Source organism: Ambystoma mexicanum, chromosome 10, assembly GCF_040938575.1.
Source record: "Ambystoma mexicanum isolate Mex_15411 chromosome 10, UKY_AmexF1_1, whole genome shotgun sequence".
Lineage (NCBI taxonomy): Eukaryota > Metazoa > Chordata > Amphibia > Caudata > Ambystomatidae > Ambystoma > Ambystoma mexicanum.
In genome coordinates, this window is record NC_090932.1 from 1411879981 (window position 1) to 1411952069 (window position 72089).

Sequence of the window (72089 nt, forward strand, 5' to 3'; positions counted from 1 at the left end):
GACTGTCTCGGGAGGCCAGCATCACAGCTCCCAGAGGTTTTGCAGACTAAGGATGTGGTGCATCCTAAGGCTGAGTGTCTCAGGAATCTAGTGTCTCTGTTCCCAGGGGTTCTGGATCATAAGGACATGGTCCTTTTGAAGGCTGGGTGTATCGGGAGGCCAGAATATCAGCTCCCAGAGGCTGGAGACCAAGGACATAGCACATCTGAAGGCTGACTGTCTCAGGAGTCTCGGTCTCTCGAGTCTTGTCTCTCTGCTCTCAGGGGTTTTGGAGACTAAGGACATGGCACATCCAAAGGCTGACTGTCTCAGGAGGCCAGCATCACAGCTACCAGAGGTGCTGGAGACCAAGGATTTGGTGCATCCTAAGGCTGAGTGTCTCAGGAATCTAGTCTCTTTGCTCCCCGGAGTTCTGGAGACTAAGGACATTGCCCTTGTATAAGCTGAGTGTATCGGGAGGCCAGAATCTCAGCTCCCAGAGATGCTGGAGACCAAGGACACATCCAAAGGCTGTGTGCCTCAGGAGTCTAGTTCTCTGCTCCTAGAGGTGCTGGAGGCTAAGGACATGGCTCATTCAAAGGCTTTGTGTCTCGGCCCGTGCCTCTTCTCCCGGGGGGGGGGGGTGGCTGGATACTAGGAACATGGCTCATTCAAGGGCTGGGTGTCTGGCCAGGCCAGTTGTCTGCTTCCATGGGTGCTGGAAACTAAGGACTTGGCTCATTCGAAGGCTTAGTATCTCGGGTCAGTGGTGTCGCCAGGAATCAAATTTAGGAGAGGCACAGAGGGGGCCAAAACAAAAGTAGGGGGGCACAGACAAAAGTAGGGTGAGAACATGGTCACTGCTCATCTAAGGTAGGGAGGGCACAAGAGGGGCACAGGGTTTCATAGGGGGTGCCCCGGCCCCCCCCCAGCCTCTCCCCTAGCAACCCCACTGTCTCGGGAAGCCAGTGCCTCTGCTCTCAAGGGAGCTGGATACTAAGAACATGGCTCATTCAAAGGCTGAGTGTCTGAGCAGGCCAGTGTGTCTGCTTCCAGGGGTGCTGGAAACTAAAGACTTGGCTCATTCGAAGGCTGAGGGTCTCGGGTGGACTGTGTCTCTGCTCCTAGGGGTGCTGGAGACTAAGGACATTGCTCATTCAAAGGCTGAATGCCTGAGCAGGCCAGTGTGTCTGCTTCCAGGGGTGCTGGAAACTAAGGACTTGGCTCATTCGAAGGCTGAGTGTCTGAGCAGGCCAGTGTGTCTGCTTCCAGGGGTGCTTGAAACTAAGGACATGGCGCATCCGAAGGCTGTGTGTCTCAGGAGTCTAGTTCTCTGCTCCTAGAGGTGCTGGAGACTAAGGACATGGCGCATCCGAAGGCTGTGTGTCTCAGGAGTCTAGTTCTCTGCTCCTAGAGGTGCTGGAGACTAAGGACATAGCTCATTCAAAGGCTGAGTGTCTGAGCAGGCCAGTGTGTCTGCTTCCAGGGGTGCTGGAAACTAAGGACTTGGCTCATTCGAAGGCTGAGTGTCTGAGCAGGCCAGTGTGTCTGCTTCCAGGGGTGCTGGAACCTAAGGACATGGCGCATCCGAAGGCTGTGTGTCTCAGGAGTCTAGTTCTCTGCTCCTAGAGGTGCTGGAGACTAAGGACATGGCGCATCCGAAGGCTGTGTGTCTCAGGAGTCTAGTTCTCTGCTCCTAGAGGTGCTGGAGACTAAGGACATAGCTCATTCGAAGGCTGAGTGTCTGAGCAGGCCAGTGTGTCTGCTTCCAGGGGTGCTGGAAACTAAGGACATGGCGCATCCGAAGGCTGTGTGTCTCAGGAGTCTAGTTCTCTGCTCCTAGAGGTGCTGGAGACTAAGGACATTGCTCATTCAAAGGCTGAGTGTCTGAGCAGGCCAGTGTGTCTGCTTCCAGGGGTGCTGGAAACTAAGGACATGGCGCATCCGAAGGCTGTGTGTCTCAGGAGTCCAGTTCTCTGCTCCTAGAGGTGCTGGAGACTAAGGACATGGCGCATCCGAAGGCTGTGTGTCTCAGGAGTCTAGTTCTCTGCTTCTAGAGGTGCTGGAGACTAAGGACATTGCTCATTCAAAGGCTGAGTGTCTGAGCAGGCCAGTGTGTCTGCTTCCAGGGGTGCTGGAAACTAAGGACTTGGCTCATTCGAAGGCTGGTTGTTTTAGGAGGCAAGTGCTTCTGCTCCCAGGGATGCTGGAGACTAAGGACACGGCTCATCTAAAGGCTGTTTTAGGAGCCTGTGATCGCAATTGCCTCCCTTGGTTACCCGTAAATGCAGCCCACGAGGATCGAATACTACTCGGTAGTGCATATCACATAGGTCAACAGACATGTCGACCAACGAGCCCTAATCATTTTGCAATTAACATGTTTTTTTTCTGAACATTTACTAAGGCACATTAAGTGTATAATGAAGCAAAAAGATGTTGTACCTACTTGCCACACAAACGACACATCATTATTGATTCATTTATTTTGATCTTATCTATTTTCTTAAATACAATGTATTAAGCTCAAAATTGGCCAAACGGCGTGCAATGCATAGTATAACAAAGAAACAATAAACGTTTTAAAAAATAAAGGAAACAATTAAAAACGTACTACTAATACATGTTTGAAACCGGCACACATCCTGCAAGAATTGCCACGGCTGCATTTTAGAGACTGTGTTGAACTGTATTCCATCCACTGCCCTGCCCATCTGGATGTTTCAGCTCTGTTTTAGTCTAGGGCACGGTTTTGTTTTTTAAATGCAGGCGTGTGGGAAGTGGCAAGCATGGGGTAATAAGGTGCGCTTCCAAGTATTATAAATGCAAGCTAGGAGATGAATGCAGAACAAAAAGAATTGCAATGTTCTTGCATCTGTGCATGTAATCTGATGGAAGGGAACACAAGGTGACTTTGCAAGAGCGCGCTCACAAAATGTGCCTATTACGCGCGTTCCCCCGGAAGATCCGTGGTGCAAGTTGTCTTCCAGGAATAATAATTCTGTGCCGAGCGCTTCCCTTTTGTTTATCTCTTAAATATTTTCATGACTGTGTAACTGATGGAAGAGCAGCATATTCCTGCAGACAACCAAAGGCGATGTTTCTCTGCTCGGTTTCATCAGGACTGCGGCACGCGGCTCCGCGGCGCATGCTAGGGCAGCGACCAGGGTAGAGAGCCTTGCAAGCAGGGCTTGCAACCAAGAATTTTCCGTTCAAAGGGGGATGCAACCACCAACCCTTTGTTTAAATTCAGAAAATCTGCCAACTGATGAAAGGTTTACGGGGCACTTTTGAACTCAGGAGGGAGGTGGCACATTGGATGATCCTAGGAGAGAAAACATTACCAACTACGGGCGAAGGCGCTGCCAACAAAACTAACAGCAACGAGATATCAGAATCCATGGACTCTTGCAATGAAAAGGCTTTCGTAAACCAACCGGAGACCCACCTTCCAGGAAAAGTCCCTGCACATTGCCCAGCGGGATAAATTGGGCTAATTTGCCAACATTGGGTAATCATACATCATAGCTGAGAATTTAACTGAGTCGGCAAGTAAAGGACACAAGTGTTGGACATTTTTCCAGAAAATGAAAATGCTTTAGTAGTACATCAGCCCGCTCTGGTACCGCTGTCGCAATATGGATGTGGCAGGAGGGGAGCTTGCTGCCAGGAAGAACTTCGAAAGTTTGTCCGACAGCAAAGGTAAGCAAGGTGGAAGAGACAGTCCAGCTGGAAAGAAATCTGCCCGGCGGAAACACGAAGAGTATATTCTGTGGCATAGGAGGCAAGCGGCGCTGGAGGAGCTGGCGCTGGAAAGTGGATTTAATACAGAGACGAAGGACGATGACAAAGCACATGTACTGACGCAAAGTCTACAAATGAGCCCAACGCTAGAAGAGAAAGAGTGGAGAAGGATAAGCGGAACAGTAGACGATCCTAACCAGGTGGAACCATGGGATGAAAGCATGGAGCCCATGACCTCTTCAAAGGTCATAGTGGTCAAATTAGGAAATCAGCATTCGCAGGAGGACACCCGTAGCCGAAAGGTGAACCCAATAATTTACAAAATTGAGGAGAATGAATTCAGCACGTTGGATCAAAAAAGAGAGACACAACAATCCTCCCAGACAGATGCTAAGCAGTCTGCAAACCTTGCTCCAAGATGCGGAGACGCGGAGTACCGCCTTGAAGGTCAACAAGAAGGATGTAATCTGGAAGGAAATGGGAAACAAGCAGGTCCAGACCACCTTGTCACACATTTGCAAGGAGCCATAAGCAGGCAATTGGAAGAGAATGGGAAACAAGGAGATAACGCGGGTCCAGACCACCGCGTCACACATTTGCAAGGAGCCATAACCAGGCAATTGGAAGAGAATGGGAAACAAGGAGATAACGCGGGTCCAGACCACCGCGTCACACATTTGCAAGGAGCCATAACCAGGCAACTGAGTCGGTCTGACTCCGAGAGCAGTGTGGAAAGCAGGCAGGCCAGCAAACTGACCATGAACCTACAGGCTGGGCTCAGCAAGCAGAGCTTCTGCAGCAGGATGGACTTCGGGGGAGAGGTAGCGGGGAAAGCGAGCAATGGATTAGAGCCTGTCCAAGACTCGCAGAAAGGGCTGCACATAGAGAGGAAGGTCAAGCAGGCCGCCATGTTGCAAAGAGCAGAGAGCAAAGACCGGTTTGTGAGCTTATACGAAGGTTTGAAATTTGCAACTGGAATGGTGGCGTCACAACCCACTGAAGAAAACAAGATGGCAGCAGATGTCCGTGTGAGTGAAACGTTTGCAACTTTTGTTGAAGACGAGAAAAGTAAAGATGGCGCTGCAGACATTCTAAAGTACAGAGAGATCGAGGAGTCTTACACCAAAAAGGCGACTTGTGATTTTACCAGTGTAACGTACTCCTCCAGTGAGTGCAAAGGCCTCGACCTCAGCGAGCGAGATGTCACACTCCGTGTCTGTGACCAGAGTGCTGCGGTGAGGGAGATCTTAGACCAATGCCAGAGTTACATTTCCGATGCGGGCAAGAATGGGAGCGAAGAGGAGCAGCAGCAAACGGTTCAAAACTGCAAGGGGGAACTTCTGGGGGTGTTCCCTGTCCAGGAAGTGAAGGATGACAGTGACAAGAAGGAAGAGGAGGAGAGATCGCCGACAGTGGCAGACGTGAAGCGGTCTTTTGAACGCCAGAGCAGCTTGAAAGGGAAAGCAGAGCCTGCACAGACGCCCCAGAGGAAAGGTAGGGAGCATTAGAATGCCAGAGGTGCCTGTGGAACTGTTAAGCGCACGACCCCTTGACATGCTAGTAACCTGTCCAGGCTGTGTGTGATGTCTAAGTCTACTGCTAAATCCCTATTCACCCATTCAGGGAAGTCTTTAAGCAGCTCCGTTTTCAACACTTAGTCATCGGGACCAGCGGGAAAGGTCCATGGTATGTGTGTTAGTGGCAGAAGTAAAACGATGGTAAGAAAAGCATGTGATCCTAAATTCTAAAGGGCCATCAGTGATACAAATGTCCACTGTGATCCCGAATCCCTAGGCGTCCTCGATCGTGTGAGACAAGTAAAGGGATGAGGTGGAATGGAGGTAGTGCATTCAGTACACCCAGGGCTTTAAGTGGGCCAGGGCTAGCCAGGGTTCAGTGTTGGCCATCTCCAAATATTGCCCTTGAGCCAGGGCTCTCCAACCTGGCCTCCCTCACGGAATTTCTTTAAATACATGAGTGGCAATATTGCTCTTTGCCAGTAGATGTCACCTTCAGCGATGTTTAGTTTCACAACCTCAGAAAATGTGAAATTAGGTACTTTTCAAACAGGAAAGGGAAATTATGAGAGAATACATTGTTTGATTTTTTGCCACACATTGGGCCTCATTACGACCCATGCGCTAATGGGTTAACGGCGCCGTTAACGGCTGGTTTTACCAGCCGTTAAAGTAGGGACCCACAAAGGGACCTTGGTGCTAAGTACGGTGCCGTAATTTGCGGCACCGTACTCAGCGCCTTCCCTATTCCCATTGAGCCCTATGGGGCAAAATTGGGAATGGGGAAGGGCCATGGAGGAAGGGGGAATTACCGCCACGCCAACCATGTAATGGGGTGGTAATTCCCCCTTTCTCCATGGCGGAGTCGGTAAGTTACCGGCATGGACCATGGTGCTAATAGCACCATGGTCTTCCGCCAGGGTCGTAATGAGGCCCATTGTATTACGTATTATCATTAGAATGCCTTAAATTCATATGCACAAATAAAGGATTTCTTTCAGAAGAACTGTGGGATTGCATGTTGGACTGACCCCTTTTGATTTGATGTTCAGTTTTATATTTGGATATATTTATTTTGGTCAACATTTTTACACACATTAACCGCGTTTAAATACATCTTTTGAACCAGAATGTTTGCCCTTTCATTGCACATCAGTAACCTCGATCGGCTCTGTTAGGTGACTCCTTTAATTACACAGGCAGCTCCTCTTTTTTTTAAAGCTTTATTGGCTACTTGGGATGTGCAGCTGCGTGAGAACCTTTTTAGGCCCCGCCCTCAAATATTACACATTAGAGCTCCCGTCGTTTGCTCATCCCATTTAAAGCACTGAACACAGTGTTTCAGTTTAAAGCTCTAACCTTTCCAGAGATAAATACGAATGCAATTACAAAACGGGATAGGCATGTTATTATAAGCAGTGCACATCAGGCAGCTGAGCTGGGCTCAGGGACTTTTTAGGGCCGCGTGGTGCATGTGTGACACCTGGAGAAAGAAACAAGCATGTCTACTTAATGCCTGTGAATGCATGCAGCCTGCTGTCTACATTGGAAGCAGGGGCAAAATGGAAGCAGGTTAAACAAGCATTGGCAATGCCAACGGTTTGGGCTTTTGTGTAAGCATGTGAAAGGCACTTGCCAGGCACTGCCGTAGTGGTATTAACTGGCCATTGATAGTATAGCAGGTGAATAATTGTGTGCGTGCCTGGGCATCTAGTAGCGGTGCCTGGAAAATGCCTAATATTTATACACTAGCGCAAACTGTTGGCTTTGCCAATGTTTGTGTATAACAGAACTTCAGCAAAGGACACGCATAGTTAGTGCTAATAAATCGAGTGGCTGAAGGCAGACCTGGTTGAGACATTTTTATTTCACCAGTAGCGTATTTACAGCACCAATTAAGTCATCCATTCTCAGAAGACTGCTTTAAAAAACGCTGGCAATTCAGTCAAGTGCAACGTTTGATGGTAAGGCTTGATTAAAGCAAGCTCAAAGAGTTTCCATGAGGAGGTGTTTTGGGCAGGGATGGGCAAGGAATGGCCATAGGGATTAGCATGGCCATGGACAGTCAATGGGTGGCCAAACAACACCTTTAAGCTTTGTGCTTCTCATATGCCATTTCTCCCTATCTGTACTAATGCAATAGTTTCAGCTTATAGGTGGCTCTGCCACCCAAAAAGCAGGAAAGGCTCTTGAGTGATCGTCATTAGTGTCCTTTGGGTCCATAGGAGCAGCAGTCACTCATGGGGCTCATGCCTACATCTGTGAACTACTATTAAACCCCCTCTCATTTAACCGATCAGCAGCTATTCTGTGAAACAAACTATGTCTGATTATCACTTTTGCGAATTAACATGCTGCAGCTTCTTTCTTTCAATAAGATTTGTTTAAAAAACATACAATTGCCTGGCAAATGAGGTTAAAGATCATGTGACGTCACTTCCTGTGATGTCATGGGGTGGTCAGGCACAGGATGTGTTTTCAGGCACCTTTTTGATTTTGGTGAAATGGATGCCACTGAGGACCCGGGTCAGGGGAACAGTAGGTATTTGCTGCAGTGGCAAGTTGAAGGCCAGGGCTCGGCCTTTTTCAAAGCGAGGCTGTGTCCACGCGCCATTCCTGCTGTTTCATTGGTGGCTCAGGCAAGGCTCCAGGAGAATGGCACAAGGCAAAGACGGCCGGCTTTCAAGCTGCTGTCACGTTGATCTTAAAGTTCTGTCATCATTATTTTAAGATAGAAAGTTACATTTCTTTTGAGTCTACCTAGTGGAGGAGATGGGGAGTGCTATGTGTTGCAGGCAGTGTCAAGTGCCGGCAAGGTTTGCTCTCTGGCGCCCCAAAAACCAAACAAATACAGCCAACGTGTTTACCCCCAGAGGGTGCACTACACAAAGCCATTGCTAGGACCAGGCTCATTGGGCACATTTTGATGAAGTGCGTGTCTGCACATACAGATAGATGCACTGTGAATCCCTCCTGTCAGGTCTGTTGCAACAGAAAGCCTATAAGGTCGGCCAATTATTCTGACTACATTCATTTTTCAGTTAATATGTAGTTTCCAGCTTTTCACAGTAACACGCTTCTTTCATTCCTCTGGCCTCACCAGGGCATGACATAGTTAGGGCCTGATTCATGGAATTATTTGTGTGGAAAAAAGGGTAGTTGCGCGCCCAAACTGCACGCAAATCCGCATTTGTCGATTCATGGAATTGAATGCACTGTACTTTTCCAGGACTTGCGTGGATTTCCAGGAGCACAAGCTTAAGTTGCACTAAAACCACCCCCAACTGCCAGTGTTCAGTCTTTTCCTCCCCTTGCACTGCAGGTTAGGCAAGCTTAGCACTGGACATCACCTAGGAGGACGGGGTTTACAGTGTCTGCCAGTCTGAGGGCGGGGCTTACAGTGTCTCTACTTAGCACTGGACATCACCTAGGAGGAACAGGGCTTACAGTGTCTGCCAGTCTGAGGGCGGGGCTTACAGTGACTGCTTAGCACTGGACATCACCTTGGAGGAACGGGGTTTACAGTGTCTGCCAGTCTGAGGGCGGGGCTTACAGTGTCTCTGCTTAGCACTGGACATCATCTAGGAGGAACAGGGCTTACAGTGTCTGACAGTCTGAGGGCGGGGCTTACAGTGTCTCTGCTTAGCACTGGACATCACCTAGGATGAACGGGGTTTACAGTGCCTCTGCTTAGCACTGGACATCACCTTGGAGGAACGGGGATTACAGTGTATGCCAGTCTGAGAGCGCAAACCTGAATCTTTGCTCATTCCACAGGAACTCACACACAGTGCCCGGTTAAGATCCCCTGGTCCCCCCACGCAACAGGGCTTTGGGAACTTCGCTTCCTTGAAAGGCATATTTTGTAAATATGTTGTCATAGTGAAACACTTTTTATGCAAATATTACACCTTGTTTTTAAATGGAAAAACAGATTTTTTGGTTTGATTGTTTATATATGAGTTGTTTTTAAGTTGCCCTAATCAAGCAGAGACGTTGGTCCTGTTTTACACAAGTTTTCAATGGGACTTTTCCATGTTAAAACATTTTTGTAAATCAGGCCCGTATGTATTATACCAGTTAATGTACACCCTTGGATGTTTCCCCAGGAATGGTTTAGCTGCTTACGGGCCTGTCCTTTCCAGGAACATTTGCAGTTATTTTACATTGCTACCACATCATTCCAAATCCCACAGGCCCTCCTGCACAAGCTTCAGACACTCTGCCAAAGCAGTGCAAAACAAGAAACAGTTGCTACAGGCTGAAACCTACCAGGGCCCCTAGCCTTGGGGCCACTTAGTCACGTGCCTAGTGTATCCATTGTATAATCCAGACCTAACCGCATGGTGAAATACTTATGATAGCCAAGCCCCATGGGCCCATAGAAGTCAGTGCCCGTGGGTTTACATGTATCCAGGCCTCAAAGGCTCTATAATTCACAGCAAGTTCAATGCCACTTTCAGTAAAAGATCCAAAAAGGTCAAACTTGCATCGGCCCTGGAAATCGGGGCAGAATATCCCCGGATTTAGAAACTGTCAGAAATGATGTTTCCGGATTCCGAATCCAGGAAATGAAAAGCCCATGCGCAAGCCGTCCCCCGCTGCACCCCCGGTGATCAGCTGTTCCCAGTGCTCGCAGATCAGCGTCCACGCCCAGAAGAGCTCTGCTGTGGTTTGGCAATGATTTGCATTTAAGCACATTAAAGTGCGATTACCAAGCGACGTCTGAAGACTCGTCAGTGCGTGGAGTATTGGGAGGTATTGTCCCTGGAAAAAGGTGTACGTGTTGGCAGATTAGAAATCTGACGGGTGCATAAAGCTGCCTGCTGTTTGAAATAATGACTACAAGTAGGTGATCACATCACGCATTTTCCTTCAGTGGGTTCCTTTCAGTCTTCATCCTGCAGTTTCAAACGCAGATTCGATTATTTTAGGCACACATTCCAACTGGTAATTAATTGTAGGCTTTAGTTCAGCATGGGGAAATAAAGCTATACTCTTTGCTGAACAGGTTAGGGTATGTAATGGCAGGTTCCTACATACGTCACACACTTCCCTACACTTCCTACTGGCCTGTCACTTGCATGTCACTCATGGCCCTATCCCTTGCCCCGCCGCCGTTGCTTTGGCGACGCCCCCTGCCGTAGAATCTCAGAGATGGTACTGCCATTTTCAGCACTGCTGGCCGATGCTGCCATCAACCAGTGATGCGCCTGGGTCTTTTCCTTGGACTTTAGTGCGTGAGGGAAAGATCACACTGGCAGCCGAACATACCCTGCCCTGGCATTGTACACACACATTGGTGCTGGCTAGAAGTCACAGCAGACTTTCAGCATTTGCAATAGCTCTGACGTAGCGCCAAGAAGCCCAGGAGATTATTGATTGGCGCAGGAGCATCTCAGACATGGGATGCAGTACATAGAACAGAAAGGTTTGCAGGGACCGGCTGAGGCCAGATCAGGAAATGCAGCAAGTGGTGGGGATTCGGAACGCTACCAGGCAGCAGCACACATATTTCCAAGTTCAGGAATTCCAACATTAAGAGGTCTGCTTGGCGGCACCCATTTCTTCATCAGGTCTCTCAACTGGGGTTAGAAGCCAGACCTCCCAGTTACCGTGGTGCAGCGAGCAGACACACTTGCCCCACACATCACATTTAGCGCGGTGAGGTTGGACGGCCAGTCAAGGGCTCACCTGACCCGTGGGTGAGCCTGCAGTTTGCCCGTGCGAGTCCTGGCATGGCCAGCTCGGTCCTTCATGACGCCCAGGGGTGGACTGGCTGTAAAGCGATCGGGCGTCCGCCCGGTGGGTCTGGGCCACGCTGCTGTAGGGCTGCCTTGCCTGCCTCCCAGCATCTGCTTGCCACCTTCCCCACTTTCCTCTCAAGCCGAGGACCGCTACAACAAAGGAACAACTATACAAAAGCACACATGGTCATAACTGAAGGACTTGTTTTTTGCACCTCCCTCCTACAGTCATCAGTGTGAACACTAGTCCTCTGCACCGCTCATGTTGCCTTAGAGAACAGATAGCTCGCTGCGTCACGTGCTTGCTGCTGGGATCTGTGCTTATACAGCAGATAAAACGTTCCAGTCCAGAAAGGCCAAATGATATGATTGGTTATTTATAACGCGCTTGATCCAGAGGTTTCTCACCGCGGACTCGGGGATCGAACCTGTGGTGCTCTGTGCCGTCTTGTTTCCAAAGTGAGCACGTTGCCCCTGAGCTATCCTCCCGAGGCAAATCAAGTTTTTCTTTCTGGGGTTGAGAAAATGTGTACAAATAAAATGGCAAATGTTAACACCGGTGCTGGGAAGCCTGGTAAGAAGCGCTAGATTAAACAGACGATTGTCAGTTATGTATATTTTTACCAGGACCGTGCACACTGCTGTCTGTCCATATATTGATGACACTACCATTTTAGCAATGGGTGGGGAAGTCTTCTTATTTTGTTATATGTCGATGACCGCGGAAGTGTTCAAATTGGTGTGTATGGAAAGGAATAGGTTAACAGTTTTCTAACCAGGTTGGAGTCCTTTACTGCCCGAGCCGCTAGTGGCCTCCCAGTCCGCCCCTGGAGGTCGATACATTGAACAATAGACATCCATTATTACAGCGCTTAGACGCCTAGGGACTCCCGCTCAAATTGCTATATAGAATCGTCATGTTATTATTTGGAAAACAGAAGCGAGTTTGGGGAAATCGTCACATTGAATGAGATGCAGTTTGAGAATACCGTACTGGCATTTTCGCCCATACAGCATTGTAGTGACGCCGGTCGGATAGCACAGAGAGTAGTGCGCTCCCTTTGACATCTGTGCAGAGCCTATTGACGCATTTCATCCTTCTGAGGTCGATAAATGAGCACTAGACACAGTGGGTAATAATAAGCAGCGCTCAAATACCCGAGGGTTCGTTAGTAGCGCTATATACATGCTAAATTGTTATTATTACACAGATTGCAGCCCCCGGTGCCATGGATATGCGTTTAAGCACGTGCTCGCGGTGCTGCCGTCTGATTACATTAGCACACCCTCTCTGTTTAGAACGGAGCCGGTTCCGGCTCGCGCCAAAAAAGGAAAGCTACCAGAGAATGATTCTTCTCTGGAAAGTTGCCTTTTTGGGCCAAAGTTTCCAGGGAAGTAGCTGCGAGGGCACCGGTCATGGAAGCCAGTCAGGGCGTTGGCACCTGGAAGCCGGGCTGAACCATCGCCCTCAGGAGGGGGCGCGTGATGGCTATAGCATCTGTTCTTTATTCATTTGTGAAACTCAGCCCTCGCTGCTTTACGATTTTGGACACACGCTGTATGCAGTAATGAGCGCTAATTAAACATCTATGAAGGAATGGATGCTGGTATGAGGAACCGGATTTGAAAATACACGGAGCGTAATTTCATGCTGTAGCAGGAATTCATTTGACATATGTGTCACTTTCTGTTGCTGGACGACCAAATAAGTAGGTCAGGACTGGGTTCTGGGATTTCAGTAATTTTTTTTAAATTATTTTTTTAAAATTGAATTTAGCTGAAATTAATCAACTTTTTCAATTATAAAAATAACAAAAAGAAACTGTTCCACCAGGATGGGCCGAAGATGAATCAGGGTGCGTAGGGGGCCAATTTCAACATGATGTATGTGCCCCCCTTTGCCTATAGCTGGGAGAAACCTCAGATGTTAATACAAATATAAAGGAATGCAGCAAGGGAGTTAATAGCTGCATATTATCAAAGGAGAGGGAGCAGAAACATCACATTTCCACTAAAAAGCTAATAATCACCCATTGTCAGTAATGTGGTAATGTAGTCGAAACCAGAATAAAACGTGAGCGAGGGGATCCAAAGGCTGCTGGATACTGTAAAGTCCAAGAGAGGTGACAACCTCGGCAAGGGTGGTCCCTGAGGGACCCCGCAGATGATGGCAGATGGGGCAGAAATGAAAGTGCTTATCTGAACTGTCTCAGTTCTGTTCTCCGGGTAGAATCCAAGCCAACAGAAGTCTCTGCTGGACAGGTGGGGCACCGGCGAGGAAGTGTCTGGCAAAATAATGTGATTGACAGTGTGGAATGTCACTGATAGGTCCAACAGGGCCATCAGCGCCCCATTTGGCCTGCCTAGCGACAGCCGAGACATTGCCCTGTGGGTGTGCAACCAGAGCGTGTTGCACTATTTGGCATTTGAGCAGGTGACGGGTGTGTGAGAAAGAGAATCTGCAATATTATTTTTCTGAAGGAATTAACACTTTTTTTTAAAGTGCAGTTCTGTGGTGTTAAGGAAGATGTCCTAAAATATGGCATCATTAAAATGCAAGGACAAGCGGAAGTTAAAGAGAAAACATGACAAACATCTCCAAGTCCAAGCACGTGTGATTCACATCCATGTCCCCTAGAACGGGAATGGAAGAGAATTTTGGGTGGCTTGGGATGAAACGTCAAATATGGTTTCAAACTCCTCTCTAATCTGAGCATTGCAATTCTTTGTTTGTTTGAGTGCTCGGTTGACCTATCCGGGCACACAGTGCCCAGCATTGACTGAAAGGTCCAGAGGAGCTCCAGCATCTCAGTTGGTTCTGGGTAGGCATGCGACCAACTGGTGTCGTAGGGCATCAACCTTCTACGTTAGTTTAGCACCAACTAACTAGAAATGAGAACACACTGGCAATTTGGGTCATATACTAACATCAACCGGTCCTAATTAAACACATAGTTAACAGTGAACCACTGAGTGCTGTTGGCTGTCTGGTGGCGATGGGATACAGGATACCGGCTGTGAACTTTCCTTTTCCAAGGAGAAATACATTCTCTTACTATAGTGGCAACATTTTGAAAAAAATAAGTAACCCACGCTTTTGGCCATGCCCTTTTTTTTGCTGATCTCCTTTAAATCTACCAGCCACGTGCACCACTGAGTGCTGTTGGCTGTCTGGTGGCGACGGGATACTGGTTACCGGCTGTGAACTTTCCTTTCCCAAAGAGGTATTCAGCGAGGCTAACAACTTGGAACTGTATAGAATTGGACACATTGGGGGACAAACATCTAATACTTCTTTCTTTCTCTCTCTAGAAGTCCATTCCCTTACTATTGTGGTGAAATTTTGAAAAAATAAGTAACCTGCGCTTTGGCCAGGCCCCTTTTTGCCCTTCTTGAAATCTACAAGCCACGCGCATCAGCATGCGCGCACCAGCAGAGTGCACCACTGAGTGCTGTTGGCTGTTAGCTGGGGGTTGGGAGCGGGGCGCCCTATACTTTAGGGGTCCAACGGCCATTGGGATTCTGATTACGACTTGGAAGTCGATCACATTAGGATTGGCCATAACAGTCAGTGACGCTTTGGTGGACTCAGTGGGTTCCAATTCTACGGAGCCCTCCGTATCAATGAATTGGGGTACGAGCAGCTCCAACACATGCTGGCGGCAGGCGGGGAGTGACAATTACATCTGCTCTCCTGGTAAATATATGTTTCACTGATCTGTGAATTAGCTCATGTCGAAAGAGCAGTTTGTTTTACTGGCAAACCGTGGTCGCGGAAGTCTGTTGTATACTCACAAATTAAGATCCACCTTTCAAGTGTAAACGCATTTGAGAATTCAGTGACAATTAACAAACTCATTTGTGTAGAAAATAAATACGGCCAGTAGAAAGGATACCTTAGCAGCCCCTTTGTTTTTTTCCCATAGGAGGGAGAGTCTATCCAGGGCGATGCAATGCCGCTACCTCCATCTCCTCAAAAAGAGCGTGAGGAGAGGAGCCGCAAATCATTCATTAGCCCTGGAGAGACAGATGTGTTATTTCAGAGCCAGGATCTTCAGGACCATTCGCAATACCTATATATCGAGGATCCTGAACAGACTGCACTGGGGAATAAAATGAGCAGCTCAGTTATGCCAATAAACACTGCTACTACTAAGAGGGGACACCTCAACTGCTCTTTCATAGATACTCCTCCAATATTCCTATCTGGTGAAATTACCATGCTGGGCCTGTCCCAACACTCGAGAGAGGAAGGGGTAATGGATAGGGCTCTAGGGACTGTACATCACCAAAGGTACCTCAGGCAGCCAAAACTAATTGGATAAACCCGAGGTTGGAGGCAATCATGAGCCTGAAGGCTGACCTGGCGCAAGAACTACAACTACATACAGGCTATCTGAAAGAACTGAACCACTCGCTGAACTCTATATGTTTAACCCAAAATATAACGCTGAAAGAGGGTCTAGACAATGTTATTAAGGCAGTTCACTTGAGTGCTGGACTAACTGATATTCCCTGGAAAGGTTATGAGACAGGGAATGCATTGATGTCTGGGACTGAAGAGGTGGCTATGTCTCCAACAAAGGGGATTTCTTTGGGCATTGAAGAACCTTTTGAGAACATGGCTTCAAAGAACACCCAAAAAAATAAAGAAAAATAAAGCGGTAAATGACTGTGGAATTAAGGGTCTCTAAACCACATCTTGCAAGTACTTGCGAGGGATGGCCTTTCAGGATTTACAGGACCACCTTTCTATAGGGAAGGCTTCTGAGGATCGGGAGAGGAGGGAGGTGAGGGCGAGGGAGATGAGTGGGGTGTTGGATGTGGAGGGTGAGGATGAGAATGATTGTGAGGAGGCAGAAGGACCTCAACAAGAAGCTTTGGACCCCATTGATCGAACAGAGGTTTGCCTTGAGTATGAAGAGGACAATAAGAGACTGACAGATGCCCTGAAACAAAATGTTACCGGTGGGAGAGGGTTTGCGAAGTCCATGATCCAGGATGAGGTGGCAAAACAAACCTATGGTATCTTTAACACCCATGGAACCTACAGAGATTGCACCCTAAGGAGTGTTGCAATAAGAGGCAGCTAAGTAAGGGGGAAAAGGTTTGTGCAGAAAAGGAGGTGTGTCAAAAGGTAACTGGGCTGACCGCACAAAGGGGAGAATCCTGCGATCCTGCTATTCCGATAAGGAAGTTGAGATGGAATCCAAATAGCGGGACAAGGGTTGGTGTACATAATGCCTCGATGCAGATGACAGGAGGAGAAGTATCAGACGTGGGGGTTGAGGCCCACGCTTTGTTAGAATCAGAGGTAAGAAACCTGGTTAACAACATCCTGATGCAAAGATGTAAGACAGCAGTACCTGGAAAACGAATGAGGGAGGAAGTAGTGGACCGACTTATACAGAGAAATTCAACTGCACTACCTGTAGAAGAACAATTTAACCCACTAGTAGACATGAAAGGTAAGGAGCCGTTTTTCCACAAAAGCCCTCACCCAGGATCACTGAGGGCAGAATTAGGCCAGATGATGTGAAGGATCGAAGGGAGAACCCTCTCAGGTTAAGAGATCCTTTCTTTCCAGAAGTTCCAAGCACAATCTTGAATTATCTGTTTGACGAAGGAGGGCCCGGACTCCTTACACAGATCATGTAATTTTGCTCTTTTTTAGAAAATACCGGCCGTCAGGCTGATTACATCTACAGATATTAAGCTTGTAGTCTTTGTTCATCCAGGCAGGTACGTTTACGTGAGACTGGTAATCCCTTCCCCACTGGTGCGGTCCACACTTCTCAATGAGGCGAGTAATTCACAGAAATATGGCAATTATGAAACCACATATCGGGACGAGAGCAGCCAGTCCAAGGATGCTAGAAACAGGCCCAATGTTTCTAGAAGAGGAGTAAATAAGTTGGTGGAAAGATGGGAGAGCCAAGAACAGGAAGGTCAAACATTAGAGGGTACACATTGGCACTGGTTAGCATTATCTTTGAGGGACTTTATTGTTCAGCTTAAAACCTTGAGCCAGCCACCTTAGGGGGCCCATTTGCCTCACCTTTGTATCCTGGAATGTGAGAGGCCACACACAACTATTGTCCAATGACACCTTATGCAAGGATCTAAAAGCATTTGACCCAATCTTTTTACAAGAGACATGAGCAAAATGTGGTCTTATTTTTTTCTGGCTATAAGTTAACTAGCCTCTTGGCACACCAAGGATCTAGGGGTCGACCTAAGGGTGGCTTGGTCATTCCTATTAGACATGGGACAAACTTAATTAAAACAGCGAATGGAAGATTCAGGATGTATTTTTGGTAATAGACTTAAAAATACTTAATGTACCCGGGATTTTGGACCTACTCTTGATCAATGTGTATTGGAATCCAGGGGAACATTTGGAGATTGCTCTGGAAACTCTAAATACAATGATTGATGATTAGGTATCAAATTCCCGGGTGGTGAGAAAATATTAACAGGAGACCTCAATGCGAACTGTAAGGGGGCAAATACCAACACACAGGAGTACCTAATGTTGAATCTGCATACTGTGACTCAAAATAAAAGGAAAACTATTCAGGGGGCTCAATGGCAGAACTTTGCAGAATGGTGGGGTCTGGAGTTAACTGAAGATGAGACCCCTACATGGCATGCGAGGGGGGCATACTTGATCATTGACTATGTTTCTGTGTCCCAGCAATTGTTCTCGAGAATGATGGATTTTTAGATAAGGGCCACGCAGTGCAGCGATCACGCACAGTTATGCTTGCAACTTGGGTGGGTTCCAAAGGTGGCAGCCCCTGTCTCGGTATGAAAGGATATAGAGGTGAATACGAAGAGCAACAGCCTAAAGTGGTCTAGAGATAAGGCCGAAAAATGTAACAATACTATGTTGGTCGATTTCATTTCTACAACCATGGAAGAGAAGCTACAGAATTATTTGTTGTCTCATTTTCCTGCACACTACTACCCTGTAAAAAGAAGAAAATAGTAAAATTAGACGCATGTAGTCATGTGTTCGATCCAGTTGTGAAGGAATGAAAAGCAGTTTTACATAGAGCAATTAGAAAGATTTATAAAGAAAGTGGCATTTGTGTATCAAGTAAAGAACAGGCGCCTAAGTTAAAACAATCTTATAAGAATTGGCTTAAGTTTCACCTCTCTGAACGCTATCAAAAGGACAGGGAACGAATTATGGCATATTTAAAAGGTAATCATTCACATAACTTCTAGGAATTAATCAACCAGACCGAGGTGAAACAACACCAGCTGGTAACCGAATCTATTGCAGAGAAGGAATGGTTGCTTCATTTCCATAATATTTATAAGAATCCAGGGTTTTTGGGTGTGATGTCTGCCATTGCTGGATACCATTGGAACATCAACATACCAATTAAAAATATTGCAAGGACTATAGGTAAATCTTAGTCATCTAAAGCTGGAGGCCCCACTATTGTAACAAATCTAATATTGAAACAAAACTTAGACCTATGGGCCAAGATCCTACATATTCAGTTTGCCAATATTGTAAACCTTAAATGTGTTCCTGTGTCATTGGAAATATCCCACGTCATATCTATTTTTAAGAAAGGCTCGAGATTGTCTCCATTAAATTACAGACCTATTGCCTCAATGGATGTTGATTCTAACAGGTTTGGTGTTCAACCAATGATATATTGGACTATCGTCAAATGGGCTTTAGAAGGAAAATGGGCATGGATTGTGGGGGTCTGTTGCTTAGCTGCCTACAGAGGCGCTCGTGGTAATTGAATTGTCCTCTGGTATTTGTGGCATCAATGGACTTGTCCATGGCGTTTGACACAGTGAATAGAGACATTCTATGGAGGAAACTGGAAGAGGATGGAGTGCCCAAGAGTCTCCTGAGTTTCCTCATTCATTTACATAGAGGTTCCCAGATGCAAGTTAGGCTAAACTCGGAAGGCCTGATGTCGAGCAGCCTTCCAACTTACAAAGGCTTATGCCAAGGTTGCATATTGGCTCCTACATTATTTAACCTGTAAGTGGTAGATGTGGGTAGAGCCCTAGATCATGCTTCCCTTGTATCTCCCAGAATTGGAACCTTAAAAATGAGCAGGTGCAGCTTATGCTGACGATTGTATGTTGGTGGATTGTACCGCCATTGGATTATAGAGGATGATTAATGCATTTGGGCAATATATGGCAGAGCACAATCTAAAAATAAATCCAGCTAAAATGGTCATAATAAAACTCTCGAAAGGTGGCCAGTCAAAAGGAAAGTTTTGCTGGAAATGGGAAAATAAGGTATTTTCTGTTACAAACGATAAGCAGTACCTAGGTTATCCCATTTTGGCAAATCATACTAAGATATTTTACTGCAACTACTTAAGAGTTAAAGCGGTCACAATGGCTAGACAATTGAGGCAGATAGACCGGAAATTTGGACAGTTCTCAATGATACCCTGTTGGGAATTCTACAGAATGTAGCGGTTGCCTAGACTATGTTATCGTTTAGAGTTATTTCCTAATTGGCTATATCCAGAGTTGAAGAAACTGGAAGGCCTAATCTGGAGGTCGGGTCTATTTCATTTGCCCAAATTTGTCCCAATACAAATTATAGGATCTGAAATGGGCCTGCAATCAATATCCAGTATAATTCAATGGAAAAGATTGTCTTAATTGAGGAAGTGTGAAATAAGCACAGAGGGGAATTTGTATAGTCTCTTGGGGGGAGATATAACGGTAGGTTTTTATGAAAGACCTACGCCCAGATGGAGCATTAATCCTTTACAATCTGGGGTCGTCTATGAAAATTCTTATGTCTAATCCCCAGAAGATAAAAAATATGATTTTAAGCAGTGATTGGACTGTTAATAAGATAGAAGAATTGGATTTTCAGCTGTACTCCCAAGCTGTGGCGCCTCAAAAATTGTGTTTCTCTGTGGAACAATACCTACATCGATACCCCAGTAAGGGGGTGAGAAATAACATTATGCAGTTTTGCTTTAATGTAGTGAAAACCAATTAAATAATATCAATTCGTGACAAAGTGGCGGAAATGAATGGTTTCTGTAGGTTTTGCCAGACCAATTCTGAGGTAGCATCGCTATTTCACTTACTACTCATGTGTCCAGTTCGAAATTACATTATTTTAGGTCTTTTGTTAGCAATTCGGAATGGGTACCAAGGTACTTGTTTTTGTTATCAATGTTACATCGGGACTCTATGCCTTTAAAGTTAAGATTGCTGTCATTTCTAAAGAAGGTATGCTAGCTGGAGGGAATTACGTAAAATGTTCACAACATAGTCTGGACAGATCGGTTTAGTGCGATCCTGTCTTCCATGTATATTTTTATTCATCTGGGATGGTTTCGTCTGTCTTGACAGTTTTTTCTCTCTTTATATTTTGTTCTAAAGAATCAATCAGAAAATTGTAAACTGAGTGAAATTATTATGGATGCATAAGGTATAATGTAATAATGTATTATTTTAATGTAAATTGTTATATTGTATGTAAAGGTTTTAAAAACCAAATACATTTGTTTAATTAAAAAAACATAGTTGACATTAGGAGAGTCCGAGGTCTCAATCATGATGGAAGGTGGCCAGGGGTGGAGTAGGAACCAAAAGATGCCCTGGAATCATTTTCAAAGTGGCCCCATATTACACATTTTCAGCAAGCCCTACCCTTTTCCTATGAGAACATTTGAACATAAAATAGGTAATCACACAAAAGAGGCACAGAGTGCAGAGGCCTACCAGGACATCTCCAGAGTTGCCTATAGCCCAAACCACCACTAAAGGTGGCCATGTGGACAGTCTCCTGGCAGTGAGATGCTATCTGCATTTCGGCATACTGTTTACAGTAGCATTTTCATGGGCCTTCTGTTTTGCATTTATGGTAAAACGGGGGAGGGGGTTTGTATAAGTACCTTCAGGTGACCGGAAATGGGAATGGCCATAGATCATGCTAGCTCTTGAACGGTTCAGAGGGTTTGGGTTGAATGAGTGCATTTGGGCCAGTTCTAGGTCCTTCATAGGTGGTTGGCATTCAGCCCAGATAATTGGTGGAAAGAATTGTTGGTTTGAGGAAGGAATGGGTGTCCTTTGGTGTGATGGTCTCTTGTATGTAAAGTGGGCAACTGCAGGCAGTGGAAGGCCAGGGAATTCGACCTCCCATTTTAATGGTTTGGTATCTGGCTTTCACAACTCTAATTAGCAATGCTAGGGTGGGTGGGTTATGCCCACAGCCCCCAATTATGACATTGAAAAAATATCTGTCAATCACTGATGTTTTGTTAATTCTCCAGCAGGTGGAATAGTGCATGGGTGTGATTCTGTTAGAGGGGCACCCATCTGCAAGGTGGGAAATACCAACCGGGTGGGAAGCCTTGGATTGCAGAAGAGAAGCAGCTTGGGCTGTCATCTCATATTACTTGCCTACTATGAGAGCCATAGAGCTCGTGCTGACCAAGAGTGCAGTTACCAATAAATACATAAATACAAGCCTTTGTTCACGTGTATGGCGTGCTACACCTTGGAAAACAAGGTCCCTCAAAGGCGAGATGCCAAAGAAATGTGGTTATTGGGGATCGAAAGCTCAGGGCTATCCATAAATGCAACATTACAAGGGGTATCTATACAGGTTAAGTAGAAACTGTGGTGGCATCGTGCAGTGCTTTGGTTCCATGCTTTGGAGGCTGTAGAGTGGGGTTTAAATACTGCCCTCAGCACTTGAAGCAACTTTCGAATGGATGTGCTACCGGCTTCCGCGTGCATGGAAGATGATAAAATGGTTGGCAGATTTTCCAGGGTGTTGAAGGGGCACAAAGAATCCAAAGAAGCATTGGTCTTGTGGTGGAGTGATTACAATATGTGTCTGAATTATAGGGAAACAAAGTGTCATTGTCATCAGATACTGTGAAAAATGAGATCATTGGCTGGGTGGTATGTCTACTGGTGCCACTCATTTGCCCCTGACATCTCGGTCTGGTGGCAGCGGTGGGATGGTCAGAGCTGGAAAGGAAGTGAAAACGGGGGCTTGGGATCATCCCCAACTGGTGCAGTAGAGATGGAAGCAGTAAAAGACACAAAAGGGGCAAGTAGAAGGCTTCAAATCATTTCATGTCGAATTTCACAGCGGCTCTGTTGGCAGCAGGCTTATTCCCCCTGCAGGAATTGCAGGATTGTTTACATTGGTAATGATTATAGTCAGTGGTCAAAGTGTACGAAAATAAGTAGTGAACTATGTTCCTTGCTGGCCCGCCCCTGCTTCCCACAAACCCCATCACATCGCCCCCTCCCGCGCGCAATCAAAGCCCCCAAACAAACGCACCCCTCATTTTGCCTTCCGCACTTGCACGATCTGAATGACACAAGGCCCAGTACAATCGTTTGTCTTGTCCTCCCTCCTTACCCTCCCTGTCTTGTCACGCCTAGGGACTCATGTGTACATGCACGTTATAAATGACTTATCATATCATATCACCTGTTGTGTAAGGGAATGTTCAGTGCACTGCACTGACGTGCAAGTTTCAACTTCTTCCTACACTTTTATTTTAAAACAAAACCATTTTAGAACAGTTTAAAAAAAATAAAAGTATGGGAACAGTAAAACGTAATTTAAAAAAGTAGAGGCACACCACTCCCAACCCCTCCAGCCCACTTCAACCACTGAATATAATATTTTAGACATATGTTGACTTATAAGAATAATATGAAATGTGAGATACAGTGTTGCCTTTGTTTTAAATAAATGTATCCCGTATGTAACGGTTTATTGAGAGGCCACCCTCAACACGGGGAGTTCCTTCCCTCCCCACTGAAGGTGTCACGCAACAAACTAACAGATTGTTTTCTTCAGCCCTACTTCAGATGCATATCATGCCCCATAGATTCCTCCCCCTGAGCTAACAATGAGCCAACAACCATGCCGTTGTACAGGACATATATTGATATTTATTTAAATTAAAAGTAATAGAAATTAGCACGAAAATGTCAAACACCACTTTTCTCAGCATAAACACATCACAAAAGTGAGTCGAAAAGAACACAATCACAATTCTGCACTTTCTGCAAATTTCACTTCAAGAAATAATTACATCGATCAATAGCGAAAGCAATTATCATGTAGTGTTGTGCGATTTTGATTTTCCTGGGTGCTTAAAAGCCTAGCAGTAGGATTTTAAGATTGGTACAAATACATATGGCCATTTTGACCATACTTTCGGTTTAAAATAAACACAGGGTGATTTAGCGATTTGTTTTTCAGCCCCCCACCCGCCCGCTTTGGTCTATGTTGGGAAGTCAGACAGAAAAATAGGAATGATTTGGGGAATTTTGCACTTCAGACCCCCTCCACTGAAAGGCCTGTGTTGGGGAAGCTGGATATAAAGCTTGGACTGATTTAAAAACAAATAAACCACTCCTCCTTAAAGAAGTAGGGGTCAACAGGACAAAAAGGATTACCCAATTAAATTATAGGCTATAGTTTTGAGTGCACACTGTGAAGTGAGCTTTGTTAATTTTGAATTTTAACAAAATTCACCCCGTTGTTTTCTGCCAAATGGGGAATTAATTAAATTAATATTTTTAGTTAAATAGGCTAAGGATCTACACAGTCACTACCACCCACTATAAAGGGAAAGATTTCAAGGCAATCTGACTCCCCATCCATTTGGTTTCCTTGGGCTCAGGTCTACTTACTTAGAAAGCCCCTGTTTACAGTTCAGGAAAGCCAGCTGCATCCCAGGACACTCTGGAAAGATAGGGCAGGGGTCTGGTCACCCCACCCTCAAAGATGGTCTCCCGCTCTCCACCAAAGGCAGCTTTGAGGCCTTCCTAGAAATAGACAGCTCCCCCCAGATGCACTCTCAGCAATCTCCTCTGGTGTTTCCATACAGCTGTGAGGTGGTAAGTTTCAGCAGCACTCTCTGCCTGTCTGTCTCATGTTGATGTGTCTGTCAATTTGTCTGTCTTTGTCTGTGTGTGTCCCCTCCTCCTAGTCCAGCCCCCCTTATATAGCAGCAATGGCACTGCTAATTTTCCAATCTTGGGAAAGTACCATGCAATAATTCATGCACCTAGTATGGAGCAGCTCCCCTTCTCTTTCCTCCTAAACCCAGCCTCCAAGCCAAGATTGGTTTAGGGGTCTGGAGCAACATATGGCAATTCACATTTATAATCGCCATTTGCTCTCCTTTCAAATTTTTGGCAAAAACTAGTTATGTATCACAACTTCATAATTTTACTAGCAACTGCCATAATATATATATATATATATATACATATATATATATATATATATATATATATATATATATATATATATATATATATATATATATATATATATATATATATCTGATTCAGCTAATCACGGGGAATTAGATAAGCCAACCACCACGTCCATACCATGTAGCACGGCCAATGGGCACGTTTTTGCTGTTTCCATAAAAAGCATAACCGTTATGAATATGTAAGTTATTACCCATATCCCTTATTTTATTTTCCACCTGCTCACCAGCTCTCATATTTGGAACATGTTCAGATCAGCCAGAAACACTTCTTAGGTAGTCATTACAGTTCCATGAGTCGCAGGGGGATACGTTTTATATCACTACAATTGCCTGGAAATTACATACAAATGGTACATAAAGGAAGAAAATCTGCCTTATGATTGCTGAGAAAAAGGCCTAAATTATAATAGTCCTTTTAAATTAATAGTGAATCTTCATTTGGGACAAATGGCCATTCTCAGTGTCTTTGTGTTGGAAGCTTGCTCTTTGAAGTTGTTGCTCCCATTTTCGCACATATTAGTGTCATGGTCATGAAGTCAGGGGCACAGGCATGCAGGGGTCGCATGCACCTGCGACCTGGGTGGACACTGTCCTGGCACCTTTGACACCAGGCTCATGAACAAAATTAAACAAGAACATCCATTTATCACCAAAAAGCATTTATTATGGACATAGCACTTCAGATGCATTAACCTTGAACATTCCATCCATTAAGCAGGATGCATTAACCTTGAACATTCCATCCATTAAGCAGCCCCAAGTGTATTCTTGGGTGCGGCTGCTAATGGATTTCCTTCGCATGTGCTCACTCCCTAGGAGTGGCAGTGTATGGCTGGTAAGCCGGCCCTAATGGGCTTGCCCAAGATCTTAGCTATATAAGCTGCCCCGATCCTCAAGACAGATGCTTCGCGTTATTCTGCACTTGCAAGCAGCGTAACGCTCACCGTCGCCGGAGGTCAGACTTACCTTTGAAGATTCTGCTCCCTGGACATCCTGCTTCCTGCCAGCCTACTTACCAAATGGGGAAGCAGTTCTTACCTGTACATCTCTTCGGCAAACCAAGTTTTCATCTTTACACTTTCTGGAATGCCAAAATCTTCATCTTGACACTGCAGCATGACACGCTCCATCATCGACAGCAGCGCATGCAAGGAAAAACAGAAGACAAGGTTAGACATCGAAAAAACAGTCAGTTTTAGGTTGCGCTTCACCATACTACACGCTTTCCTTAAACCATCACTTACCTGCTGTCGAACATTGCAGTAGCATCCATCTTCCATCCAGCCGCGTCTCGCGTCTCACAGCTGCATTGAGGCTGCATTTCCATGTAAGGGAAGAAACAGAAGAGAGACATTATTTTCGGGCATAAATAGGAGCAACATATAAAGACATTAAACAGAACGAACAGCATCACAAGAGCTCAAGAAACACTTACCAAACATAAGCAAAAGCATAGTCGCAGCTGGACTAGGGATCAGTGAAGGAACTAGATCCCATTCAACGCGCCCCTACCAGAAGTAGCAGGACGGAGAGCTTATCTTCCATAATTCACAGTTGAGCTTTATGGGCCAGCGTATGCTCAAAGAAACCGTACTTTGGGGTGAAGGGTTCGCGAGGTACAACTATCAAAGGGTTCGAGAGGTACAACAATCACAGATTGGCACACTCACACACTCTTATCTCCACACAGGAACAGTATCACAACGTACCACCGCTCACAGCTTTTCTACTGAGGGAGAGGCCTGAAAGGGGTGATTCAAGTTGAGGGAGGGCTGCAACTGTGCCCCAGCGCCTCCGCAGAGACCAGGTGAGCATAACAATTAGTCATTCTCCAGCCAAGGGGAACTTCTCCTGTAGTTAATGCCTTCAGAGCCAGCAGGTCTGCAGAACAGTGAAGTTCGACACCTTTGGCAGGAATCTTTATTGCAGTGGGACATTTCCTTGTGAAGTTTGCCCACAGCCAGCAAAAAGTTTTGTCTTGGGCTGACAATTTTCCATAAAAACAAGTTGCCTTTCAAATGTCACTGGTGTTTTGTATGTGAAACGTAATATACATTGCTTTTTGTCAACCTGCATATCATGTATTTTCCCTGAGATTTGTATGTTAGCCATGATACATTTTCACATTTAAACAGCTTTTATTGGCACACACCTGTGCAAGCCGTTTTTGTGTACCTGTTTAAAAATACTGTTTTCCATGTGAAAGGGATCTTTGATTCCTCATTTTGTAAATTAAAATGCTGCTTTTCCTTTGGTAATGACAGGTAGGCCCCTTTTCCACATTGCTGTTTAATTTTATTTGAAGGAAAAAAAACAAAGGCCAAGCAGTTTTTTTTCAGTGTTTAAAATCCTGCTGTTCATGTGAAAGGGACTTCTGTTTGGGGCCTTTGAAAGCACCCCACACGTAGTATGTTCCAAAAGCTGCTCCTTGACTATGGTCAGGGGGTGTGGGCGCTGCCCCTCCATGACCTACTTTGAAGTGCCCACAGGCTTGGTAGGCTGTGCCATCAGTTCTATTAGCACAGCCCTACGTTTCCTGTTTCCCTGGACAGGATCCATACATTTAGGTGGTCTGTGGGGTCAGAGATCAGGTGGATCCTGAGGGGGAGCAGGTGTTTGGTACTTTATATTGCAGTGTTCTTGCTAGAGCAAACATTTTCATACTGATCCCCCTCCCCTTTGAGTCAAAATATTGTTTCTGGGATCCCCCACCTATGGGTTGCCCCCCTGGGGGCTCAAAGGATGCCCAGGGATGGGCCCAGGCTCTATAAACTATAAGCAGATTGTCTACTGCTTATATTCTCTATTAAAAGCAGTCACCACAGTACTTTTTTTAATATTAAAAATAATAATCTTTACCCCCTTTTAAAGAGTTTGCACACCCCTCCCCCTTGACAACCTTGACAACCTTCAGTCCCCCCAGTTGGAAGACCACTGCACTAGAGTGGCCTCTTTTGCTGGGTTTTGCTGGGTTTCTGATGCCCCAGAGAGTGTTAGAAAATGTGCTGTTTTCCAAACTCCCGCTCTGCAGTAGGGGAGTTTTGGGGGGTAGTGGAGGATGTTCTATTTCGGGTGGGGGGGCACATTGTAGTTGTTTAGAGGGCACACAGTGTAACATGTGCAGTGAGTGAGGTGGCCGCAGTAGGGGCCTGCATTCAATGGATGTTAAGTGTGGCTGTCATCAGAGGCTGTGAAGAATTTCCCCAGGGATGGGGGCAGGGGAGTCACTTGCTGGGTGCTGCGGGGGCAATCATACAGCCACCACACCATTTGCCTTTGACAACTAGGAGCGAAAGGGACACGTATTCCAGATAGAAAGGAACAAAGAACGGGAGCCCGGGATCGTCCCTTTCAGGTGTAGGAGATGGGCCAGAACCTGACACCAAAGGAAAGCCCACCTCCCCCTGCCCCCCAGCATGTAGACGCCCCCTGTAGCACGTAGAACGGTGTCAAGTATTTCACAGCAGAGAAGTTGGCAGCAGGCTCAATCAACCCGGGCTGTTCACATGGTTAATGCTTATATTGTCTAAGAAAGGTGTTGGCATGGCTTATATGAATAATATGAATTTTCAGTCATGATTTTGTTTTTGTTGTGGCCTGTGGTTTGTTCCAAGACTGATGTTTTTCGACACACAGGGTGGGGGTGCTGCTCCGTGATGCCCTATATTCGGGGTGCAATGCTGCAGCATCAATGCCGAGCAGTGATGAATGGGGTGCTGCTCGCACAATGCCTGCAGCTGAGCCAATCTAGGGACATTATGGGGGGGGGTTACCTGGCTGGAGGAATAAACAGACCCGCCTGCATGGTGTATGTAAAAGCAAAAAGCAACTTGGATATAAAATGATACAGCAAATACTCCTATTTCATGGAACGTTTTCCTATGGGATTTCGCCATTATAAAACACTTCCATGAATCAGGCCCTAAATATTTTCAGTTTGACAAGATAGTTTAAAAAAAATATTACAAAAAAGGGTTGGGGGCTGTACAAATATTGGTGCTGAGAAACCCCAAAGGGCCTGAATACAGCACTCAAATCATCAGGAACCAGATGCAGAGCAGTTACGGTTTTAGATGAAAGCTCATCGCCACAAGGTCTCTCTGAAATCCTGTGTCTACACCGAGGAACCACAGGAGATACCGCCGAGGTGGCGGGAGCGTGGCAGCTGGAATAGCCCACCCTGCTAAACAGAGGTGGCTGTCTGAAGACACCGGGGAGCAGGGTTCCACAAGCTTCAGTGCCACCCATCATAACTGCAAGTCGTCTCAGCGGGGCGGCGATCCACTCATGATGCCCCGCCTCGTTTCCACTATTGTAATGATCATTCCACAAAGAGATTGTAAACAAAGGAATTTATGTTCTTCATAAGTTCATTACATCAAAGTCCCACCAGCAGCTCTTGATCCACCTCCTCTCAGGCCCAGCCCTTCAACCGCTCTCCTACCAGTCCACGTTCTCCTCCATCATTGCACCCACATTCTCATGTTCCATTCTATTCCACTCCCAGCTGCTAGCTTACTACACACCCCATGGTAGAAGCATGTCTGCAGAAGAAAAGGGTATATACTATGAGAGGATCGAAAGCATCACACAGTGGCCCTCATTCCGAGATTGGAGGTAGCCCTGGCGCTATTTGCGCCATTGGCTGTCTCTAATACTGGGTCCGGCACCGGTCTGGTTGAATGGGGACTTACCGGGTCATTCCGACCCTGGAGGACCCGGTAAATCCCCATTCACCCAACCATTCCCCATTCCCATTTGAGCCCACATAGGGCTCAATGGGAACGGGGAAGGCGCTAATAACGGGCCCGCGAATAGCAGGCCCGTTATTAGCGCCCTGGTCCCTTAGCGGGACCTGTAAAGGACGTGTGGTCAAACCACACGTCCTTTACGGTTCCCGCTAAGGGACCTCGGAATTGGGCGGTAAGGGATTACCGGCACCGGTCTCCTTACCGGTGCCCGGTATCCCTTACCGCCCAACTCATAATAACCCCCAATGTTTAGTTATGTATGTTTGTAAGATTGTTTAATGACCATCCTAGTTCTTTGAATGCAAATAGAACTTTATGTTGTTTATTCATTTTTATTTTCTATGTCTATGTTTATGAAACTGTCTAATTGTCTCATAAGCAAACACACAGCACACTGAGAAATGACCATTTTGGTATTTCAAATGTCACAAAGCACTAAAATGGGGCAATGAGAAATGGGAGCAATTTCGGTGCTGGACTGCCCCAGGGCAGGACAAAGACTGATATGCAGGGATATTTCTCCTCTGTGAAAACTAGTGAGCTGAAGAATCTGGGTAAGGCCCTTGTAACCGGGACTAATGTCTGGCCGAGGGACTCCCAGGACCCTCCTTGTTTTTTGCATAATTTAAGTAACTTTGGGTCTCACCCTAAGTTACTGGGGGAATCCAGACGTGGACCCCTTGTTCAATATTCTTAGAGAGACACAGCTCCACCCTACTGATGAGGTCCAATCAGACCGAAACACGTGTCTGGGGTTGCTATTGGTACTCTTGTTCAGCAGAGAATTGCCTAGCATTTTGGTGCTGGACTGCAGGGCAGGACAAAGACTGATATGCTTTGGATATTTCTTCTCTGTGAAAGATAGTGAGCTAAAGAATCTGGGTAAGGCCCTCGTAACCAGGACTAATGTCCGGCAGAGGGACTCCCAGGACCTCCCTTGTTTTTTGCATTCCTTTAATCACTGCCATCACCAATTCTTCCTTTGCATCTTGTTCCATGCCTACCTCCCTCAAGGAGTCCTGGATCTTTCCGTTGCTCAAAAAAAACCCTTAGACCCCATGACTCCAATCAACTAGCACCCCATAACTATGGTCCGGTTCCTCCTAAAATTGATTGACAGAGGCAATTCTCCTCTGAACAAGAGTGCCAACAGCAACCCCAGACACGTATTTCGGTTTGGTTGGACCTCATCAGAAGGGTGGTGCTGTGCCTCTCTAAGAATAGTGAACCAGGGGTCCATGTCTGAATTCCCCTTGTTTTTTGCATATTTTAAGTAACTTTGGGTCTCATGCTAAGTTACTAGGGGAAACCAGACGTGGACCCCATGCTCACTAAAAACAAAAGAAAAAATGTGTTTGTGATAATTTATTTACGGGGCAACAAAAGTACAAAAGGCAAATACATAAACAATGTGATGCAACTTTTTGTTATTTAAAAAATATATCAACAAAATAAAAAATGGGTGCTAAAGGAGATAGTTCTAAAGGTCATTGGATTGAATGCATTTTTGGAATGAACTGAAATAATTATTGAAGCAAAATTGTTGAGCACACCAAGGTGAAAAAAGTCGGAGCTGTGCACCACATTAAAAAAGAACTAAGGTACACTGTGTACCACTCGCGTTATTCAGTTTGCGCACACAGCCCTGTAAAGACCACCATTTATTGCCCCACGAAGTGGTCACAGGGCGCCGCATGCACACTCTGCTCTCTCGTGTCAGCCAAGCATCAGACACTCATGGAGCAGCATCCATTTTGGGGGAGGTATTTAGTAGCTACCTGTCCTCCCTAACAAAGGCAATAAAATGTGTCTCTCAACAGATTGCACCTCCCCCGACAGACAAAGAAACTGGCACCGCAGTAGACACGCCTTCAACGTCACCCGCGCTGCAGCTCTTTACTGGCGACCTAATATATATTAGAAATTGTATTCGCCGATTGAACTAGCCCAGGTATAACGGTCCATTTCGGGTCATTTATGCCACTCCTCTCGCCATCAAGGGGAAAGAGCTACGTTACTGGGTGCACCTATCTGATGTGCAAAAGGCACCTCTGCTGGAACCTGCACTGACGGATTGAACTGCCCTTTGTCCATAATATCAAAACTCCACTCTCAATGACAGCCCAAGCACAATTTTTTAAAATATAAAGAAGCACCGCCCAATACCCCCACATAACGTTGCTATGCATTACATTTGCACAGGAATTGCACTCTCTCAGTTCCCCATACTCGCTCTCTTTCTCTAGCTCTCTCTCTTTCTCCATCTCTCTACCTCTCTCTATTTGTATATCTATCTCTCTGTCTTGCTCAATTTTCCTCCTGCTCTCATCTGCCTCTTATAATTAAAGATTTCTTTTTAGTTGGCCATCGCAATAGACCCAATCAGCTCCAACAGTTCCATTGATATTAGGAAACGTAATGTGTATAGTGACATGTCAAGGTTTTCCTATTTATATATATGTGCAATGCATTACATGGCTGGACTATTTGCAATATTTATGTTTGTCTTAGGAATATATTTAGGGTGTGCTTTTATATGGGGAGGCCATATAAAAGAGGGGGTATATAACAAGTCTATTCACATTAACGATTGTCTATGCAGGATGCTTACTTGGCTGAAAAGGGAATTGTGAGGCAGGTATGGTATCAAAAGTTAGACACAGACACAACGTTACAGGTTTTCAACACCTTTATTAAATTCTGAATGGGGGTTGGAGACTTCCTAGCTGGCCCTTATTCTATAAGCGGAGTAGTCTCGACCATCAAAGTAAAGAAAAGTCGTCTAAGTCAGTCAGTCAAACAAATAAAAAAGTCTGGGTCAGAAACCTATACTTTGCCTCACACTTTACAATAACTAAATGTGGGAAAATGCATGGAAAAATAAAAGAGTGTATCAAAAGAAAGTCTGAATGTGAAAGGGCTTGATTCACAGCTCCCTTCCCCAAGCTTAAGTCATTGGGGCTCTATAAAGGTTCCTTCAAGATCGTTAGTATGCACAGTTCAAAGAATTCACAAAAGTCTTTTAGGCTTCCCTCACCTGACTCACCATCAGTTCTATACAAAACACAGTTTACTTCAATATGTTCTTGCGGGCTTCCCTCACCCAGCTTCACAATTCTTAAATGCCCAATGATTCACAAAGTTCCTTCTTAGTTACTTTCACAGGCATCCCTTGCCTGCCTTTAAAAGTCTTAACAATTCCACTGTTGTCTCAAGTAAGTTCACATCACACAGCTGGATCTCCTTCCAGCTCCACAGCATAGACCTCCGGGGAAACTACCTTCCCCAACCTTTATACTTCTTATTATCTGTTATCTGTTAGAGACCTTCGCAACCACACAGTATTCTCACCCCTATGCGTGCCCACTCCAACAGCAGGGTTCAATTCTTATTAACATCACTTTGCCAGAGACATTTGCAACCGCACAGTATTTTCATCCCTATGCGTGACCACTCTGACAACAGGGTCCTCGTGTTCTTTCGACTCGTGCCTCTTGCACTTGAATTGTTATGTTGGGCCCTCAGCGCCTCTCTGTTACTTCTTTCACAACAAATGATTCACAGTTCAATTTCACATCAGCCTTGTTGGGACCTGTGCACACTCTCTGTGTATTTCGTGACTTCCCTTCAACAGCTATGTACACATTTTAGTAGTTCACAGTTCTTTCATCAGTTCTTTACTTTCATCGTTCACAGTTCTTTTATCTCTTATGGAGCGTTCAATAGAGTGTCCTTGCATACGTCACCGCTCTTGTTACTTTGTTTCTCATCAGATAACTCCCAGTTCATTATGATCAGTCTTCAATTAAAAATGCTTATATCTTCATACGCGTAGCCTCCCGTGGAACACTATAATACCGTGGATAACTGTCTATGAGTTTCAGGTGTGTGTTGTCGTGGCTGAGTGCCTGACTCTGCCTGGACTTCTTAGTGGGACAAGGCCATTGCCTTTTAGTAGTGGTAATCTCCCTAGTCTGAATCTTCCTCTTCCTCATCTCAGTAACTGGGCTGATAAGGAAAGGAGTGGAATTATGGGAGTTGTAGTATCCCATAAAGGCAGAGGGAACATAAGGTAAATGATTATCAGGAAATGGGGGATACCATGTCTCACCTTCCGGTGTCTCCTCCCCACTTCCTGAAGACCCCCTACACAAGGTGATCCTCCCTCGCTAGTCCACCTCCAGGATTGGGATCCAATAGCAATAGCTTTTCCCTGGTCACCTGAATAAGGGATCCCCATAGACTGAGTAGTGAAACACCTTCAGGTTTTTCACAGAATTCTGGATATAAATATGACCAAGAAACTTTACACACACGACACTGTGGCCACGGATACCAATGTTAATGATCAAATGAGAAGTGACAGCCTTGCTCCTAATACTACGGATTTTGGTGCCCCTTCCACAATACCTTTCGATCTCACCAGGTCCCTTGAAAATGTATATAGCAGAAGTTTCACACGTAAGAAAACACAACATAGAAAATATAGATATGATAAGTACAACAGACCTGGCCTAGATACAATAGAAGATGTGCATCATCCAGAATTCTCAAGTAGTTGGTACGCAGACATGAGTTCGGTGGGAAAGAGAAGGGTGAATGAAAGTTGTTATGTCTGTTGATACTGCATGTGACAGGTGCAACCAAGGTATTAATATCACAAGAACTACCAATTTTAGAGGCTCATTGCCTGGTTCATCTGGCACTGTGTAGGGTGTGAGGCACATTCCACACTCAAAATGTGCAATTAAAAAGTATGGATCCTGATCAGTTGCAATGCAAACAAAACCCCAAAAGCACCCACTGTCTGCAGAGGCAATACCTGAATTTACAAGGACTGAAATACGTGGACAGCAGATGGCAAGACACATAAATGAGTTGCGCAGCAGGAGGGTTACTGGGATTCGGAGATGAAGTATTGGCCCAAGTCAATAAAATATGTGCACAATTCTGGAATGAACATGTCGCAAAGCTAACGTGGGTCAAAGCAATGGAAAAGCCATTAACAGTGCAGCAGCAAAAAACTCATAAACTATGCTTTTATAATGAAGGAACTGTTTATGTGTAGGCTAATCTCAAATGCAATAAGACACTGTTTATCCTAGAGCTCAAAAAAGGTACTTCTGCAGTAATGGACTACTACTGGGTTTGTGGACAAAAGGTATTCTTGCACCTCCACCATATTTGTGGGGCTATTGCTCACTGGCCACACTGCACTCAGCAATCCTTGTGATCCCTGAACAACACCTTGCAGTGGAATCGGAGACTTTGCCTGCGCCGACCCCAGCTCCAGCCATAATGGGGCCCACCAGAAAAACCTTACCACGCCCCATCTTCTGTGTCTTGAACAGCAAGTTACACAGAAAAAGAAGATTTAATTATTTGTCTCAAGACTCCTCCAAACTGCTCAAATAGATACCTAATGAATATAGACTGTTTAGCAAAGAAGAAACCTTTTTCACATCTCTACGTTTGCCTGGCATCCAAACAGCTGCAAATGCCAAGTGGCTCCAGATCATCAGATAGGAGGTTGTATAGCTGGTGAATGGCACTTAACAAGGCCTCAATGCAATAGTGGTCGAGATGCGTGCCATAAGGTTGATGACCCTGCAGAACCGGTATGTGCTTGATCTGCTCACAGCGATGTAAGGAGGGGTTTGCCAAAAAAATGGTGATTCTTGCTGCACATTTGTGCCTCCAAACGACACAAAGAATGGCTCACTGATGCAGATAATAGGATCACTACACACCCTTGGATCGCACATGCAAACTGAAGCTGGCATACAAGAAGATGATTGGTTTGATGGACTTTTCGCTTCGGCACCATCCTGGATAGGGGCGATCGTGAAGATGCTGGTGCCCGTTATCATGTTCTTATTGGTCCTTTTTTGCACCTGCCAAATGGGACATCGATGTTGTGCCAATGCAGTACAGAGCAATGTCGTGATGATGGTTTAAATTGGGGGATCAAAGGCACTTCGCGGTACAAAAGACAATGCTGTCCAAACAGACGACCCAAACAAACCACGCATGGTGGTGGTAGAGCAGTGGTTGCACCCTCCCGGTACTATCACTATACCCCCACCTGACTCCGAGCATTATACAGAGCATTGGGTTGATTTAGCAGGACATGGGGGTTGTATATACATGCCTTGCACCCCTGATGAGTATACCAAGTCTGGCCAGAGTTTTACATCATGTATGTACAGCATGGGTTCCAAAAGAGGGATCGCCACCTTATTTGGAAGCTGAAAGTTTGGAAGAGGAATGCTACCGGGGGACAAGTAAGGGTGGGTTTATGGGGAGTTTGTTAATATAGGATTAAAGAAAGGGGGGAATGTTGGGCTGGGCACATGATCTTCCTGCACCCCCAGGCACTTTAGAATAAGGCAAAAGCTGTCATTGGTCATGTATGAGACCAGGGGGAAGTGGAGTGCCCTTACAGGCATCTACACAATAATTTCATTGTACATTTAGTAGGTGTAGTGTACATGCCGGAATAGCAGCCATCTTAGATACTAGCAGCCATGTTGTGGCACAAAGCTTAAACATAGCACAGCAGTCAGCCCCCCAGGCTAGGCCACGAACATGAGCAAAGAAATAGGTTGTACCCCACACACTGATGAGAAAGCCCAGAGCTACATAGATCCATAAAACCCTTCATTGTCCTAAAATGTTGCAACCTTCGTGCCCTGGGAAGAAGTGCCCTGCAAGGCCACATGAGGAGGGCTGAGTGCCTGAAAACAGTGTGATCCCATGAGAAGGAGGGCACGGACCTCCAACTCCCACCAGTTCCAATCCTAAATTATAGCACCAAAATGCCCTAGCTTTGGTACCCCTGAATTCCAACGTACCAGATAACCCCAGACCACTGACCATAAATCGGCTGGACCTTCGATCGATCAAAAGATCAGAAAGTAGGGCCTTCCTGCTTTCACTCCTAGGTCACATGATGTGTGTGCAGGGTGCAGTGAGGGATAACATTATAGCTCAGAACGAGTGTGGGAGACCTTGGAGAAATGCCTGCCCATCTCGGAACGAGTGAAGTGTGTGAGTTAGTACGACATCGGCATTCCCCCTGGGCCTCTGTCTGTTCATACTAGGTGCCCTGTTATAGATAGATGTGTTTTCTTAGTAATATAATTGTTACTTGGCCGTCTGCTGACCAATGATGACTGCAACATCACCCATGTGGAGGAAGATAGTCGGACGAGGCTAGGACCAATGGCCTGGCATCCCCTATAGAGCAGGTGACCCATGTGTAGGGTCTCAACAACCAGCAGCGCAGGTTTCTACTATATGTGATGATGTCACTGATGATGCTATGTACCTTCTTAATGTGCTGCTCATGTAGATGTTGGCAGAATGTTCAGCAGCAGCAGTGTTCTTTGTTGGCGCTTTTTTCTTTTTGTATCGAGAAAGAGGTGTATTGGGCCTTTTTCGCCAGTGGGTTGTATTTATTCTGATGTGAACGTCTAGGGGGCTTTCCTACAGTACACAGGCAGACCAACTATAGAGGGAACAAGAGCAGTGGGTGGGGCCCCATGTAAGCTAGAGCTCAGCTCCTATGTGTTGTGAGAATTGGTTTGGGTCCTGGAGTTGGATCATTTTCTTTGCCTGAGGTCAGGTCTTTAAATTGTGCTAGGTTATCATTTTGGGGCGAGCACGAGCAAGTGATGTGTTCGGATCACCTGTTGAGGATAGACAAGGTCACTTCCTTTCACTATCTGATGAAATTCATGTTTTTATTTGAGGGGGCATGCTGATCAACCCCATGTTTACTTGTTTTTCCACATGGTTTGTCTTTGTGTTAAGAAATTACTCATCAGTTCATAGAATATTAACATTTCAAAATGAAATTCTTAAGAGCAATGTGATCAAACGGTGCACAGGAAGTGCGTAATTGGAGGTATTGTGTTGTGTCAATGAAGATATGATGTGCTCTGTCCCTGCATAGACGTGTGCACTTTAAAAGTGTTTCACCCCCTTTTAATCATTTCAATCAGGGCCGTCATCTGGGCAAATAACAAGAGGGTCAAGTTGGTCTTCTAGTTGATGGAGTAAGTGGTTTGTTCCAAATCCTAGGGTCTGCAATCTGGAGATTATGCACACGTAGAAACAAAGCTCTTCCACTAAATGGAGTGCCGGGTCAACAAGAATATGTCTTTCCTCTTAGTGAATTGCCAGCAAATGGTTACATCCTTGAGTGTAGATTCAGATCACTACATGCATTTTGTCTTGAAGCTGGTCACATAAATCCCAGATGACGGGCTGGTGTGTTACAATATAGTGATATCCCCACTACAGGATGGCAATAATATAAGACCCCATTAAACATGGGTTTATTGTGTTCCACTTGCCATTAGGCAGTGCTTCTGATTATGAGAGTTTACACAGGGCTGAATGTGTACCCAGAAAGGGTTACTCTTTTGAACTGTTTTGTGGGAGGGAGGTCTCATGGGTGAACGTCAGATCCTGGTGGAGGGTGAAGTCTTGCTCCAAAGAGCAGAGCACTAAACTGAAACCCTTGGAATTATGCATGCCTTACTGAGCAGCTCTGAGAGACTCGGTGAGTGGGTGCATAACCAAGTATATTTACACTGGACATATGGCAGTGGGGTTGGAGGGCTGTGTCACATTGCATTTAAGATTGAGCTTCTGTCAGGCATAGCCAATTGGATGTTACACTTATGCCTGCAATGGTTTGAGCCAGAAACTCATGTTTTGTTCCAATGGCTGATGTTTGGGGAAAACTATGCTGCACAAAACCACCCTTTTCAAAAGCTGTTTCACTATGTCTTTATTCAGGCATAAAAGGGTCCGGAAGACCCTTTAACCCTTTATGGTAGGGGATGTGTACGTACCCAAAGATCGCTGCATTTCACAGCTTAACAGAGAGGCATGTGACTGTAACGGTCTAATACAGTAACCCCGTAACAGCCCCCAGAGTCACGCATCACCTTGACCTCAACATGTGGCTTTGTCACAGGACCTCCAAAGAGGGGGAAAGGGGCATCTCTGTTTGCCCAGCTTGTAACCCAGCTATGCAAAGTAATGCATTGAAGGGTCAATAATGACCGTCTTTGCAGTATACAAACATGGCAGTAGTCGTATGATCCACTGCTGCAAGTAATCCATTTCTATCCTCTAGATGAGGATAGAAATGGTAAAAAAAAAATGTAAACAATGCATGCAGGTTTACAGAAATACTTTCTGCGGCACTTAAGTACATCTGCATACATAATGGTTGTAGAGGTTGAGTGTTTGTAATCAAGCCTCTTGGATTACCGCTGTCAGTAACAGTAATTAATTCCAGCGTTATTTCTGCTAGGAATATCGGCAAAGCTGTAATGACGCCCAATATGCGCAAATACTGCCCCTCCCAACTCGTACCGGCCCATTAGTATGTATTATACCACCTCTACATTCATACATTGCAAAGAACAGGAAGAGAAAAGTCGTGTGCACGTTTGTGTATTTATGTCATATCATTGACCTTTAACATTATTCAATGCTACTCAAGTTTCTTCGGATCTCCCGCCCCTCTCCGAGCCCCACTTCTCAATGAAGAGCCACATGTTTTTACCATTAATCAATTTACCGGGGTTGTAAACAGTATTAAGCAACACAGTGCATAATATGCATATGCTATTAAAAACGAGTGCAGTGTTTCATGAGGCGTTGCATGTATTGATGGAGAGTGAGACTGTTGTCTTCCCTAAACAGTTCAGAATAAGGATGATTGGGGTATTAGACTCTATGGGGCTTTCTATACTTGATTTGATACAGGAGCCTGGTGGGGTTAAGTCTCGGCTTTTTCGAGCTGACTGGGTTGAAACTTTGGAAGGTGTTTCATCCTATACTACGTATGTGGAATACTCAAGGTTTGCACACTCAAAAGAATGTGTACCTCTTTATATCCAACACTTTCCGTATGAGGCAATACGCATAACTTATATGCATTTCAGACCTAATCAGTTGCACACTGTTGAGAGAATAAAGCATTGGAAAGAGCATACTATACATCTAGGGAACAACCTAGACTGTAGATTTTGTGGTGATGTGATATGATAGGTTATTTATAACGCGCTCGGGGATTGAACCTCTGTTGCTCCGTGTCGTCTTGCTTCCAAGGCGAGCACGTTGCCCCTGTGCTATCCTCCCGAGACAATAGGGATCCCGTTGGATGGAAACATATGAAACTTTGAAGCATCTGGTGACGGTATGTCCACATTTTGAAAACAAGCGTATGTTATGCTTCAAAGACCTAGGTGTCAGCTCCACCAAGGTGTTTAGTAACTGCTGAACCCATATGCATGCATTGGTATTTGCCGACCCCTTACCCTCACCCGGAATAAATTGGCTCACAACATCTTTTCAAGTGTTGGCAATAAAAGCCTGCAGGATTTTATTGTACAGATATGGTTATGGAGATAACAATAATCAGATATCATAATAGTATCATACTTTTGGCCACCGGGTCCTGAGGTTACCCCCTCTGGCCCGTGCCGCCACACACGGGCAGGTTAACGGCTGACTGTGTTCCCCCAAAGTATCTCCTAGTGACAACCCCTCGAGGCTAGAGTTGCTGAGATTTCTCGAAAGAAATGTTCCATGCCTTGGTTTGATAAATGAGTGCCATCCTTGTGAAAAAGGTCTGGGTCACCCAGTGTGATGGCCGGATGCTTTATGAAGCCCAGTCCTCTTGCTGTACAGAATTTCTCTAGCCCCCTGTTAAGTTTTCTTCTAGGAATGTCTACATATTTGTAACAGTTGGCCCCTTGCCATTTTTTTCTGGGTAGTATGGCAGAGAAGTATATTTCTGTTCCCCTCCAGTTGTGTGAAATGCCTGCTAGGGAGGAGCAAATGTCCTCGAAAAGGTTTCTCCTTCCAATGGAAACCAAGTCATTGCCCCCTAGGTGTATAATCCGAAATTCCGGCAGGTCTCTGTATGCGACCAGCTCAGCTAGTGTTTCGTGGATATCGGCCCATCGTAGGCCTCTGTATCCCCACCATGAAGCAATGGTGTTTCTGAAGGGTGGCCCTTCTTTGGTCTCTTCCGCCCATCGGCCCGTCCTGAAGATAAATGAGTGGCCGACTATCCACGCTGAACGGAGTGGGGTCCTCCCTTCGTCTGTTGTTTCTGCAGGGGGGGGAAGAAAAAATGGGGGGATGGCTTTATTAGCTGTGGTCTGATATATCTTTTGTAGCAATCCAACTTCCATCCCCCTATGTTTTTTAGCTGTTGATGTGCAAGACCTCCTTGCCATGCCGAGGTAGCGGCACCTATTCTGAAGGAGTGTGTGCCAAAACCCTTGGGGTCCCACCCTGCTTTGCTGATTGCTTTCATCAGCACCCCTTTAAATTGGTAGCGGCTTAGTGCCGAGGCGTTCTTGTGGATTAGAAACCTCCCCCCCACCATGGGCCTTTGTGTGTAATACAGTTTGGTGATACATACCGGGCAGTTTGTTGCCTCGTCAATACAACAACTGTTGATGGTTCTTTTGGTCCCCATTTTAGACTGTTGGATTTCTATGCTGACGCTCTCCTGTCTAACCCTGACCTCCATGACACCCAGGCCATTTGTGGCCTTGGTGCTGGAGGCGATAAATTCTCCAACCCGGAAGGCCCCGAAGTAGGCGAGGAAAAATGCAGTTTTGAATAATATGATCTCGTATGGATGCCAGCATATGGCTTCCAGCTGGCTTGCTATTTGTACCAGTTTGTTGAAGTCAAGGGGTCGCCGGGTGTCCACCTGGGGGCCCTCTATTCTGCCCCATCCTTTCATTGTGTAGGAAATATGAGATTGCCACTAAGTGTCTTTTTGCCCAGTCTCTCTTAAAACCCTGTTCATGCGCCCATTTAAAAAATATTTCTATGTCTTTAATCGTTATTAACTCTACATGTTTTAAACCTGTGGCTTTAAATACTGTTTGTAAGCACTTACTGTACTGCGCTGCGGTAGTGCTTGCCAGTGCTTTCTCTGCCATCCCTGTTAGGAACCCTGGGTTGTTGGCACCTGTTTTTGAGGTGCCTGGTTCTTGTTGGGCATCCCGGCCTGGGCTCTCTGGCGCTGGCGTTGATGCCGTTATGTTGTTGGCACCCGTTTTTGAGGTGCCTGGTTCTTATTGGGCATCACGGCCTAGCCTCTCTGGTGCTGGCATTGATACCATTATTCTTGATTTTCCATTATTGCCCAGCATTCTGCTGGTATTGGAGTCATCTGCTCCTGGGCGTGTGGTGCTAGCTCCCGGAATCTTGGCCACTGAAAGCGAGATAAAGCGTCTGCAATGTTATTATCCTTCCGCGAGATGTGCTTTGCTTTGACCACAATGTTTTCTTGTAGTGTGACTGTTGTGATGGCTCGTAGGACTTTCAGTACTAAAGAGCATTTGGTAGACCTTCTGTTTATGGACCCTACCACGGCCATGTTGTCGCACCAGACCAAGAGTTCTGTGTTAGCTAGCTGCCTGCCCCAGATGTTTAAAGTTAGCCAAATGGGAAATATTTCTAGGCGGGTGGTGTTCTTTGTCCACCCTGCCAGTTGCCATGGGTAGGGCCAGTGTCCTGACACCCATTCTGAGTCTAGTATGGCTCCAAACCCCCTGATTCCGGCTGCATCGGTAAAAATGACCCTTTTTGTCCATGTGTTCAATGGCGTTCGCCAAAGTGAAGTCCCGTTGAAATCTTTAAGGAAATTCCCCCAAATTTCCAGATCATGTTTCACCTCTGTGCCTAGCCGGATGTAAAGGTGGGGTTTGGTGTATGATTTGATTTTTAGCTCCAGACTTCTGGAAAATACCCTCCCCTGAGGGATTATTCTGGCTGTGAAGTTGAGACTACCTGCTAATGATTGAATTTCCTTTACTGTGCCCTTGTTCTTTGTTGTCAGGCCTTGTATTTTCTCCAGGAGTTCTGCAATTTTTGTTTTCGGGATTTTGCATAAGCCCCTTGCAGAGTCTATTTGAATACCCAGGAAAATTATGTTGGTGGCTGGTTTGGTTGTTTTTTTCTGTTGCTAGAGGTATGCCCCACTGTGAGGCCATTTCTTCTAGTCTAGCCAGGGCCCCGCTGCATTCTTCAGAATTTGCTAGTCCCATTACCATAAAATCATCGAGGTAATGTACTATTTTGGTCCCTGGTCTCTGTTTTTGGAAAGCCCATTGAAAAAAGGAGCTGAATTGCTCAAATAGGGCGCAGGATACTGCGCACCCGATGGGGAGGCATCTGTCTACATAGAATTTGTTTTTAAAAGTAAAACCTAGCCATTGCTGAGAATGTGGGTGGACTGGCAGTAGTCTGAAAGCAGATTCAATGTCCAATTTGGCCATCAGGGCATTCCTGCCACATTCCTGTATGAGTCTCACTGCCTCTTGGAAGTGTGTGTAGGATACCGCAGATTCCGTGTGTGGAATGCCGTTGTTTAGAGATTGGCCTTTGGGATAGGATAAGTGATGAATTAACCTCATAGTCCCGGGCTCCTTTTTGGGGACCAATCCTAGTGGTGATATTAAGTAATCTTTGAGGGGCCTGTGCTCCCAGGGTCCTGCAATCCTGCCTAGTAGTAATTCCTTCTTGATTTTGCTCTCCACTATTTGAGGGTTGTCCCTGGCTGACTTTAGGTTCATTGGGCCATTCTGCGACCCTGTGCCCTTGAAAGGGATGATAAAACCGTTGGGAAAACCCTGCCAGATAGCCTCGCTGATTTCCCTGAGTGCTTCTCTAAAAAAATTTGGATTGATGGGGGTTCTGCCTGGTGTTAAAACTTGGGTTGACAGGCAGGGGTTGTTGCTAATCTTTTTAATTTTTGGCTGGCAGTCTGGTGCAGTTGCTTGCTGCGTGGTCACCATTGCAGTTTGTGCAAGCGTGTTTGTACCAGCATTCCTTCCCCCATGTGCACAGGTTCTTTCCAAAATTCCTGCATGGAATATTGGCTTTTGGAGAGTGGTTTTTGTTCTGCCTGTGGGCATTAGACTTAGCCGCCAATGGCTGGTTCTTCTCAAAGGGCTGTTCCCCCTTTTTGTGTTTTTAGTTGTCAGAGATTCTGGGGCCCTGTGCATTTTTGCTATTTTTGGAGATAGTTTGTGCGGCCTCTTCCTCTGATGGAGGCTCTGCATTTAGCATGTATAAGTAATTCTGGACCTCGTCCCATTCTATGGCTGGCCTCTCTGACATGCTTCTTCTAAATCTGATATCATATGCTAGCCAGGTCTTCCCTTTTTGCGCGATTATTACTTCTCTTATTTTATCAATGTATGCCCATAGTTTTCTGCCATCATTGGGGAATTTTTCTTTGTATATCGTTGCCAAGATGGGAAAGGCCTGCAACCAGTTGTCCCAATTCTGTTCTACCTGGGCATTTCTGGCTATGGCTTTCTCCTCTATCTTTTTGGGATCCCTAAAAGCATCTTTCCCTTTGCGTTGGGCTTCTATAAGTGAAAAGAGTTTTATGAACTCTTTGGCCCACATGGCCTCTTTGATTGTGGGGTCAATGTTCCATGCTAGGCATCTTTTGTATCTATTTAGTATTTCAGTCTGGAAGGATTTCAATTTTAAGTCTAATTGGGCATTGCAGATCTTTGCTATGTCTGTTGGGTTGTTGCTGCTTGCCCCTGTCTGCCACAGAGTGTCTGTAATGGGGGTTGCCCATGCTTTTAAAGCACCTGTTGGGTCTGTTGTTGCAGCTGTTGGCGCAATTGTGCTGGCTGCTGCTGGTGTTGTTGGCACCTGTGGCAGTGGTGTTGCTGGGGCCGGTGTTGCTGGGAATGTTGCTGGTGGGGGGGGGGGTCACCGTTATGGCAAGTTCTAGGGGTATGCTGGGGTTTATGGGCCCATTCTCCCCTGTGGGAGGTATTTGTTTCCCCCTGATCTCGAGCAATAATTGTTGCATTTCTGACATGTTCTCGCATAATTCTGCCAGTTTTTTGTTACATTTTCTTACGCCTTCTGTTACCTTCCTTCTCTTTGATGGTGTTGTGTCGTCATCTTGACTGGGTGGAATGGGTGTCCCTTCCCTTGGTAGGCCATACATATTTTCCCTGACCCATGCCCAACCATAGTGTTCTGCCGCCTCGATGGCTGCTAGCAGGTGAAGTAATTTGGGTTTTTGTGCCAGTGTTAAGGGTTCCTGCGATTTGCATTTGGGACCCATGTCTCTTTTTAGCCTGTTTCACCACAAGGGAAAAACAATTTTCTTAAAAATGACTGCTTGTTTTTGTTTGGGGGTATTTCTGAGGCTTGCTATGTTGTTGCCGTGTTGGGTAACTGGTAGATGCTGCCCAAACAATATAAGGCTTATGTTCAGCTAAATGCCTCCCCCCAGCACTGGCCTGTTTCTAAGTTAAAATCAGGGTGCGCATTATGCACCGTCGTTCTTTGTACCTCAGTCGTGAAAAAACATGTAATGATGCTTTGAAAGCATCTGAGCGCTTGTTTATTATTACCCAGGTCTCTTTCAACTACCCAAATTTTGTGTAGTTTGAAAAAGGGTAAGCAAAATGTCTCAATATGCCCGCTGTTGGCCTGGACCTTAGTAATGCATTTGTATAGTGCTGTGAAGTGCCGGTATCTGTGTGCTGCTTATTACTGGCCAGGGACCTGCTTCTTTGCCTGCTCCTATCTTTTTTTGTTAGCTTTTTAAAAAATAAAAATTCCCTCCCGGCCCGAGATTAGACTCTGCTACGTTCTTTTCTGTAATTGACATAGAGCGCTCGTTCTGAATCTGCCGGAGGCCCTGCTGCTTGTCGGCTGCTCATGGGTGTTTACACTAGCGCACGCGTAGAAACAGTAGCATTCCTTTCTCCCCCTCGCAACCCGGCATAGAGGCTCACCTGAAAGCGACAGTGAAATTGACGCCGCCGGGCTGCTCTGCTAGTTCCTCCCTCTGTTCGAGCTGGGCCGGAGTCCTGTTTCCACACGGCACATCCCTGGGGACTCTCTTCTGTTTATCCAGTGTTCGCCGCACACTTCCCGGGCTGTAGATGATCTGAACAGTACAATGTTCGACGGAGGAAAAAAGACACTGTGGGTGCAACAAACTTCTTAGAATTGCTAAAGAAGCAAAGGTTGGAAGACACTGAGTAAACAGTGAACCTCCTGTTTGTTTGGGTCCCCGTTCAGGGTCCACAAACAGATTGTGTTTTCTCAGAGCCCTGGGTCTTTGATGTTTATAGTAGTGGGGGCTGTGAACCAGCCCCGGGCCGGGAAGCCGACTGTCTGGCCCCCTGGGGGGGGGCAGGTCTTTGAACCTGGGCCCTGCCTGACTGTTGGTTTCCTTAGGTGCTTAGCACCTTGCTGCTTAGAGGAAGGGTGAGGTGATTGTTCACACCTCACCCTTCCTCAGCTTTGTGTGGCAGAGACTGTGTGTCTCTGCAGCTAGAGAGGGGGAGAGGAGCAGTCAAGGGGGGTTGGGCTGCCCCTCTCCAGGTCTGCTGATGGTAACACCAGTTACCCTGCCTCACCTTGGGCGACCCTGCGGCATTGCCCAGAATATGTACTGGTGTCGACTCATGTGGGGCTTCAATGTATCTCTTATTTTGCTCTTGAACATCTTTTTTAATTTTCTATCAAAAGAATTGGATGTAAAGAACGGAATAAGTAATGTGTGATTCTGTTTTTCTTTGATGCAATGTGATGGCTTTTAGTTTCTCTTTTTCTTCTTTTAATATTTTAATGTTTTTATGAAATGTGAGTTTTGTTTTCTCTTTTTTTCTACTATGTTGTGTAAGGTTTTCTGTAAACCACAAATGCAACAATACATTTTTTTTTAAAATGTTGTTTCATTGTTTGCAGAAAAAAAAGCGTTCCGCATAAAAGGTATAATTTTCTGTAGAGGCAAAATGGCAAACTGTGTAAATGCACTATAGTCTTTTGAAAAAATGTCACTCAACACGTGTCTTCCTACTTGATGGAATATAAAGCATTATTCATTGCGCCAAAAAGTGACAGCCCAATTCACAAAGGGCATCGGCATGAGCGCATCATCGTAGATGCACTCATTCCTATGTCCTTTTTTCCCACTATGAGCATTTGTGCAGTAAGCAGGCCTTTCAGAGCATTTAAAAGAATACCTCGGATTCACAAACAGGGTGTGCTTTTAAATTCTGTGAAACAAGGACCATCTCCCTGTGCCGGGCACAAATCATGGCAGGGCCATCTCTGATCCTGCCATGATTTATTTGTTTTTGAAGTGTGGCCGCCGTGCTTTAAACTGCGGCTGTCACACTGGCCTTTCCGTCGTCCAGACAGGGATGCAAATGCTTTTTTATGTCAGTTCACCGAGACAGAGCTGTTAAGGGCCCATCACTGTGAAATGTGCTCCTAGCAACCACGTGGTTGCTGGCAGCCTGTCATAAACTCCCAACACTAATGTATGCAAAGTAGCTGGACAGCTCATCTTTATGACCCTGTCCGGCCCCACCTGAAATGTGCCGGTCACCTTTGAGAATGAGGTGACCTGAGCAGTTCTAAAAGTAGCAGAGAAAGCGCTCTTTTCATTTGCACTACTTTGTGTGAATCTATCCCACGGACTTGGGTGGACAATGCATTCTGGGACGATACATCATTCAATAAGAACAAGCATTTCTGGGGTTAAACGATCGTCTACATTTGCCAGGTTTGAACCATTTGACATATACATATTATTTTGGCAACATTGGCTAGGTTTTGGGCCATACTGTTAGGCAACAGCAAGCACGCGGGCCTTTAACGTGAGCTGACAGCACCATAACAGGTAGGTGCGGCCATTATTCCATTTAGGACCTACCTATTATATGATAAGTCCAGGGACGTCATTTGGGGGTCGCCAGAGGTCGCAACTGCGACCTCTGAGGTCTCCCTTGCGACCTCTGTGGTCACCCTTGCGACCTAGCTCATGGGCTGTGGCCAGCACCATGTGGCTCTTTACTTCTGGAGTGGCTGGCTTTCTTGTTAAAGCCCCTTAAAAAAAGAAGAAAAATAAGAACAGGTGTCCCACAAGTCTAACACTTTCAGCACTGACCCTAAATAAGAAAGAATAGGAATACCAAATAATGTGTCTTTCTGGAATTCTATTCAATAATTGCTAGACTCATTAAAGGTTTATTTCAGGCACACTTCAAGGTGTGAGTCACTGATTTAGTCTGTTCTTAAACGCCTCAACTCAGCCTTTCATACTTATGAGGTCGATAAATGAGTACCAACACAGGTTGGGTGATATTGGGTGTATATTTTTTCTATATAAAGTGCTTAAGCGTAAGTGCTATATAATAACACATCATTATCATTTGGTCATGGACGTCTGCTTGCATTTACAGTAATTTGGTAATATGGGCCTATATACACTGATCTTAACGATACATATGGCGATCCATTCTTATATGAAATGTACATCACATTATAGCGATATCATAATATTTTTTGTAGTGTACAATGCTATGTGATAGCACTCCCTGTTTTGTCAACGGTTGAAAGGTTGCGTTCCATCGCATCCCGCGGTATCACTTCAGGGTGGGGTCAAATGACATCACTTCCTGTGATGTCACCAGGAGGTCCAGGGTCGTGTGATGTCACGTCCGCTACCCCTGGCATTTTGGTGAAATGACATCCCTGGATAAGTCGTTTATAGCGCGCCTGTACACATGTGTTCACTAGGTGCAAACTATAGCATTTCTTTTGGGTAGTAGATTCACGAACAGAGCACAAACCTGTTTACCATAAGCAAAATAAACTACAAAAAAAGATGTCCACTTTGGAAAAAAGCAAATGGAGCTTTACAAGGATCCCTTTTGTTCTATTTTTATGGTAGCCACGGTGCAGAGGAGGTGGTGCGAGGTACATTTGGAACCCGTCAAAGGTTTTAATAAACGGCTGCAGTTCGAAGGGCGGTGTGGGAGTTCAAACCATCATCAGTGGTGGAAATGGAAACAAGTTGGCGGGGGATCCCACAAGGGCAGGGGTCGGGGCGGAGTTTGGGGTGGGCGGTGCCCGAGGGGGTGGGTTTAGGGGGCAGAGCTGGCAGTTGACCTCAGATCAAAGGAAATTTCCAAAATAATAGTTTAAAACGGCACCATTTTTTTCATGCTGCTTTTTTTCCAAACTATATATCAATTCCACTTTAAACCACTTCCATGACACTGGTGATGAGTTACTTCACTATGCAGATAATAGTTTTGACCAGTGTTGCTGAATAAATATTCTTTAAAATGGACAATTTACATCCCATTTTATCCCATTTTATAAAAAAAAACTCCCCCTCGGTACTATTTAAACAGGGTCAGAAAAAGAATGAATGGCCATTTACAACTATGGGCCACTTTTTCATTGGTGCCCGAGACAATTTTATGGCCCAGTCCGACCCTGCTCAGTACATGCATAGACAGGATGATCGGCACATGTACACAGGGGCAAAGCGTACCATCTGTGCACGTAAACTACAAACAGCAAAGTTAGTGTGCACTGTGATCTGAGCTCATGCAGAGGAGTAGTTTAAGCAGACTGTGAAAGAATCATTAGGAAGAGCAAATGGCTGTAGCTAATGGTGAAAGAGCAGATCATCTGTGGCCAAATCCTTGTTTAAACCGAGGGATTGTCCTGCAACCTCATTCTTAAAACCTGCTGATTTCTGTTTGCCATAAGCAAGGTTTTCTTTTACTTGAACCACACCCGGCACAGCTCCTGCAGCTCCCCTCTGAAAACAGTTGGGTGGCTGCATCGTGTGGGATAGTTTCAATGTTAATAGAGGTATTTATTTATTCATGCAATGTTTGTCAGATACCTGTATATTTATTTATGCAATGTTTGTCGGATACAGGTATCTGACAAACATTGCATAAATAACTAAATAATCCAGGTCCATGTATCCGACAAACATTGCATGAATAAATAAACAAACTGTGTCATGGCGGAGAACTAACTTCCTCGGGTGATCCCTTGCAGGGGGTCACCAGTGGAAGTTACAGTTTTCGTTTCCTGCAGCTGTGACCTGAATTTGATTGGCCACGCGCACGTGTAATTCATACCACCATTGCATAAGACACACCACTGGCTGTTGCGCAGGCCATCATAACGCAGTGGCTTGGGCATTGGGAAGGAATAACTCCTAACTTCCTCTACATGTACTCGAGCTGGTTCCTCCGTGCACTGAAGCTGACCTTGAGCCTGGTTCTGACAGCTGCCTCCAGTGCGGGATTTACTCAGGCACAAGCAGTCCAGAGTGCTGCTTATAGTCTTCAAGCAGCTCCTATAAGTTTAAAGGTCCTTGCTTTAATTTGTTTTAAAAAAAAGTTTTATGATTCACCATTTACCATGAATCCAACGTTTGTGCTTCCTCCCTCTGAGGGAATTTCCAGATGTTCTAAATGTAGTTGCTTCCTTTTCCCTTCTGCATGTTTTTAGCATTAATAATGTCCTTCCTCGTTTGCTCCCTGCTTGCCAGATTTCGTTGGCTCACGTCCTGTCAACGTAGCCCTGGCTTACGTGTTATCCTGTGGGCCACACCAGGCTCTGAGTAACTGGGTCAGGGCCAGGCGGCTGATAGAGTGCCCCTCACAAGTGTGTGCCCTGTGTATATCCGGTTCCTCGGGGAAGCATGGCTATCGATGGCCAGGATGAGAAGTACCACAGGACTGATATACATTGGTGCACTCATTTCTGCTGCTGTCTGTGCACTCGGTGCCATCTTAAAAGTTTTTGGGACCCAGGCACAGGCACACTTGCCCCCACCCCATAACCACTGCCCCCCCCACTCCCCTCTCCGAATCAACGAAATTAAGAGCAGGCGCGCTTCGAGTGAAATTCAACAGTAGGCCGCCATGGGCAGTGGAGTAACCTTGATGAAAATGTTGGGGGGGAGGGGGCATGACATCTGAAAAAAAAGGTGCCCCAGCCAAATTAATGGGGACAAAATGGTGTGCCATGAAAGTTGGGGGGGACAACCACCCCCGTCCCCCCCTAAAATTACGCCCATGGCCATGGGCCTCTTTCGCCTTTGCGTCGGCGCACAGAAATCAGTCCGTGTAGCAGGGCCAGGTGTGGGATTTGTGAGGCCTTGGGCAACACAAGATGTGCCGAGTCACCTACTTTGCAAATGTGCATGTGTACTGACATCCCCAGAAGTGAAATACAGCAAAGACATCACAGGGGGTGAGGTCAGCCGTTGATACTCTAGTTCATTACTCGTGTGAAGTCGCATTGAAGGCAATAGCCACAAGTTAGCCAACGGACAAGTAGCTTTGCTATATGCAAATGAAGACATCATTATCATATATGTTAAACGGTGAGGCTGGCTTTTTCGAGAAGCATACACTGTAAACTAGATCAATTCTACAGAATTTGGGTTTCGGCAGAAGAGTGAAAGAAAATGATTTGCCTAAGGGCACACACTTTAGTTAAGCCCCGCAGCTGGGATTTGAGCCTCCTCTGCACCTGGCCCTATATCTTTTCAGCCCCGGTCTAATTGGTAAAAATGCATAACACAGCAACCTCACAAATATACTAAAGAAACACTGGCCAAGACTCCAATGGGGTCTTCAGCCAATAATTGAAAGTTACCACTTGCCCTATGAACTTCTCCCTCAGGGATGAAGGCTAAGGAGGCAGTGTGGACCCCTGAAGGTTTACCCTTACACCTGGGATCCCCTTTCACATGGTCAGTTGTCCCACATGCATAGCATTTACCAAATGCTCTCTGGAATGGGTATTTATGCTGACCTCCCTCTGGTTTAGCACCAAAGGGTTCACTATACTATAAATCCATACAGCAATACTTTGAGTAAGATTCTGCAGAATGTGACAAAGATGTGACGTCCCTAAAGGGCAAAGGGACATCACGTGGGTGCGTGTGACAGTGTATAAATGGGGCTTGGGAGGTAATGGCCTTGAAAGAAGACACAGATTTCAGGAGCCACCGCTGGGTGCCCCAACACATCAGTTAGTATCACTCAAGCATTCATGTAAACTTAGGGGCACTCGCTGCATGTTATCTCATGGACGGATGAAGTGCTACTCGCACAAGGAGGATAACATGTTACATGGGTATTTGGAGGGCATAACCCTAATGTCAAGGGAAGTCACAGTGCCAGAGGCAGATTTGGGTGCCGAAGAAGACAGGGGCTTCCTGAGAGGGTGCCCCTAAAGATATGATAAGTCTTATTTATTTATTTCAAAATGAGGGTACATGCTAGGGTCCATTTCCTGTCATGGGGTATCATATGTGTGCATCATGCAAAGTATGTTTCTCCCAATTGTTGATCTTCAAAAGGGGCTCAGTCAAAAGGCTATCCAGGCAGCGAGTCTGTGGTTGCTTGACAGTTGTCTGCATAGGTTATACCAGTATTGTGACTGTCCAATATCTTTTGTTATTGTGTGGTCAGAAGAGATGGAGAGACCGAAGCTGACTGCTCCGTGGACTCCGACACCCCACTACAGTCTAAAGGATACGCGGCACATTGAGTAAACTACACAGCACTAGTGAGTGCCAGAGAGAGTGATGGCACTATAATGGCAGACAGAGTCTGTCTGCGGTACCGATCATAACCTATATTGCGGTCAGACATCATTCTGTCAGTGCGGCTGCTTCCAGCGTTGCTTTATATCACATGTGCTGGAGGAGCACTAGCAGGGGGAGAGACAAACTAGGACTGGGAAGCTAGAGAAGAGGGGGTTAAGACAAAGTGGAAGCGAAAGGAAGGAAGGGCGAGAGAGGGAGCGAGCAAGAGGGAGGCTGAGAGAGAGAGAGAGACTTATTACAGAGAGACAGAAGTAACAGACAATGAAGGTGTTTCTGGGGCGCAGAGAGAAAAGAGACAGAGTAGAGGGGAGAATAACGAAAGAAGATGTGCATGAGGAGAGATATTGTAGGAAGATGCAAGAAAGGACAGATCAGAAATTGGAGGTTGAACAGTGTGGAAGTGAGAGGAAGGAAGGGCGTGAGATGGAGCAAGAGGGAGGCAGAGAGAGAGGGAGAGAGGGATAGAGAGAAAGTGACTTATTACATACAGAGTGAAGACAGAAGTAACAGATAATGAAGGTGTGTCTAGGGCGCAGCGAGAAAAGAGACAGAGTAGAGGGAAGAATAACGAAAGAAAGTGTGCATGAGGAGAGATGTTGTAGGAAGATGCAGGAAAGGACAGATCAGATCGGAAATTAGTCCATATCATGAGGGAGAGACAAAGAGAAGTCAAAAGAGGAGGAAAAGGCAATAAGGTAGGAGGCAGAGTTCCATAAGATGATCAGGGAGATGGAGAGTGGAGAGAGTCAGAACATAGGGAAAGGGCAAGGGAGGGAAGAGAGAGAGGGGGGTATAGAGAGTAGAGAGAGGGGAGAGCAGAGATAAAGGGGAAGACACACAGGGTTTGCGTGCAGAGCTAGAGGAAGGACAATACAGGAATGGGGTAGACGAGTGTGCGAGGATGGAATGGGGAAAGGACAGGAAGGTGAGTGAGAGGAGAAAGAAGCAGAAGGTGAACACGAGGAAGGATAGATAATAGGGGTGACAGTCTAGCGGACAGGGATGCAGCACTGGGCTACATTGGACAAGAAAAGTTCCCAGCGAGAGGGAAAACAAGGAGACCTAGATGGAAGGCCAGCTTTATAAGGGAGAAGGGACATGCTAGTGGAGAAAAGCAGGAGCCAGCTGAGGGGGAGGGATCTGAAAGGGGAGGGGCAGTGGCTACGCTTGCTGGAAAAGCACGACAGAGAGTCTCATGTGAGAAATGACGGTGACATGAGGACTATTAGAGACATCCAGTTTTCTTTAAAGTTCGGAAAGCGACGTCGTATTCTCTCCACTTCTCTTGTGTCCGTGATGAAAACCCAAGAATTCCTATTCATGGGGAGGAACAGAGGAAAATAGGAACCTCTCTGAAACAATTGTACCTGGTTTTACATGTTCAGTCACCTTTCAGTGTCTTGTTCAGCAATTGATTAACAGGGCAAATAGGGCAACCCATCCAGCTTGGGGATAACATGTGACGCGTAAGCAATGCACCCCACATTAGACTGTATGGCCTAGCAGACAGGTTTTTCCTCAGGAGGTCACTGCGGACCGCGGAGAGTCGTAGAGGGACAGTGGTGCAGCTATTTAGGGTGCATCGACCAAAACAGAGCACATTCAGGGACGCCATTTAGGGGTCGGCAGGGGTCGCACTAAACCCTTGCGGTCTCCCTTGCTACCCCTGTGGTTTCCCTTGCAACCCCTGAAAAAAACGTTTTAAAAAATCCTTTTTTAAAAATTGAAGCTCCTGGGCTGTGGCCAGCAGCATGTGGTTCTGTGTTTCTTGAGTGGCTCGGTCTCATTCCTAAAGCCAGTAAGATATCTCAGTGGGTTGAGTGCTCACTTCTGCAATGTGCGTGTGCTCTGCAGATTGCAGGTTCGGCTCCCGGCATGGTCAACTCAGCCTTTCATCCTGCTGAGGTTGATAAATGAGTACCAACACAGGTTGGGTGATATGTATACTTGTTCTATGTAAAGTGCTTATGCGTAAGTGCTATATAATAGCACATCATTATCGTTTGGCTTGGATGTCTGCTTGAACTCACATTAATTTGGTAAATGGGCCTATACACGCTGATATTAACTGTACATATGGTGATCCATTCTTGTATGAAATGTATATCACTTTACAGTGATATCATAACCATATGTTTTGTAGTGTACGTAAAAACAATGCTATGTGATGCTACTTCCTATTCTGTCAAGGGGTGAAATGTGTTCCATCGCTTCCCATGATGTGACTTCGGGGTGGGGTCAAATGACATCACTTCCTGTGATGACATCAGAGGTCAAGGGCCGTGTGATGTCATTTCCGCTACCCCTTGGATTTTGGTGAAATGACGTCCCTGAGCACATCGTGAAATCTGCTCATTCCGAGTGGATTTGAAGCACCCCAGAAGTACTAACACAGCTAGCGGCAAATGTATTCTCCAGAAAACGCGTTCAGCTCAGTGTATCAACCTATTAAGGATGAAAGGTTGAGTCTAACCACCCAGGAAGCAAGCGGGCATAACACAGTACACACAGATCCCCTTGAGGGCTTTTAGCTGGCGAGGCTATTGCAGAGATTGGGAAATACTGCACACACAAACCATCTGGATTAATAACTGGCATCAGCATACATTGCCATGGATTGGGGACTCGGTCTCCAAGCTGTAGACATGCCCAACTATATAAGGACAGAGAATCCCATTTGCTTTTCCTAATCCTTTTCTCACCTGCTGCAAAACGTCACGCAAAAATGTATTCGACATCCTCCTGGTGGTAGGTTATGAGCTGAGAACACATTACACAAGAAGTTCCGGAAAATGAATAATGATTCTGTTGCAAAGACATCAAAGCTCTGCAAAGGACGCCCTGATGTGCCTGTACCAATGCCAGCTCCCAATTCCAGCCCAAGCCTCAGACATGAGTGACAAAAAAGAAAGAAAAACAAGCTGACCCTAGACTTCGGCTTTTCATCCTCCCCTTCTCTCAAGAGAGCTAGGTTCTGTGTGTTTTTACCAGCGCAGGATGGGCTCGAGTCGAGGGTACACGCGGGTGGACGGAGTCCCCCCGCTTTTTCAGAAACCCCGCCACTTTTTTCAGAGGGCATCTTGATATGCTATTTAATGAGTCCCCCGCCCCCACACTTTTTTTTAGGACTTTAACCCTGAGTGCAGGCCAAGTTAATGCTTGCAGATGTTAAGTCCTGCATCCAGATCTAGGTCACTCAGCCATCTTGCAGCTAATTCCCAATGATAACTGCTGGACCCATATGCAGGCAACCTTACATTTGTTGTGTTGGGATGTGGGTGTGTGTCTGGTCGACCCCCTCCCTCACCATAAATTATTACACCACAACATTTGGTCAAGTGTTGGCAATAAAAGGCCGTAGGTTTTTATTGTTAAAGATATGGGTATTGAACATAAACAATATTTGCATATCAGTAATAATATATTACTTTTGGGCACCGGGTCCTGAGGTTACCCCCTCAGGCCCGTTCCACCTTCTTTGTCCCACGACTAGTTGTGGTCACCGTACGGTGTCCTTGTTCTCCCTTTTTCTATGGTGGGAGGGTTTGCGGAAAAGAATAAGTGAGAGACGCTGAGTACACAGCGAACTCTCTGGATTTGTGGGTCCCGTGCAGGGTCCACAAACAGCTTTTGTCTTTCTGAGCTGAAAGCAGCTCATTATATAGGACCCAGGGGTAGCCCCATGGTCTTTGTAGTGTATCTGTGGGGGCTGTGGGGCCAGCCCCTAGGCCGGATTGCGGCCGACAGTCTGAGCCCCCGGGGGCTCATCTTTGTTGTTGCCCTGCCTGGCTGACCTTGCTTCCCCTGGGTGCTTAGCACCCATTTGTTGTTGTGGAAGGGTGAGGTGTTCTTTCACACCTCACCCATCCTGCACTTAGCAAAGCGGAGACTTCATGTCTCCTTGCTGTTGGGGGAGAAAGAGGAGCTGTGCCAGGGAGGGATGGCTGCTGCCCCTCTCCTGGGCCTGCTGCCATGGGGCAGCAGTTACCCGGCCTCGCTTGGGGCTGCTCGGGAGCGTTGCCCATAACTGCTGGACCCATATGCAGGCAACCTTACATTTGTTGTGTTGGGATGTGGGTGTGTGTCTGGTCGACCCCCTCCCTCACCATAAATTATTACACCACAACATTTGGTCAAGTGTTGGCAATAAAAGGCCGTAGGTTTTTATTGTTAAAGATATGGGTATTGAACATAAACAATATTTGCATATCAGTAATAATATATTACTTTTGGGCAATGGGTCCTGAGGTTACCCACTCAGGCCTCTGCCACCACACTCAGGTAAGTTATCGGCTGCCTGCGTTCCCCCAAAGTTAGATTATTTGCAGCCTCTGAGAGCTAAAGTACTGGTGATTTCTCTATAAAATTGTTCCATGCCGTGCCCAGATAGGTGGGTGCCATCCTTGTGAAACAGGTCGGGGTCACCCAGTGTTATGGCCGCGTGCTTTATTAAGCCCAACCCTCTGGCTATGCAGAATTTCTCCAGCCCTCTGCTCAACTTTCTCCTAGAGTTGTCCACTGATTTGTAACAGGTGGCCCCCTGCCATATTTTTCTAGGCAGGATTGCTGAAAAATAGATTTCTGTGTCCCTCCAATTGTGTGCAATGCCTGATAGCGAGGCACATATTCTTCGTATAAAGTTTTTCTTCCCATGTTTACCAGGTCGTTACTCCCTAAATGTAATATCAAGAATTCCGGCGGGTCTCTGTATGTGACTAGGTTGGCTAGCTTGTCATTGATGTCTGGCCAGTGGAGGCCTCTGTAGCCCCACCATGATGCGATCGTGTTCCTGAAAGCGGGGCCGTCTTTAGTTTCTTCGGCCCAACGCCCTTTCCTGAATTCAAACGAGTGTCCGACTATCCAGGCTGATCTAAGAGGTGGGTCCCGCTCGGCTGTTGTTTCTGGGGAGAAGAAAGTGGGTGTAAGAATAAAGGAGTTGTGGGGTGGGGTGTTGGCAGAACTATACTAGTTCTGGTCTGATGTATCTCTTGTAACAATCTGACTTCCAACCCCCTATGTTCTTTACTTGTTGGGAGCCTAACCCTCCTTGCCATGCTGAGGTTGCTGCCCCGATCCTGAACGAGTGGTTGCCGAACTCCTTTGGATTCCACCCAGCTTTGGCGATTGCTTTCATCAGCACCCGCTTAAAGTGGTAGTGACTCAAAGCTGCTGTGTTCCTGTGTATTAGGAATCTCCCCCCACTTTGGGCCGTTGTGCTTAATAGAGGTTGGTGATGCACACAGGGCGATTTGGTGCATCGCCAATGCAGAAAATGTTGATGACCCTTTTTGCCCCCGTTTTGGATCGTTGTATTTCTATGTTGACGCTGTCCCTTCTAATCCTTGTTTCCATAATGCCCAAGCCATTGTTGGCTTTTGTGCTGGAGGCAATGAGTTCTCTCACCCGGAAAACCCCAAAATAGGCGAGAAAGAATACCATTTTAAATAAAAATGTTTCATATGGGTGAGGGCATATGCTGTCTAATAGGGTTGCTATTTTTACTAGTTTAACAAAATCTAATGGGCGACAGATATCTACCTGAGGTCCCTCTATTTTCCCCCAGCCTTTCATTGCATATGAAATTAATGCGCTTTGTGTGGGATCTGAATCATCCCGTAATTTTGAAAAATAACATATTGCTACGAGGTGTCATTTCGCCCAATCCATTTTAAAACCCTGATTGTGCACCCACTTTAAAAAGATTTCTATGTCTTTTATTGTAATTAATTCTACATGATTTAACCCAGTTGTTATAAGAACCGTTTGCAAGCACTTACTGGACTGAGCTGTAGTGCTGCTTGCCAAGGCTTTCTCTGCCATCTTTTCTAGGAACCCCGTTGCAGGGTTCATGTTTTCTGTGGGCAGCATGCTGCTGGCACCCGTTTTTAAGGTGCCTTGTTGTTGGTGTGCATCCCGGCCTTGACCCTCGGGCGCAGGCATTGATGCAGATTTTTCTAGCTTCCCATTATCGCCCAGCATTCCGCTGGGATCGATGTCATCTTTTCTTGGGCGTGAGGCGCTAGCTCCCATATTCTTGTCCACTGAAAGCGACATAAAGCTTCTGCAATTTTATTATCTGCTCCAGCAATGTGCTTTGCTTTGAAAAAAATATTTTCATGCAGTGTGACCGTTGTGATGGCTCGTAGTACTTTGAGCACCAACTGGCATTTGGTGGTTCTTCTGTTCAAAATTCCTACCACTTCCATATTGTCACACCACACCATGAGCCAATAACATGCCCACGTTCAATAGTTTCTGCTACGTAGGGTTCATCTTACCTATGGCCCCCAGTAAGCATACCATTGGAGACCAATCTATGGGGTGTTCTGCCATGTCATCCATTGCTCCACACACATCTGTCCAATATTCTCTTAACAATGTGCATGACCAAAACATAGGGATAGTATCAGCCTCTTCACTACCGCACCTAGGACACGTGCCATCTGTTGTGGGATACATGTGTTTCAGTTTAGCTGGGTTATAGTGTATCCTGTGTATGATCTTATAGTGTATCAATTTGTATCCAATGTTGCATGAAATATGTTTTGTCAAGTCACACACCTGTATCCATTGTTTGTTAGTGACCAGGTGTCCTAGTTCTAATTCCCACTTTTCCTTGGCATCATGAGAGACCGGTGGACGAGTTTGGATTATGGTCTTGTATAGTGTAGAAGCCGATATTTTACCATTCCCAGCAGTGAACATGTATCCCAGGCCTAGACGTATCAGTGGTTCCGATGGGAATTCCCCCCATACGTTCGCAACGGCAGATCTCATCCGCATGTAATGCAGCTTTTATTTAGGTGTGTCTCCTGTAGTGTCCTTGAGCTTTTCCCATGCTACAAATTTCTTATCTTGAAATAAGTGTCCCAGTTGCATGATACCCCTGGAATTCCAGTGTGTTACAACCTCTGGATCCAGAGTGGGGGAAATATATTGGGCTCCCCATATTGGCATACTTGGATGGTATAAAGTTTCCGTTCGCTGTATATCGGCTATTTTGACCCAGGCTGTGCATGTGACTAGCACAGGGTCAATAGTGGTGTTGTGTTTGGGGCAGGAAGTCGCCAAACCATGAAGGAGTGTGGCTGATTCCGATGTCGTGGTCATGTCCGTCGATGTAGTGGGTTCAAAATAATCTGACGCCCATTGTGCTGCATAGTGTGCTTGTGCTACCAAATAATAAACCTCGAAGTCTGGTGCTGTCAGATCACCTTGTACATATTGATCTGTAAGTACCCTCCACTTCAGTCTGGAGTATCCACCCCATATCAACGCAGTGCATGCCCCTCTCATCTTCGTAAACAGTGCCCTACCCAGCAATACCGCTACAGTGCTAAACGAATAAAAACGTTTTGGGAGAATAATCATTTTTATAAGGGCGATCCTGCCTAACAGTGACAATGGGAGTGTTCTCCTTCTTTCCATCTTGACACAAAGGGCGTCAGCCAACACCTCATAGTTCAGTGCGCGAGAGAGCTGTGCTGTTCTAGCCACAGCCACTCCCAAATACTTGATATGAACTGGACTCCAGAGAAGTCCATGAAGGTCCGATGGTTGAACCGTCGAAACTGTAAGAGGAAAAACTTCGGATTTGGCAGTATTAAGTTTCAGGCCGGAATATTCGCCAAATGTGCCAAAACCTTACCGAGAGTGTGATTGGGATTCTTCAAGTATAATAAGACATCATCGGCATACAATGTTACAATCTCCAGTCTTCCCTCTAAGAGCAATCCAAATTTGCCATATTTTCCCCTGATTAGGTCCCCAGTGGTTCTATCACTAATGCACATAAAAGGGGGGATAACGGGCAGCCCTGACGTGTGCCTCCCAGCAATTCTAGCACCTCTGACAGTGTATCATTTATGCATGTTCTGGCATAGGGACGTGTGTGAATAACACCCTCACCCACATAATAAAGTTAGGCCCAAACCCATAGTTTTGCAAGACCCTAAACAGAAACGGACAATGGACCGTATTGAAAGCCTTTTGCAGGTCTAGGGATACTGCTACCCCCTGCAGTTCCTCCGGTATTGCTACTAATATTTTGTGGCAGCGTCTAATATTTGTCGCCGTGGATCTGCCCGTCACAAAGCCCGCCTGATCCTCATGGACCATATACGGCATTAACGGTGTTAATCGTGCGGCCAGGATAATAGCGAAAATCCTGGCGTCAGTATTTATCAATGATAGCGGCCTATATGATCCGCAATCCTCGGGAGGTTTCCCAGGTTTAAGTAGCAAAGTGATGATAGCCTCCCTAGTAGTTGCTGGCAATTCCCCAAAATCTTGGTGTTTTGTCCAAACGGCGTGCAGTTAAGGGATGAGGAGTTCAGCAAATGCTTCGTAGAATTCTGCACAGAAGGCCATCGGAATCCAAAGCTTTCCTGTTGGGTAATGCCTTAATGGCTTCAGATATTTTAGCTGACGTGACCGGGGCTTCTAGTGCCTCTCTGGCGGTGGGTGATAAAAGTGTCGTTGGTATTTGGGCTAGGTATTGATCGATCTCGGGATCCGTAGCATGGTTTTTGTGGGGAGTATAATTGTCTGTAAAAGTCATAGAACGTCCTCTCGATCTCTCTCAGTGGTCACGGCTCCATCAGATCATGTTATACATGGAATGCTTCTGGGTCCACGCTCTCCTCTTACCATCCTCACCAGTTATTTGCCCGGTTGTTCCCGCTCCCCATATCGTTGTGCCGCAGCGGGTCTATCAAAATAGCGGATCTCACGATCAGCAGCCTCCCTGAATTCCTCCACCTGAGTTTTAATATCTAATCCTAGCTGGGGGAGGGTGATTGGGCATACTGTTCCTGATTGTCAGCGATGTCTCTTTCCCGTGGTGCCTATTCTCTGCAGATGTCTTTCAACACTCCAAATTCAGTAGACATCGCGGTGCCTCTAATGTACACTTTAAAAGCTTGCCATAGCAGTGCCTGGGTCGAGACCGAACCTTTGTTAATATCAAAGTGTTCCTCAATATGGTGGGCTAGCGACGTCCTATAGATCTGAGCTTTCAGAGCTGCGGGTTTGAATCTCCATGGGGGTCTGTGTATTTGCATCTTCGGATTCTGCAATGATATCTGAATGGGGGAAAGATCTGAGTATGTGCTGGGATGTATTTATGTGTTGGTGACCCAACCCAATGCTTCATGAGATAGCAGCCATACATCTATTCTGGAGTGCATATCATGCACCGAAGAGTAGTATGTGTATGCACGCTTAGTACCATTCAAGGAACGCCATGCGTCTCGTATGCCATGGTCGGACATTTGAGTCAGTATCATGTGAGCTGCGTTGGTCAGAGTCCTCGGCTGATCCGATGTGCGGTCACGATGCGTATCTAGGATGGTTTTAATATCACCACCGCATATCAGGTGAGCCGTGGGGTAGCTGGCCAGTTTCGCAAACAGTGTGGAGTAGAAGCCAGGGTCGTCTATATTGGGACCGTATATATTTAACAGCAACACCTCCCTTTCCTTGAGGGTACCGTGAACCAAGATATACCGGCCCTCAGGATCAGTCTCCATCTTAAGACATGCAAAGGGGACAGATTTGTGTACTAGAGATACCACGCCCCTGGCGCGGCTTGAATATGACGTGTAGTAATGATGTGGTCCCCAACTGGGGGCGAGTTTCTCTGCATGATGATGCAATAGATGAGTTTCTTGAAGGAAAACTATCCTAGGGCTCAGCCTATTAATGTAGGTCATCATTTTCCTCCTTTTTATCAGGGACACCAGCACCCGCACATTCCAGCTCAATAACGTAATAGTATCTTTGTCCACCTTGGCCATTATCATGTAACCTCTTCAGAAGATGTGCGACGCATCTATAACTAATTGTGAGTGTACGTTCGATCATTATCAGTACCTGTGTGTTTTGAACATTAACTCCCAACTGTTCAAACCCACCTCCAGTTGGACCCCAGTCACCCACCCCTCCATCATAGTTCCCTGAACTTTAACTATGATACCCGACTATCCCTACCCCTACCTTAATGTGCACCTGCAGCAGGGGGAGGTTTGCTGCGACAAACCAGGCTTGTATGCTCAGTTTTTCTCCGGTCGAGTCTGTCTATATTTGTTTCTTGAACCCATTATGAACATTTTGGAGTACATACATAACTTTCACTACTAAGGCAACTCTTGTTTGGAGCAAACTAGTCGTACAGCCACACAGGGGTGGCCTGCCCCCATTCAGTATCTCTCCATCACATCGCAAAGTCTCTGAACGCACTGTAGTTCAGATGTCACCCTCATTCACTGTTTGATGTGGGGGCAGAGGGATATTGGCCTCCACAAAACTTGTTGCCTCCTCAGGGACTGTAAAGAAATATGTCTTGTTTTAGTATTGCAATCGTAACCTGGCCAGATACAGCATGGCATAAGGGATGTGTCAGTCTCGTAGAAATATCTTGACTCCTGTAAATGAGCGTCTTTCCTGCTGGACAGCCAGCGTGTAGTCTGGGAATATGCTTATAGTACTGACTTCCCATCTCAATTCCTTCTCATCTCTCGCTACCTTCAGCACCAAGTCTCTGGGCCTCCTTCTGAGATTGGAGGTAGCCATGGCGCTATTTGCACCATGGCTGCCTCCAATACCGTACTTGTTCAATGGGGACTTACCGGTGCATTCCGACCCTGGAGGGACTGGTAAGTCCCCATTGAACAAACCATTCCCCATTCCCAAATGAGCCTCCATAGGGCTCAATGGGAATGGGGAGGGCGCTAATAACGGGCTCGCAACTAGCAAGCCCGTTATTAGAGCCCTGGTCCCTTAGCAGGACTCGTAAGGGACGTGTGGTCAGACCACACCTTCCTTACGGTTCCCGCTAAGGGACCTCGGAATTGGGTGGTAAGGGATTACCGGCACTGGTCTCCTTACCGGTGCTGGTAATCTCTGACCACCCAACTCATAATGACCCCCTCTGTCTCTATAGTTCATCATATGCACTATGAGGGCCTGAGGTAGGCCCCCGGTTTAGGTCTTGGTGCCAGCGATCTGTGAGCTTGCTCCACAAGGAACATAGGTGACCAACCAGGATCTCCTAGGAGGTCTTGCAGCAATTTTTCCACAGCTATGTCCATGGGGCCCTTCATGGCTTCTTCCAGGACACCAACGATGCGTATGTTGTTGCGTCGGGATCTGGCTTCTAAATCTTCGCATTTTATTTTCATGGAACCCAGTTCCTTTGCCATTGTTGTCACAGTATTCTGTAGTGATTCCAGTGTGTCGTCTGTGGTGCTGATCCGGGTCTCGGCTTCCGTGATGCAGTCTGTGGTCTTGTCCAATTGATTCTTGATGGTTGCCACATTTGCTGTTATCCCATCTAGTTTTTCGTTGAGGGCAGAGAAACCCTGTTGCATGACCACAAATACTGCCTGTGGATCCATGGTTGTTGCCGGTGTTGCAGGGCTAGTTTGCGGTGCTGGTTCCGAAGACATGGTGGCTTCAGTCACTTTTCTCGTCATTGTTGTAAATTTATCAATAGCCCCTTTACTCTTCTTCGGGCCTGGGCCTTTGGGCATCGTTTACCACTTCCGCTGGTTAAATATTGGTCTTGTCGTTCCACTCTGTAATGTAATGCGTGGTACCGGTTCCCTGACGGGTATTTCCTTGCTGTATTATCCGGTGGGTGGATTAGAGTGTTAGTGCTGCAGGACTGGCATATTGCGGTGCTCTTGGATGCGGGAAGGGCTACATGTACTCAAATCACTCCTAGTTTTATGATTTCCTTCTGGCAACTGTGTCCGCCCATCCCTCTTGTTTGGTAATCCGTGGGTTTGGGGTCACTCCACCTCCTCAGCTGCACAGCATGTGGTCTGTCTATAAGAAGTCCAACATCGAGGGAGGGACGCCCTTTGTTAGCTCTGCTCGTTTTATAAGCGTGACTGGTTGCTTTTGCATGTGCGTAGGTGCACACCGGTGGCTGCAAGTGTGTTCCCGTCCTTGACCTTTCCTGAAAGTGTAACTAGAAGTGCATCGAGAAGGGGACTCTGCATAAGCCTCTTTATCCCACCTGTGGTGGGGATGTTGATTATGAGCCTCCTGTTTTGTTGCGTTGTGCCTGGAGGGCCACTTGATCACATGGCCAGTGTGTAGGCACATTCTCGTGGGATGACTGATTGGGGACCCGGGAAGGGGTTCTTGGTGACCGCTGGCTGGTGGCTTTTGCCTTGTAGCGATTGCCTGTCCCAGAGTTTATATACCAGCCTGGAGGTGTCATTGTATGGGCGGGTGGGTTTCAATGGGAGTCAGCCAGAATTCAGTTGTTCTCTTGTTTTGTGAGCTTACGCCGACCTACGATAATGGACTCTGGAAAAAAGGCAGAGCAATGCCCTCCAGAGCCTGTGCGTATTGTGATTCAGGGTCCCAACTGTGCTTGCGTAGTGTGGGCCCCTGGTGATGGTGGTACCTGGCGGTACTCCTTCTGGAGTAACGTTCGTGACCCGGTGTTGTTTCGGGTCGTGCTTCTCTTTATCAGGCAGTGACGCAGTGATGTGTCATGGTCAACAACCCGTATAGGGTGGGCTTCCCCTGCCGTAACTTTCCTGAATTAATGGGGCCCACACGGCCTTGCGATCACCGATTGCTTTCACAGGGCGGAGGGAGAGGGGCGGGTGGTGTCCCACTGCTGCCGGCAGCGTTCACCGCCTAATTATCCATTATCCCCCGTTGGCCGCCCGCCCGCCCCTCTTTCCGTTGTTATTGAAGAATGGATGTCCTTGTCCACGGGAGTTCGGAGCGCCCGCGATCGTCCCGCGTGGCTTGTTTCAGGGCCCTGCAATCCACGCACCTCACTGTCTCATCGTCTTGCAGCCAGAAAACCTCCTCCTGTTCACCAGCGTGGATGGGCGGTTGCTGCCCGCTTCCCGGAATCTCGATCGTCTCAGTGAATGCGTGGGCGGCTATCTTTTCAACAAAATGTTATTCCGGCATTTCAGAGCAGTTATGCTCCAAACTTTCCCAGTATGCTCAGTGGACCCTCGGTAATATTTCCACCGGTAGTCAGACAGAACCGGACCGGTTCGACAGGATTATTGCCTTTTCAGCCAGGAGTGTCACAGGAGCTCACACGGGAGCAGTCATCTCTCCATGCGCGCAACAGCGCCCCCCAGATGGGGAATATTTCTAAAAGAGTGATGTTTTTTGTCCATCCTGCTGTGTGCCAAGCCTCGTGCCAGTGTCCAGCCACCCACTCAGTGGCTAGTATGGCCCTGAAACCTTTGCTCCCTGCTGCATCTGTGAAGAGGACCCTTTTTCCCCTGTGTGCAATGGCGTGCGCCAAAGTGTGGCCCGTTGTATTTTCTGAGGAAATTCCCCCATATTTTTAGATCTTCCTTCACTTCTTTGACCCAGCCTGATGGGTAGGTGGGGTTTGGTGCATGTTTTAGTTTTGAACTCTAGGCTCCTGGAAAATACTTTGCCTTGTGGAATGATCCTGGCTGCAAAATTGAGGCTGCCTGCCAGTGATTGTAATTCCCTTACTGTGCCCATGTTCTTTGTACTTAGCTCTTGGACTTTTCCTAGTAGATCAACTACTTTTGCTTTTGGGATTCCGCATACAGCGTCTGTTGTGTCTATATCTGTTTCTAAAAAGATAATGTTTGTGGATGGCTTGGTTGTCTACTCCGCTGCCAATGGGATGCCCCATTGAGCTGCCATTTTTTCTAGTTCGTTCAGTCCCCTATTGCATTCTTCAGAATCTGATGGGCCCACCCTGACCCCTGGTACTTGTTTCTGAAAAGCCCATTGAAAAAAGGAGCTGAATTGTTCAAATAGTGCACAGGACACTGCGCAACCCATGGGGAGGCATCTGTCCACATACATATGTTTATCAAAAGTGAAACCTAGCTACTGCTGTGAGCTTGGGTGGACTGGTAGTAACCTGAAAGTGGATTCAATATCCAGTTTGGCCATAAGGGCTTTCCTGCCGCAGTCCTGTATTAGCCTTAAAGCCTCCTGTCTGTAGGTGACTGCTGATTCAGTGGGAGGGATGCCGTTGTTAAGGGAGTGTCCCCTGGGATATGACAAACGGTGTATAAGCCTCATCTTCCCGGGTTCTCTTTTAGGTACCAGGCCTAGGGGAGACACTAGGTAGTCCGAGAATGGCATTCTTTCCCAGGGGCCTCCAATTCTGTCTAACTGTAGTTCTTTCTCTATTTTTTCTCTCACTACCTTGGGGTTGTCCCTAGCTGAGACCAGATTCCTGGGGATTTTCTGGGACCCTTCCCCCTTGAAACAAATAGTGAAACCTTCCTTGAGACCCAGCCTGATTGCTGAGCTGATTACTTTGTCAGGATAGTTTGCCAATGCTTCACTAAAATTATCTGGGTTGATGGGAGTTCTGCCTGCTGTCAAAACCGGGGGGGTTGTGTTTTTATTGCTCTTCTTTTTTTGGTAGTTTTTTAGGGTAATCTGGTGCAGCTGCTTGCAGGGTGATCTCCGTTGCAGTTGGCACCGCTATGCTTATACCAGCACTCCTTCCCCCATGAGCATTGATTTTTCCCATAATTCCTGCATGGGATAGTGGATTTTGTGGCGTGGTGGGCTTTATTCTGCCCACAGGTTTTTGTCCTAGCCCTCCATGGCTGGTTTTTCCAAAGGGCTGCTCTTCCTTCCTATGTTTTTCATTTTCATTATTTCTGTTTCCCCCTTGTGGGTTTTTGTTCAGCTTGCCGGGCAACTTCCTCCTCTGATGGAGGCTCGGCATTCAAAATATATAGATCATTCTGAACCTCATCCCATTCTATTGCTGGTCTTTCTGACATGTTCCTTCTGAATCTTATGTCATATGCTAGCCCCCCCTTCCCCTTGTGGGCGGTTTTTACCTCTCTGATTTTATCCGCATATGCCCATAGCTTTATTCCATCCCCTGGGAATTTTTCCATAAGAATTGTTGCTAAAATGGCAAATGATTTTGACCAATTGTCCCAGTTCTGTTCTACTTGGGCGTTCCTGGCTATGGCCTTGTCCTCGATTTTTTTGGGATCCCTGCAAGCATCCTTCCCTTTGCGCTGAGCCTTGATATAGAATATTTCAATTAATTCTTTTGCCCAGATGGCCTCTTTGATTGTTATATCGATGTTCCAAGCCAGGGATTTTTTATACCTGTTAAGTATTTCTGCTTCAAAAGATTTCAGTTTTAAATCTAACTGTGCACTGCTGAATATCATAATATCTGTGGTGGCGTTGCTTTTAGTGTCTATCAAGCCTGTGTTGTTTGGGGTGGGCGTCGGCCATGCTTTTAAAGGCCCTGTTGGTTCTAGTCCTATTTGCATGGCCACTGATGCCGGCGGGTCCGTGTGAGTTTTGAGGTCTATAATTATTGTGGGTTCCAGAGGAATGCTCTGGCCTGGTGCCCCATCGGGCTCTTTGGAGGCCTGTTGCTTGTCCCTGATTTCCAAAATCATCTGTTGCATCTCTTACATATTTTCAAACAATATTGACATTTTTCTGTTTCTGTTACCTTTATTTGGGGTTTTATGTGTCTTGCTTCCCTTTTCTGGGATGGGCTGTCTTCCTCCCCTATTGGTGGTGTCACCCCTTCCTTTGGTAGCCCGTATAAATGCTCTCTGACCCATTCCCAACCATAATGCTCGGTTGCCTCAATTACTGCCTGCAGATATGGTCATTTTGGTTTTCTTGGCACTGCTCTGGGCTCCTGTGCCTTTCCTTTGGGTGCCATGTTTCCCCTGTTCAAAATAAACAATCTTTTGTTAACTAAAAGCTGCAATCTTTTGGTGTGACCTGTTATTCTGTGCTGTTACAAAATCAGAAATTGTCCTAATGCCGCCTGACCCTTTGTGATAGTTGACAAGAAAAAGCAATTTTTGAAGAAAGCACAATCTTTGCTGTTATCGGTAGAAGGTAACTGCTATGTGGGGGCCTGAAAACATTGTTTTGTTTCTGGCCAGTGTGTCTTAGTAGTTAGACTTGTGGTTCCCGCCTCACCCTGTTGTGTACTCTTAAAACCGTGTCTATCTGTCCCTACTTAGTTTTGCCTGTTATGTCTTTAAACCGCCCGTTTCTCGGGCTGTTTCTAACTATAGCTATGATTCATGTTTCTTGTGGTAAAACCCCTTTTTTATTTATTTATTTTTTATCCGTGCCGTGTTTTAATTTACCCAACTATTCTTAAATACCGGAATCGCTTCCTTCAGTAATCCCCGCTAGAGCCCGAAAACGCTAGCAACCTTGTTGGTTTTGAAAAAATGTCAAGCACGTGTGTTCTGTTTTTACGCTTTCATTAAAAGTAGTTCATATCCTACAAGAGGCTTTTATATAATGCTGATATTGACTAAATGTTCTCTGTGCGCGTTTCGATTACTCACGTTGTTCTGCGTTGGCTTGCTTCTAAAGAGCTCTGAGCAAATTGCTACATTTCTAGCCTCCGGCCGGCAATGGGCCTCATTGCTGGGCAACCGCGGTGCACAGGGAGCCTGACATACTTGAAAAATGTGCGCCTGCGAAAGCTGCCGCCTGTGCCGGGTTCCTGTCTGCTCCTGCCAATCTCCTACCAGCGACAAATCGTCCGCCCTGTTCCTCGTGAGTGGCTCTCCTTCGCTTGTTGCTGATACCTCCAAACCAAGATATGTTCTGAATAGGGCTATGTTCAAAGAATAATACCAAAGAACTTTATTAAATTGAAAACACTGAGTACACAGTGGATTTCAAGAAAAAGAGAGAGACGCTGAGTACACAGCGAACTCTCTGGATGTTTGGGTCCCCATGCAGGGTCCACAAACAGCTTGTGTCTTTCTGAGCTGAAAGCAGCTCCTTATATAGGACCGAGGGGTAGCTCCTGGGTCTTTGTAGTGTATCTGTGGGGGCTGTGAGGCCAGCCCCCAGGCCGGCCTTCAGCCGACAGTCTGAGCCCCTGGGGGGGCTCATCTTTGTTGTTGCCCTGCCTGGCTGACCTTGCTTCCCCTGGGTGCTTAGCACCGATTTGTTGTTGTGGAAGGGTGAGGTGTTCTTTCACACCTTACCCTTCCTGCACTTAGCAAAGCGGGGACTGCGTGTCTCCTTGCTGTTGGGGGAGAGAGGGGAGCTGTACCAAGGGGGGGGGCTGCTGCCACTCTCCTGGGCCTGCTGCCATGGGGCAGCAGTTACCCGGCCTCGCTTGGGGCTGCCCGGCGGCGTTGCCCACGTGTGCTGCCCGAATCCTCAACATTTATGAAAGGCGGTACTTAAGTTGGCCACACAGCAAACCCCTGACCACCAGACAGTGATGCCCTGGTGGGCCAGCACTATTTTGCAATGGTATGTGGCCCCCCCCACAAACTGCAGAGAAGCTAGCACCCTACAGAGTGGGGACATGTGCCCTTTTTGCCCACTCATAACAACATCTCTGGGTGGAACAATGCTGGTACCGCATACACCTTGCTCCCTCTTAACTGCACCCTTCCCTCTAGTTATGTGCCCGCAAACCATCCAAAATGCAGAGTACACAGGGCATCAGGCAAGCACAGTATGGTGAAGTGAGGGTGGTCCCAGACTCAAGCAGGAAGACACTGTGCAGGAAATGGGCCGGAACAAGTCAGAGCCGTGCTCCGGCAAAACATGTCTTGCCGGAGCGCTACTCTGTCTCCTACCAAGGCGCTAGCGCAGGACATTCACAGATCTGTTCTGAAGCTCCAACCAGCAGACTTCCTGCTTGAAGCCTGGGCTGCTTGTGCATGCGAGGGAACTGGGCTTCAGGACAGATCTGTTCCCAGGCCCTGGGGCTAACGCACGGGGGCACTCCCAGCAAGATCTGTACTGAAGCCGAGTTTCCGGGTGCACGAGCAACCCACATATGCACGAGCAGCTTACTTTCAGAAGAGGCTTTCAGAAGACTCGGCAAGGGAGACTGAATACAGAAACTGCCAAACCCTCACAGGCTTGTTGTAGCTGTCCAAACTGGTACACATATCCTGCAATTTACAGAAATGTTTTTGGTAAACTGAATATTGTGACCAATCAAAACTGCCAACTTCCATTATTCGCTCAAAAGGGTTTCTTACTGAATCACTATAAGACATGCTTCAAATGTAAAATTGTGGGCATTCTTATGTTCCCATATAGCCCTTTGCTTTTGTGCAAATGGCCAGGATTGGGTTCTATGAAGAGATACTGGGCCTCATTATGACTATGGCGGTAGCCGTGCTAGTAAAAAGGGCGCGGCTGCCGCCGGAGTCATTTTTTTTCTGGCACCCGACCATATGGATTTACCGGGGCATTACTGCCCCGGCGGCAGGGGCGTAGAAGACACATAAAATCTGGGGGGGGGATAGGGGAAACCTTGGGAACTTTGCTACAGACACAAACCACAGAGTAAAATGATCTGTCAATTTATTTGTAGTGAGTGATGATCACGCACATTTGTTTAAAAAAAAAATGTTGCACGCTCTGTGCGCATGATACATTCTGTTGCTATTGTTTGTATGTCACCTAGATCCATTGTATCTTTGTGTATATTGCACACACAAACATGATTGAGTCTAATGTGTAATGTGAATATTGGCGAGATAGCTCAAGACAGACACATCTGTGCAATTTTGGATGCAAGCGAATATGAATATGAATATGAATATTTGTAAGTGAATTCGAATGGTGGCAGAGAATCTGGCAGAGAGACCCAGAGCAGGTGGGGGGGAGGCAGATCTGTCCTGCCTTGTTTTGTCCGTCTGCATGAGCACCCAAAACTGTGAGAGGTAATATAGGAAGACAAAGGGAGAGCCTCAACAGGAATGCAGGGTAATCCACAGAGAGTGAATGTTACACAGCATCAGAAGACTTGTTTGGGAAACCACTCACAAACAATTTGAGGGCAAAGTTTGATGGTAAGGCTTGATTTAAGTTAGCTCAAAGGGTTCCAATGAGGAGGTGTTTTGGGTGGGGGTAGGCAGGAACTGGATGGGAATTTCTATAGGGATTAGCATGGCCATGGGAAGTTTTCTGCCCTGTGGAGACCAGTGTGGGCGCACGCTGGCTCCCCCACCGGTGGACACATTAGGGAATTTCCCAAAGGGTCTGTGCCTCTGAGAGGTCAGCAGGGTTGGGATAGACTCTGCCAGTCTCACATCAGGCTCTGATTAACCACGGACAGACTCTGCAACAGCCCTATAAGTCTTTCAGCGCTATTGGGCTGTCAATATATTTATTCTTAGTCCAGTGCATGTTTGATTGTTCTCAGAGTGGATCACAGGGTGGGATGCCTGGGAGGTTTAAGTAGGCACATTTAAAATGTTCAGAATTGCTGCAAATGTGGAAGGATATAGCTAATTTCAACATCAGTGTTCTTAATGCAATATGTGGATTCTTCCCTCTGTTTCATAGTGGTAGGAGGCACCCCTTATTAGTTTTGGTTATTAGGTGGTGCCTAAGCGCCACCTATGTGCCAAAACTATTGCACTGGATTACATATAGGAGAGATATAGGATACCAGGACAGACACACAGCTTGTGGGTGTTGTTTGGTTATTGACTCACCCATTGACTACCCCATGCTAATAATACCTATCGCCATACCAACCCACTACCTGCATCTTCCCAACCAAAACATATCCTCATGAGAACTCTTTGAGCAATCTCTATCAAACAGTAACACAAACCTTTGTGCAGTAGAGGGCCTTACAGTGTTATTTCTAAGCAGTCTTCTGAGAGTTATTAGCTCAACTCCCCACCTATCCTGAGACTGGGGGATCTGCTCCCTCATTTTTCCTCCCCTGTTTGCTTGCATATCCGTTGCTGCCAAACTGCCTAACCTCCCCCACCTCCATTCTTCGCTCCCCGATCCGTTGAATCTCTGCTTTCCCCAGTGGGTACTTTCTCCTAAGACTTGTAAAGTGCTTTGTTGCTTGCCGAAGCACGGTCTGTGGTCAATAATTAACCTAACAATAATAATAGAAATACAAATTATAATTTCAGCTGTAATTGTGCTACTGGTGTAATGGAACGTGTCTTAACCAAGTGTGCCTTCAGCCACTTGATTTATAAGTAGTGTGTGTGTGTCCTTGCATCTCTTCCTTGCACTGAAGTCATATGAAAAACAAGCATTCTCAAAGACAACAGTTTTGGATTGTGTATAGGTATCACATGCGTTTTCCAAGCACTGGTATCATTTGCCCAGGTGTTCACACCATTTTGCAGCCGTTGTCGTATCATGGTCAAGTATCACCATTCATGCAGTGCATGCCAAATGCCCATCCCATGGCTACACAAAGGCCAAATCTGTTCGCTTTATAAATGCTTGTTTGTAGTGGTTTCATGCAGTACAGATCACTCTTCCGTGTTATTGTGGGGGGGGGGATGTTGGCACGCGCAGCGCAGAACAGTGTAAACATTGGCTAGCATGCACTGCATATACTAAAGTCAAGAAAGAAGGAGATTTAAGCCTTCGAGTTGCATACCAGTAAGACATCACTGCCTCTACTCCACCGCTCTATAATCATCTAGCAACACAACTAGGATGGGACAATGAATGGTTGCTAAACAGAAGGTACAGCTGCAAGGTGGAGTACCACCACCACCAAAAACAAGTTCCCAATTCAAGGGAAACGAGAACTAAAGACGTTTCCCGACTAAACACTACCAAGCAAGACG